Source organism: Herpailurus yagouaroundi, unplaced genomic scaffold (assembly GCF_014898765.1).
Source record: "Herpailurus yagouaroundi ecotype Mexico unplaced genomic scaffold, PumYag 186, whole genome shotgun sequence".
NCBI lineage: Eukaryota > Metazoa > Chordata > Mammalia > Carnivora > Felidae > Herpailurus > Herpailurus yagouaroundi.
In genome coordinates this window covers 41,874,770-41,946,858 of record NW_024412417.1, presented here as the reverse complement: position 1 = coordinate 41,946,858, position 72,089 = coordinate 41,874,770, and the positions used below count along the sequence as shown (strand labels likewise).

General features: G+C 47.6%; 1 long non-coding RNA gene across 1 annotated transcript; it reads right to left on the bottom strand.

The window, feature by feature from the left end:
• Positions 1 to 32,522: 32,522 nt before the first annotated feature.
• Positions 32,523 to 44,297, bottom strand: LOC121043024 (uncharacterized). Its single transcript, XR_005796646.1, has 3 exons — positions 44,005 to 44,297; positions 41,580 to 41,734; positions 32,523 to 32,665 (listed from the first exon to the last, which is right to left on the bottom strand). It is a non-coding gene; the product is annotated as an uncharacterized LOC121043024 (long non-coding RNA).
• Positions 44,298 to 72,089: the final 27,792 nt, after the last annotated feature.

The following is a 72,089-nucleotide window of genomic DNA, read 5'->3' as shown; positions in this document are numbered from 1 at the left end:
TCAGTCTTCTCCTTCTAGGCAGTCACTTCCCAGTGCCTCCCACATGTGTTTAAGGGCTGAATCATGCAACCAATCCTTATTTCCGTGACATTGGCGGAGCTCTACTGCCCTGACTGAACCCTGGAGGCGCACCTGGCCCACCCTCCTTCTATTCCACTCTCCCTAGAACGTGCCAAGGTCTTTCCCAGATTAAAGGCTTTCAGGCTGATGTGTTTTTACTGAACATCCCGTGGGCTTGTTCCATTGAGAGCAAGAAGATGGCAAAATGAAGGCAAGAGTTTGGCAAAAGAAGGGACCCTTCTTTCCATCCTTTGGATCTCAGCCTAAACAGCCCATCTGCCTGCAGCCCTTCCTCACCCCCCTCATCTAAGAAAGTTTCTCCTACTTCCTGTCACAGTGTTCTAGCTCTTTCCTACCATTGAAGTCCATTGATGCATCTTTTTGCTTACGTGTGCTTTCAAATCATCTGATTTCATGCACCCGAATGTGAGATCCATGTAGACGTGCACCATTTGCCCTTGTATGAGCCACTGGCAGGGAGTCTGACACAGTGTAAGGTTCTCTGAAATTGTTGAGGAACAAAACTAGGCCACCAAATGGACTTCAGGTGTCACGGCATGTTGTTGTTTTGGTCGTGATGATGGTGGCTCCAGTGATGGAATGGGTGGGTAGGATTGCATTAGAATCGTCTCCACTTTTCTGTGGTTTTCATGGCCTGAGCTCTCAAAACGGAAAAGAAGACATTTTTACTGAGAAATGCAAAGGATTTAAGGGAAAAGAACTGCCCTGTTTGTATGACAGAGGCAAGATAAAGTTGAAGGATCTGGTAACTTGTGGCAGAGACGTGATGGGACTCCAGGAGCCTGGGGGTAGCAGGACAAGACAGGGAAGAAGGGAAAGAACCCCCAGGGATCCTGTGGAGGAGGGCAGAATTTGGGAAAGATAAACGTCTAGCAGGGGATATACATTTTTTCTGAATTTTGCTGAGGGTGGTGCTATGTGAATGTTCTCCATTCTGGACCTGTCAGTTAATCCACATCACTCGCTAATGCTTTGGTACAGGTGGATTCTTTGGGGGGAATTGAACAGCTGATGCCTGCAGCCAGGTGGGTAATGAAATAAACTGTGAGACAGTCAACGTGGGCAGAGGACTTGAAGGATGGGCATCCAACTGACCTATGGTTTATGCTCCGTGACGCTATGTGCCAGGGAGGAGTTTAGAGACCTCACACAGAGACACATGGAGACTTCTGTTCTCACAATCCGTCAAGAAAGCAAATTAATGAGGGTTGCCCATGCTTTCCCATTCCGAGCACCCTACGTACTCTGAATCTCTGAACCAGAAGAAGCCTGAGAGGTGGGAGTCATCAGATTCCATTGGTAGGAGTAAGAACCAAAGAGTCTTTTCCCTTGATCCTATAATTGGTGTCCACAACTTCTTGGTGGTTCTCCTCAGACCAATGTTTCAGGGAGCATCCAAATGCAAGCTTTGAGATTAGAAGCCAGCCACCACGTAAAGAGCTTGCTCTAGATTCCTGACTTCTAAGGGACCATCTAGCGAGAAAGAGATGCCTGGTAGAGATGAAACAAGGCTCCCAACTAATAGCCACACCAGGACCCCAGACACGCGAGAGAGGCCATCTTGGATGCTCCAGCCCCAGTCGAATTGCTGAGCCGACACCGTGTGGAGCAGAGATGAACCATCACCTCCGAGCCCGGCCTGAACTCCTGACCCACAGACGCATGGGGGAAGGACATGGCTGATGTTTTCAATAAGCAAAACCAAAAAATCACACAATAATACAACAACTGCCATAAGGTGATACATGCCTTTTCCTTAGGCATCGTGTACTGTTCGGAGTTCCGTCATATCAACTTGTTTTGCTATTATTCGCCTCTTGCCTTCTGTGAGGAGGGCTTTGAAAAGTTTACTGGAAATTGAGTGTTCTGTTCAGTGAGAGCCCAGTTAATCAAGAGTTTATAGGTTCCTTCTGATAACGAGCTTAAGGAAATTCAAATAACAAAAGACCAACTCCGGAGAGTTGACCTAGATTATGGAACCAGCTGCTGACCGGGGGTCTCTCTCCTCTTTCCCCCAGAGGATAATTAGCACTGAAAGTTGTGAAGTGCCCTTCACACAAGGATGCCAGGCAAGAACATTCCTCAAGACACCACAGAGGAGGTGGTCTCTAAGGAAGTCCAATTAAAAACATGTTTGGTTGTAAAAGCGGCCAAGATTTAGTCATTAAGATGCCTGTCAGCACTTACAACTTTGCCTTCATAATGTATTCTTCATCAGGAAGCTTGCTCTCGGCATCGAGGACTTCAGGTTACAGGTGACCTTCAGGTGCAAATATCTTGAGATGTGTGGCACACGGTGGGTCATCCAGGGTAGCGATTCAAAGCTGGAAGGAAGCCTACGGAGCTGGCACTAATATAGTGAGGCGGAAACACAATGACTAAAACACTTCAGGCCAAAAAGCCTATTTTTCACAGAATTACAAAGCATATTTGCACTGGAAGGAATTTTTGATATTATTGATTCAGCGATCCCCAGTCTATTTCTGTCATGGTTCCTTGGAGCACAGTATGGAGAAAGGTTACCACCTGGGCTTGGTGAGAAAGACTGCTCTGACTGAACCACAATGCCTGTCTTTGCGACAAGAGGACAAATGGAAGAACCCGTGCCAAGCATCAACCATATTTTATCTCGTACCAACTCTACAAAGGGGCAAACGGAAGCCCAGCTTGGGGAAAGGACTTGCCAGAGGTCACGAGGGAAATTAGTGGGAGGTCCAGGTCTTGTCTAAAGGACCCGCCTCAATTTGTTGCATTATTTCTCCCATTCCCATTTGCCAAGGGGTTCAGGTTCATGACCCTGCACTTGCCTGTTATACTGAGACTTATTTCCCTGGCTTCGATTTATGGCACATTTGAAGAATTTCAACTCTGGGGCGCCTGGGTGGCGCAGTCGGTTAAGCGTCCGACTTCAGCCAGGTCACGATCTTGCGGTCCGTGAGTTTGAGCCCCGCGTTGGGCTCCGGGCGGATGGCTCGGAGCCTGGAGCCTGTTTCCGATTCTGTGTCTCCCTCTCTCTCTGCCCCTCCCCCGTTCATGCTCTGTCTCTCTCCGTCCCAAAAATAAATAAAAACGTTGAAAAAAAAAAAAAAGAATTTCAACTCCAAGTCTCTCCTCAAGTCCTGGTGCTCAGGGAAGACAGCTCACCTTTCTTCCATCCTTGGTTCCCTTCTTCCTTGGCCAGAACCTCATCAGGATTTTGAAAAGGGAGCTTGGATAAATCTCTATTTGAGGCCATTTCATCTACACGCTCAGATTTAACATTTCTGGAAGCATCGTCCATAATCTCCAGAAATGTGCATGTAATATACAGTGTTGGATTCTTGTCTCTAGATGTATTTGGTCACCTACAGGATTCAGAGGAGCTTCCAGACTCAGAAACACTTCAGACTGCCCTGCCTCAAGTCAAGTGGTCTCCTCCACTGAGTCGTGGGCTCAGCCACTGGTGGTCCCACCTGGACCAGACCGAGTGTGAGGACATTAAACCAGTCTCTGGTTTTTCAGGAACTCTAGGCAGTGTTGGGAGAAGGAGACGTTCTTGCCTCTTTCCCAGTCTGAACTCCAAACAACCGAGCAGATTCAACTGACATTCTATCTCTGGGCTGTTGACTCACTCTCAACCTTTGGGAACCTGCTTCTCATTATAGATGGAAATACTCTGGCTGAAGAGAGGACACCCCGTGAGCTGCTTGACTTAGCAACCTTCCTTAGGAAAAAAAATAACCTTTCCTTTCTCTCCACTCCTTCAGCCTGCCGGCCTGGTCCCTTGCATGCATTTTAAGTTCTTGCAACAGAGTGTTTTTCGGTCCTGACACACACAGACACACTCCCACACACCCGTGCACACACAGGCACGCACGCGTGTGGAGCGCTTCTGTGTGTACTAGAAACATCATAGAATAAAGCATCCCCAGTCATTCTCCACCTCATCACTGGTTGATTTCTTCGGAGCATTTGTCACTGATGTTTGTGGGCGGGAGGGCAGGGGCTGTTAGGACAGAGGCTGGCGGGTACTGAACACGGCATGTCAACTGATAAAGGCAGCAGAGCTACGTGGGGTGGGGATTGGGAAGCGTGGTCCCTTCCGCCGTTGCCATATATCCAAGGGACCGTGTTAGCGTAAACCCTCAGATTAGATCGAAGCAGCTCCGTTAACAAAAAAGAAACCGAGTCTTCGAAATTTCGTTACTTGTCCCAAACCACACACCTGTGTGACAAAGCCAGGGCCGGTCCGGGCTGTCGTTGGAATCCCATCGCTGTGCTCAACCTACAGGTTTCCCTTCTTGACCTCTTCTCAGGATGGAAATGTAATGAACGCGGGCCAAGGGTAACCTACAGTTAATCATGTTATAATTAATGGTTAATTGATTAAGAGCCTATGAATGAAGATTTGCTCTTAATGTAGAGTGACGAACTGTATTAGCATTCGAGATACGAGTTGTGAGTGAAATAGTTATGGTGATTAAAATGATCATAGGAACAAGTTGGAGGCTGATACCTACATTTCCCAAAATGTGTCTTAACAGACGTTCCATGGAAAAAGGGTCCCGTGGGTCAAGTAAGTTTGGAAAAATTCTCAGTCTTTCCTGGAACTTCACCTCCTTCATGAGCACATTAAAAGGCTCTGAGAAAGAAGAAGAAAGGAAACGTGCTTTTTCTCTGTTTCTATTTGCCCACCAAACCTTCCCCGGGGGGACGGAGCCTGTGGAAACTGGGGAGAAGCTTTCGCAAGTATTTGTAAAGCAAACTTTGTAACCGATCAGTAACAAGTTACCCAGCCTGCCCTAGGTAAGTAAGCAAAGCAATCTGAGGCTGTCAGGGTCCCCTGAGGCTGGCTCTCTGTTTAGGCTGTGTTCTTTAGATGCTAAAGAGAACCGGGGGGGGGGGGGGGGGGGGGGGGGGGGGGGGGGGGCCTCTGGTGGCGGCAGAGACATTCAGCTTTTTGTGCTTTGGACTTTCAGATTCTGCATCAGATCTGTTTATTCAGTAAACCGTTTACTCAACACCTACCACCTGCCAGCCCCGTTCAAGGGACTTGGTACCAAGCACTGACTAAAGGCAAATGAGTTTCTGCCTTCATGGAAGCTGATATGGAAGGAGGACACTGAAAAGGGAACATGAAAAGTAACAAAATTGCCTAGTATGTTCAAAGACCATAAGCTCTATAGAAAAAACAAACAAACAAACAAACAAACAAACAAACAAACAGGATAAGGGGGACTAGGAGAGCCAGCGATATAGGGGTGATTTTTTTTTTTTTTACATAGGAACTGAGAGGGCCTCTGTGAGAAGGTGATTTCTGAACAGGAGATTGGAGGAGGGGGCAGGACAGGCCCACACGTGTGAGGGAAGAGCATGGAGCTGGTGGAGAGAACAGCCAGTGCAAAGGCCCTGAGGCAAAGTAAGAGTGCAGGAGAGTGTGCCAGAGATGTGTCAGAGCGGTGAGAGGGGCTAGTGATTGGGGAGAAGGTGTGTTTGCCCTCCCACGGGGCCTCAAGAGCAGAGCAAGAGTGAGCATGTAGAAGAGAACACAGAGGGTTTATTCCTTCTAATCTATGGAACACCCATCAGAATCAACGTAAGAAAATAGAAACTGGTTATTTTCCACAAAGAGATCTAACATGGGCATTCATCACACCGCTGCCCGGAGAGCTGGGAACGCAGGATCCATAATCAGCAACAGCGGGAGGCCGTGCCCAACCCCAGGCTGGAGGGACAAAGGGGGACAAGCAGTGCAATGGGTCACGCGGGCGGGGCTCACCAGGCCAAACTGGAAGTGCCGAAGATCCTTCTGGAAAGAGCTAGAGCCACAGAAGAGCAGCATCCTGTGCCAGAGAGCTGTCCCGGGCTTCTCCCTTCCTTCTGCCCCTCAGTCTCCTGTCAAGGGCTACCATTAGCCAGACTCCACTTGAACAATGCAGGGGGAGATTTACCTGCAGGGTAAACCCTCCTGTAAACAGTGCACAGCTGGGTATTCCAGTGATCTCTTGCCGCAAAGCAAAGCATCCCCAAATTCGGGGGCTTCAAACACACCCGCCGTCCTTGCTCATTCTTCTACAACTTGGGCAGAGCCCGGCCAGCACAGCTTGTTGCTGAGCCAGCAAGTTGAAGCTGGGACAGGAGCTGGCTGGCAGACCGGTGCTGGACGGCGGCTGGGAGCCCGGCTAATGCTGTCTGCCTGGGGGCCTTGGTTCTCCTTGTCTCCGGGTCTCTTGGTTTTCCTCCATGAGGCCTCCCTGGACGGCTCACTTGGACTTTCTCACAGCATGGTGGTCTTGGGACAGACAGACTTCTTCCGTGGCAGCTGGATACCAAGAGGTGACAACAGAAATCCCAGGCTTGTCCCTAGACTTTGTACCGTATCACACCCACCACCTTCTGTTGGTTAAATTCAGAGGGGGGGGGCATGCAAGGTGTAGGTACGATTTGCTAGAGAACCACCGAAGTCCCATGTACCACCTTTGGGGACAGGTTTCAGACCGAAGCCATCCAGCTGTTATTCAACGCCCATTTTCACATTGCTGTCTGGTTTTTACTATCGCATGATAGCATTTTCCCCTCGTGTTGGACAGAAGCATAACACTTGGTTTAACAAGAAGGCACTCTCGTGTTCTCCCTAATAAGAGGGGGTGGGGGGGACACAAAGTTCTGCCAGTCATCCAATCCCAGGTCTGGTCATGGCTGCCAGCTCTGAACATGGCTTCTCCTGGTCCAGGGACTTAAAAACTGAGTTCTAAAAGTTAAGCATCAACCACTATCTTCACACAAAACGGTAGGGAGAAGGGAAGGGAAAGAGCTAGAACCACAGAAAGCTTATTATATACCTAGCGAAGATCTGCCTAGCTGCTTGGGTTCACGCTTCTGTAATTGAGCACCAGGCTGGTACTGACATTTATAATGTTGCTAAAATGCTGTTGACATTTATCATTTCCTTCTTCAACACACCCATTCTGTGTGCCCCTTGCCTTCAACGAACACATCAGCTGGCCCTTCTCTGAGAAAGGTGGGCCCAAATTTTCATCCCTGAACGTCTGAATCTTTAGCGAGCCTTGCTTTCTTGGTTGCTAATGATTTTTACTACTGGGTACGGAAGCTCATAGAGGCATCCCAGTGAATCCCCGGGGCACCAGCCAGAGTGCCCCCTGCCCCCATTTTGTAACAAACACCCAATCAGGATCCACCACCCGTCCAGTAGAGGGACGCCCTTCTCAGCCTGTTGGTTTTATGGCAAGAGGAACCTCGAACAGCCATTTGGCAATCTCAGCTTCCAGTTTAATGAGAGCAAGGTTATGTCCTCTGGAAGACATTGTTCCCTGGGACTCAATGGGAATTAAGACCCCTGGATCGGTGGTTGAGGGCACAGGACACAGAGACCCTGGGGGCAGGTCATACAGTTCAAAAGCAAGAAAGTCGCTGCCAATCCCATCCCTGGCTTCTCAGATCGGTGCATTCTGGTTCTGGGAGAAACAACCCGTCATTTGTCATTGGTGCAAAGCCTATGTCTCATCCCTGGGAGAATGATAGAAACCGAGGCCACCCTTGGTACTGTAAAAGAATGGGAGTATTGATTTGATGGCATAACTGGTCATCTCTTCAAAAAGCAGAATGAGTTTTGAGAACAATTTCAGATTACGATCTACGTACTCAGATACCTGAGTAAGACACCGTTCCAGAGGCTAGAAGGTGAACCTCCCTCTGGTTACAAGAACCGAACCACTCAGGGTTTAAACAGAGACCACTTTGCGCACCTACAACGCCAGGAATTGCTGCGGAGAATTAGCTACACGGATGATGGAAGAGGTGAAAAGGCAAGCAGGTGACCCTGAGGTGGCCCCTGCTTGAGCCGCAGTGGGAAGCCCCCAGGTGGAGGGACCCAGAGCAGAAACGGCCTGGGGTCTGGGGACAACTAGTGAGATGAGAACCACCCAGGACCTGGGCTGCCACAGCTGGAGCACAGAAGAGACACAGACACTGCAGGGTCCCCACCCAGGCAGAGGGGAAGACACAGGTCTCCCTGCCACTCCCTCCCACTACGCTTCAGCGTCCTAACAGTCGGTGCCTCCTCCTGCCCAGAAGTACATGGAAGCCACGGAGTCAGGGGCCTGAGAAACAGAATGTAGGTCAGGCTCCTCTCTGTGTAGAGCACAGCTGTGGAAATGTCAGGAAAAAAACAATCTGGGGGGCAGAGGGACCAAGACCAGCTCAGGGGAAGGCTCCCGGGTGGGCAGATGCGGCTGAAGTGACAGGTGTGGGGGGAGGGGGTGTCTGGGGAAGTTCCTTCTACCCTCACTATTCCCAGTGAATGGGGAGCACACTGTCCACTGAGAGCGAGAACGGGGAGGGGCTTTGGGCTTGAGGCAGAGAGAAGTGTGAGGTGATTGGCTAGGAGGGGAGAATGCAAATACTGGGGAAGTTTCCTGGCGTCCCTAAAGGGCCACCTGAGGTCAATGGTCATGGATTTAAGTAAGACCAGTCAGTGCAGCTTGGGATTGTCTCCAAGCAGACCCCACTGGGTGCCGGTGAGGGGGATAAGGGCATAATTGCATTACCAGTTATGCTGTCCCCACCCCCCCCCCGCGCCGGGGGGCCCCCAAGGAAATCAAAAATGTAAGAAGAATTACGATGATCAGTGTGCAATTTCAGCCGGGAAAGAAGGGGCAGGAGGAAACCAGTGAGGTGGGAAATGTGTTCACATGGAATAGAGTTCCTTCTGAAAAGCTGCTGTCATTGGGCGTTTAGGAACGAGCTGGAAGGCGGTCAGAGGCTGAAATATATTCAGGAAGTTCGTGGGTGAGTAAAGTTCCAGTGTATGCCCTGGGCGTGAGTGGCTGAGTTGAGGCGTCAGACGAGATCACAGGAGGAGTGGGGTTCAAGGAGCACCTGAAGTCAGGGCTTCCGGACTGAACAGCAACTCAGAACACAATGCCACCTGAGCAAGACATCTCTTACGAGATATCGCTTGTATTCTTCCCTGTCTTTCAGTAACTGTGCCTGGTGTCCCTTTGCCGGAATGAGTCCCGCTGCCGTCTCAGAGTGGGTGGTCCCGGTGGATCCCTCACTCACATGCAGGGAACAGGGGGCATGGGCCCACAGACCCCCGTGGTCCTCTTCCTGCCCCCCTGGGTCCTGCTAGCTGCTCATCTGTGTGCCTCCTCTGCTCCCTACAGGCTTTCCTCTACTGTCCTCAAACAAGGCAGCATCTCAGCATCTCCTGGGCCTGAGCGTCACCCTCCACACTGAGCTGGCCCACAGGTATCCGAAGGCCTTGTGCATGGTGAGCTGGGGGGAGAGTCACATCTTGGAGGGAGCTTGCTGAAGGCGCATGAAGCCTGTGGGACCCACAAGAGCTGTGCTTCCTCTGATTCCTGTCAGGGATGTAGGAGTGAAGACAGTGACATTTGAAAAACTTGCAAACCTGAAGCTTCCGTGAAGACGCAGTCCTAGAATTCTGTGTTTCTCGGACATCCGGTTTCTATGGCAGTAAAGTACATCTAGTCTCTTCTCCTGCCTTGCTTTCAATGTTAACAATACTTTACTGAGGGCTTTTTCTTGTGATAAAGAGGAATAGATATTTGTGATAAGTGTCAGGTGTCTTCCGTGTGGCAGGTACTATTCTGAGCCTGTGGCCCTAAACAAAGCCAATGCGTGTCCTGTTCTCATGACTTTTAAATTCAGACACGGGTCTGACAGGTTGGGAAACGGTAAACAAATACACAAATAAATACGCAGCGATGTTTCAGTAAGTGTGGAAACAAAATGGAACAGGGCCAAGGGTTAGAAGTGGGTATGGCAGGTAGATGGTGTTCCTCAGCGTCTCCTGTTGGCAGTTCAGCGGACCCAACACGGGAGAAGCCCAGCACTTCCCTCGGGTTTCATGAGTAATGATGACCTGCAAACATGGACCCACACCCTCACCCACCACAACCAACTGGCCTCCGCATCCATTGTATGCTACACCTAAGTATTTTATTTTATTTTATTTTTTTAAGTCTATTTATTTATTTTGAGGCAGAGAGAGAGGGCACGTCCCCATGTGGGGAAGGGAAGAGAGAGAGGGAGAGAAAGAGAATCCCAAACAGGCTCTGAGCTGTCAGCACAGAACCCGATGCAGGGCTCAAACCCACAAACTGCGAGATCATGACCTGAGCTGAGGTCGGACGCTGAATTTACTGAGCCACACAGGCACCCCTACATCTAAGTATTTTTAGTACTTTCCGTCCTCCCCAACTCCTGAATGTGCCTTAGTCAAGGCTTTCCCAGGCATGACTCACGAGGATGATTACAAAAGCCGCAACTCCCACCTCCTCCTTACCCCCACCCACACAAAGTCCATCTTCCCTGCTATCAGAATGACTTTCAGAAGCAGAAGCCTGCCACCACTGACTCCTAGCACTCAGGGTTGACAGAGGGACCCCACTCATCCTCCAACCTTCTCTTCCCCCAGCTCCCAGGAGCTCTCTGGGGTGGTTGTTTGTGGTTTATCTGCTTCTTCGGGCAATAATGCCCTCCTTCTTCCTGGAGGACCACCTTCCCAACTCTCACATTCTATTTCACATCTTTGTCTACTTCACAATGCTCGTCAAACTGAAAATAAGAGACAACACATGTACATGCTGCAGGGCTCACAAAGTGTGGTCTCTGCTGAGACGTGTGTATATCTCTGGGTTAGGTAGCTGGCTTCTTTTTACTGCTGAGTATTATTCCGCTGTCAGGCTGCATCACTTTGTTTATTCATTCTCCAGTTGTTGAAGAGTATTTGAGTTACTTCTAGATTTGGGTAATCAGGAATAAACTGCCATAAATACTTGTATACAGTTTTTGTGTGAACCTAAGTCTTTATTTTTCTGGGGTCGATATCTAGGAGTAGGATTGCTGGGTCATATGGAAAGTATACATTTCACTTGATACGAAACTGCCACACTGTTTTCCAAAATGGCTGTGCTACTTTGCATCCCACATGCACAATTTCTGTAAGTATAAAGTTTCCACATGTACAAATTCCCTCACGTATACAATTTCCAGGTGTGGTGCACCTTCACTAACACTTGATACTCTTTTCTTTTTTTTTTTAGCCATTGCAGTAGGTGTTGTGTATAGTATCGATTCCATTGTTATACCTAATATCTCTCCACGCAAGCTCCCTTCCCATTTGCAGGCGGCTACCGTCTTGCTGTGTCTGCCCATGACCTCTTCTCTATGTGCCACAAGGAGAGCAAGACGGGGAGAGTGGGAGGGAGCTCTCCTGTTTCTTCTGACAAGGGCCTTAATCCCATCCTGGGGTCCCCACCCTCATGACCTCATCTAACCCTAATTCCCTCCCAAAGACCCCATCTCCAAACACTAAGACATTTGAGTTAGACCTTCGGCATATGAATGGTGGTGGGGTTGGGGGGGAGTCAGTTTATAGCAACACAGATGAGATCAGCGGAGAGGGGTGTGGATCTAGCAGCTGAGCACAGATTTGTGGACACTCACACTACAGGACAGGCCAAGAGCCCAGGAAAACAATGACCCAGTGAGGAGAAGGCTCTTCTCAGACCCGCAGCTGGAGGCTCATTCCTCCCCTTGAGCCTCTCCTTTCAAGGCTCAACTGTAATCTTCGTGGCCTATGGTCGTCCAGCCAGGATGGTCAGACAAATGGAAATAAAAGGGAAACGAACATGGATGTGGGTATTGGAGAGAACACTGGGGCTGTACCACCTGGCGGCTGTCTTAGGGCCAGTTGTCGAGATCTCTGGGCTCCTAAGTGTGAACACCTGTAAGAGAGGACACAATCAGACACACTTCGCAGAGCAATTTTCAGAAGAAGGCCAGGTTCTTCTTAGAAAGAGCATTCCCTGGGGCGCCTGGGGCGCTCAGTCGGTTGAACGTCCGACTTCGGCTCAGGTCATCATCTTGCGGTCTGTGAGTTCGAGCCCCGCGTCAGGCTCTGTGCTGACAGCTCGGAGCCGGGAGCCTGCTTCGGATTCTGTGTCTCCTTCTGTCTCTGCCCCTCCCCCACTTGTGCTCTGTCTCCCTCCTTCTCTCAAAAATAAATAAATGTAGAAAAAAAAATTCGAAAGAGAACTTCCTTAGTTAAAACTCTTGAACAATGAAGAGAGGGAAGAAGGGGCCAGGGAACAGGAAAAGAAGGATGGATGCAGGAAGAAAGGAATCAGGATCTGGCCACTTTAGCTATATAGATGGAGTTTAACTGGCCTATCAATTTCTATACTCCGATTACCCCCGGGACCCCCGAGATTAATCTGTAATGGAAATAACACTTGCTGTAGGTTGGAAGGACCAGAATTCAAGTCTTGCAAGTCTTGGCGCTCTGCTTCTAAGGGTAAGTTCTGAGGCCTTAGACGAGGCGTTACGTTCTCTGCCCTTGAGTTTGCACGCTTCTGTCTGTGGGTGTTTCTTCCTCCCTCTTAGATTTCTGTGCAAATTGAAGGAGGTTATGTATGTCCAAGTGCCTTGTAAAGCCAGATAAAAGTGTAAGGGGTTAATTATCATTCCTGTTACTATCACTGTCACCATTTTGGACTTTGATTCCAGTCCCTTCCTTCCTTTGTCTTCTGAGACGCTCCCCACTCTGCCCAGAAGAACTCATTCATTAGGCACTGAGGCTAATTCCCATATGGACAAAGGGTGCCCAGCTTCCAGACCGGCTAAATTAGAAACGTTTAAATTTTTCATCTATTCCCTTGTCTGCTCTTTGGTCAATAGCTTATTCTGACAACTTCATTACCCCCTAATTACTCCAAGTTCCTTTGCTCATTTTCTGTGTGTGATAAAAAAACAACACAAAAAACAAACAAACAAACAAAAACGCCCAGAAAAGGGATTTGACAGGCCATGTCACTCGACTCCTGATTGACAACCCCGACTTCCCCGCTCACTGCAAGCGGATTTTCTTTTTCTTTGTGGGGAATATATTTGCAGAAGCCCTTCTGGTGCCTTGCTTGACGATCCCCAGCCCTCCCTCTCTGCACACTTTTCCCTTCCGCTGTGAGATGTGAGCGATAAGGCACATCCCCCTTCTCTCTCGCCAGAGCCGATTTATCCTCTGCCTATAAATCTTTGAGCAGCCCTTCAAGAAGCCGTATCAGATGTGCCTTAATCTCCGTATTGCTCATTTCTTAAAGGAATTTTAATCTATTGGGCTTTAATTATATGTCCCTTAGAAAGCGCCAGTCTTTTCTTAGCAAGCCATTTTATTCTGGCAATTGGATAACCACTTTTCCTCTCGCTTTCTCCTGAGGCTATACTTAGAAAATTGGAGGTGGAAGGGACCTTCGAGGTCACCCAGCCCCCCGTGGTGCCCAAACCTGGCATCTCACGCCAGTCCCTGGGCTTCTTGTTAAACACACAGATTCCCGGCTGACTCTTCTCAGAGTCAGTGCTCCGGCAGGTGCATGTTTAAGAAGCCATGTGGGTGATCTAATGAACCGGTGACTGAAGGAGTCACACGTCTGGTCCACGGGTTTCAAGTTAGCCATGGCTTCGGGTGGAGGGAAAGCAAAGAACTTGGAATTTCGGGGACATGGGTCCAAACTGTCAGCTTTTCACACCAGCGAAGCATCCTGGGTTAAGTTCCCCATCCTCTGTGGTTTGAGTTTTCTAACATGTAACGTGGCGGCGGGGGGTGGGGGGTGGTCATCGTGCCATAGAAAATAGTTTGAGGCTTAAAGTGGGGAAACACATTCACATTCCTGCATCTGGTAGGAACCGGATCCCTGTCGTTTCTCCCAGGATCTCTGCTGCTTTCCATATTGTGCAGCCTCATGAAACTGGTGCATTTATTCTTATCAATGCCCCCTTGGTTGCTATTAATGAAGCTCCTAATTGAATCCTCACAGGCCGCTACGAAGGCAGCATTGTTACTTACCGTCTCTAATTTACGGGGGAAGAAAACATTGTAGCTGAGTTCCGCAAAGTATCACCCTCCAGTGGTGGTGTTGGAATTTGAACACAGAAGGCCTGACTCCACGGAGGCCTTCACGCCCTCACATGTTCCCATCTGGCGGATGACACTCTTACTAAATCCCTTTCCAGAACTCCATGTGGCAAGGAGCCGAACGTGTTCCGTTTAAGGAGGCCCTCACTCTCCCCGCACAACCGGCCTTGCACGGCCCCAAGAGTGAGGGCCTCCTTAACTGTTGGCCCTCGGAGCCTCTCCTCATCCACCTCGGCCAGCCCCTGGCGGGATCCACTGGGCTCTCCTGTGCAGGAAGGCGTCACTGGAGTGGGGAGTAGGTGGGATGCTGCTGGCCCCTTCTGCGGTCTTCCCTCCCAAAGGGACATGCAGTGGGGGACACTTATTCCCGATATACTAAAGGACAGACTCCCAGGAGCCCTGAGGAGCACCCGGGCCCTGGGCTGCTCGTCCCTCAATGCACACACACACACTTCGAGCCAAGATCTAGCACTTTGGTTAGCTTCAGGATAATGACCCTTCCCCAACTTCCCTGAGTCTCAAAACCGGCCAGAGGACAGAAGGAAACTGAGGCAGGATGGGCCCTCAGCTGGAAGCCAAGTGGTCTAGCTCTGGAGAGAGGAGCACGGTGAGGACAGCAGTCTGTCCTCACGGTCTGATTCGTCATCTCCTGCCTCCATATGAGCTACGGCTCATTCTGAGCCCCCCAAAACAGCCCAGTGAGGACGGCACTTAGAATACCATTCTACAGATGGTAAAAGTGAGGATCAGAGAAAGGGTCTGCTTAGAACTAGAAAAGAAGGGGTAGAAAATGAGTCTTTATCAGGAACCTACCATGTGTTACGTATAGCCTCCAGAATATTTAATGTAATTTAGTTCTCACGGGAAACCCGTGAAGTCGGAAAACGCATCCTCTAGACAGGTGCAGGGCGGCACTGAGGTTTAAGGAGAACGTTGAGCTTGCTTATCACATGGGAACCAGGAGGCAAACCACATTGGCTGGACTCCAACGCTGTGCTTTCTCTTCCCACGCAGCCTTCAGCGGCCGTCTGTGGCTCCCAGGTGCCCTCTGTTGAGGAGAACACTGAGAGGGCATCTGGGCTCGATTAGTGATGTCTGCCACAGTATCGCGGGGCCGGAGAGAAACGACCCAAACCGCAGTGCTTTCCAGGAAACTAACCCGACCCAGTGGATCAGGAAGGCGTAGGCCCACAACATGGGCACAATGTCTTCTGAAACAACACTCCACACCTGCCTCACTATGTCACGTGGTTTCACTGAACGTTTTCCGCAAGCTTTGTCTTGGGTGTTTCTGTAGCGGCAGTGCCGGCCGTCACCAAAGTGGCGATGGGTCAACTGAATTCATGATCTGCACTGATGCATTTGTATCCACCGGCTGCACAGTGCAGAGGTGAGAGAATCTGCCCATTTTCACAGGTGAAGACACCAAGACAGAGAGTCACAGAGCTAGCCAGCAGGGAGACTGGGACCCACATCCGGAGCCATGAGCTCCCCTGGGTTCCCAGCACTGAAGCCGGCTGCAGGGAGGGGGCGGGAGGGAGGAAGAAGTGACAGTTGTTTCAGTGCGGGAGGCAGTGGGGCGATGAAACCGCCTCAGGTCTGTTTGTTCACACTTCCCTCCAAATAAGGGCTGTGTGCGTCTGGGCACATAAACAACTAAATAAACTGCCTCTGGCAGGCCCAGAGTGGAGTAGCGGTGTGAGAAATCTGTCTTGCTGAGATCCTTGGCCTCCTGGAAGATCAGAGAATGGGTAGAAAGCACAGGCAAAGAACCTCTCAGGCTGAGGCATGGACCCAGGGAGCGAGATGGGTCTTTTTCCAGAAGCTGACTCTCTGTGAGCCCATCCTCCAGGCTCCCCCTCTCCTCTTCTGCTCTTCCCTGTTTATCGGCGCTTGATCCTGAACAAGCTTTTAATTCTACAGAGAGAAAAACTTAAGACGCCAACCTCCCTGAGAGGCAGGCAACGATAGGTCAACTTCATACTAAGGTGTAAATGACTGATAGGAGCAACTCACGTCTGAAGCTCTTAACTTAATATTTTTAGAGCAACAACCTGTGCAGAGCACTGCTTCGGCACCTGCCATGGATACATTCCACGTCCCCAAGGGCTTTACGAGTCCAGGGAGCATGCTCTGAGTACGTTGCCTCCTTTCCGCTGTCCCTGCCCTTTGTACTGGGCTGTGAAATCTCGTGCTTCATTTTCTTGGAGCGCATACTCTGTGCCCAAGGTTCTGTTCTGTCTGGAGCTCACAGTCTCACCTGGGAGGTGGCGAAGGGAAAAAGCTCACCGTGGTGCAGTGTGGGACGTGAGCTAACTAACGGGCGCACCAAGAAAAACAGGAGCACAGGCGAAGCTGCCTGGGGGGTGGGGGGAGACAAGAAGGGCTTAAGAGGGCAGCAGACCCCTAAGCGGAACGTGAAGGACGAAGGCAAGATAGATACAGGCGCTGGAGAGGGAGAGCATCAGAGATTGAGAGCAGCTTATGTGAAGAGATGAGCTGCCTTCTTTTTTTAAATCAAACAATGACCTTTTTCCATGTGGCCAGAGAATAAAATCAGAGAAGAAAGAGGTTGGTGAAATAGACAAGCTCATCCTGGGACCTAGAGTCTGGCTGAGAAGTTTGAGTCACAGGGAGCCGCTACAGGTTTTGAGGCTGAAGAATGCAAGCCAATATGAGTTTGGCTCCGGCTGGGGGTGTGGCCGTTGGATTATTGTTGTTCCTGACTCTTCACTTTTTTCCTGTAGCATAATGCTATATCCACGCCATTAGAATGATGCTTTTTTGTTACGCCGCTTGGCAGCCTCTCCCTCCGGGGTGGGGCTTCTTAACCTCACTACCATTGGCATTTTGTACTGGATCGTTCTTTGCTTCGGAGGCATCCTGTGTACGGCAGGATGTTAGCCGTATCCTTGATCTCTCCTCACTGGATGCCAACAATAACGCCCCTCACCCCCTGTCCCTGTCCCAGCTGTGAGAACCAAAAATACCTCGGACATTGCAGAGTGGCCCTGGGAGGCGGAATCACCCACTGTGTCCTCCTAGTTAAGAACTACCATTCGGGGGCACCTGGCTGGCCCAGTCGGTGGACCGTGTGACTCTTGATCTCTGGGTTGTGGGTTCAAGCCCCATCTGGGGTGTAGAGATTAGGGGCACCTGGACGGCTCGGTCGGTGGAAGTGTTTGACTCTCGATTTCAGCTCAGGTCATGCTCTCACGGTTCGCGAGTTCGAGCCCCACGTCAGGCTCTGCGTTAACAGCACAGAGCCTGCTTGGGATTCTCTCTCTCCCTCTCTCTCCCTGGCCCTCCCCCACTGACAGTGTCTCCCTCCCTCTACACACACACACACACACACACACACACACACACATATAATCTTTAAAACACTGTTTTTAATTAAAAAAATCTTTAAAAAAAAAAGGAGAAGACAGAATATACAACTCTGGCCGACTGACCCATGTGCTCTGACACACACACACAGTTGTTATTCTGTAGCACTGTTGTAGCAAAAGCCTGGCTAATACACGGAAGGAGTGAGTCTAGGTGCAAGGGGATCCGCGTAGATGTGTTTAACTCCAAAGCCGGTTCTCCAGAAAACTCTCTCTGGGTAGATGGACGTGGGGAGACGGCAGAACTAGGGTGAGTGGGGAAATGTGATGGGGGGGGGTCCGTGTCTCTAAAGCTTCAGATGAAAGGAATTGGTTCCCTGTCCCCAACTTGGCCACTTGACCTTAGGCAAATCACTCCACCTTTTTAAAGCCCTCTTTCCCAGTATGGAAGCAGCCCTCCACGATGCCTATAGGAGCCTCAGGCTCTGGTTAGCACAGCAGCGTTAGGTTCACGAACCTAAGCCACCTCCCCACCTCCCCAGGCCCATCGTCTCTCTGTTCATTGTGCTCCAACCACAAAGGTCCTCTTCCTCAGACGAGGCAAGCTCTTTCCTCCTTTGCCTGGAAGGTATTCCCTCCGATGGCGCCTCCTCCAAGAGACGGTTCCTGGTCCCCCGTCTAGAGGACTGGACTTCTCCCCCATAGCACCATTTATGTTCCTTCCCTGTACCAAATAGACGTCATTAATACACGTTTTATTCCGCGGCTATTTCAGTAATGTCTGGCCCCTCCGCCATATTGCGAGCTACGTGGAGGCCATATCTGTCTTGTTCACGGTTGCATTCTCGACGCTTAGGGTGGTGCCTGGCACTTAGTAGGTGCTCAGCTTTGTTGAGTGACTGACAAGTGCATGAGTAGATGAAGGGACGAGCTAGGTGAGAAGTGAGGGGAGCTGCATTCCCGGGAGGGTAAAGGCCTGGAGATGCCAGATTGTAAGGTCTTCTTCTGTGATCGGCCCAGCAACAAAGTGCCATAATTGCCCTGGGCTCTTAGGCGAACTTGACTGGAAGAGGTCTTAGAAGATCCCCGCTTTGACCTCCCCACGTCGTTAGTGTGGGAGCCGGAGCTCAGAGACGGCCGATCCCGAGCCCATCGCCTCACCAGGGCCACAGCCTGCGCTCCTGAGTCTTGGCCAGAATTTCCCACCACCCCTCACCGCATTGGGAAGCAGAGAATAAAGCCCGCTGGCTGTAAGTGACCTCTCCGGCAGCTCGACAGCAGCAGAGAAGAAATGGTTTCAGAAGCCAATATCTATCTGTAAAGAGGAAAACAGAGGGAAAAAAAAAACAAAACGCTTGAGGGCTGAGTGCTTGGCCAAGAGAAAATTAAAGGAAAATTAGAGCAGCCGCAAACTGCTGGCAAGGAAAGAAGGGAGCGTGTAGGCACTGTCCCGAACAGGACAAGATTCTAGCAGCTGCGACCGGGTCAATGTCCTCCTCAAGAATCAGCCGTGGCTCCCCATTGCCTGGAGTATAAAAGTAGAGAACCCAAATACTTGAGTGAGAAGCTTGTCCAGTGGGTGCATATATAGCTCGATCCAGCACTGAATTTTAAAATATTATTTTTAAAGTGCCGAAAGAAATGTGTAGCTGTTATAAAAAAATAAATACTACTGAAATAAAAATTTCAGACCAGCCTCTACTATCTTCTAAGCCACGCCCTGACCAAAAGATAACTACAATAAAGGTCTCGTGTGATTCCTTGCTGAAAATTGTCAAGGTATTTACAAATATTATGGTTTTATATGATTTCCAGAGATTGTACTCTTCAAATTGTTCACAGACTTACTTTGTTTTTTTCTATAGCAATATATATTTAGTGATCCCTCCATCTCAGCAAATAGGGATCTAGCTCATTCTCTATAAACGGCTGCATAAAATTTTACAGAGAGGAGGCAGCCCTAATTCACGTGACTCCTCTCCTCTTAACTAACACCTAAGTTGTTTTCAAAGTCTTAACCATTAAAATGTGGAGGTGGATATTCTTGGAAAAAAGAATGTATGCTCATAGGTGTCATTTCTGTAGGGCTAATGCCTATACATGAAATTGCACATGCATTTCTAATTTTGATACTCTCACTGAGGGTGAAAAAGTGAAATCTAATTATCGCCGAGCACTTACTATCTACCAGGAGCTGCTCTCAGAATCTTCCATGGATTATTACATTTATTTATCCTTTATTTTTTTTTAATATTTGTTTATTGTTTAGGAGAGCACAAATGGGGAAGAGGCAGAAAGAGGGAGACACAGAATCCGAAGCAGGCTGCAGGCTCTGAGCTGTCAGCACAGAGCCCAACACGGGGCTCGAACTCACGAACCTCAAGATGGTGACCTGAGCCGAAGTCGGACGCTCAACTGACTCAGCGACCCACGTGCCCCCTTGATTATTACATTTAATTCACATACCTCTATAATGAAGACACTCTTACAACAAAGCAAAACAGGGCACAAAGAAGGTAAGTCACTTGCCTAAAGTTACAGAGTGGGATGGGGTCCCAGGTGGTCTGACTTCATGGCCCGGGTTCCCACCAAGTGTGAATTTTCTGTCTTTGAACGGGAATATCCATTTTTCAAACAACTTAACCAACATTAGAGGTAATTAGCTAGATTTTTTCCTACTAATTTAATATAAATATAAATTATACCTTTTTGGTTTCAGTCTGCATTCCCTCGATATTTTGTGGGAATGAGAGCTTTTTCATACATTTATTAGCTTTTTATATGGCGTGTTATTTGTCCTTTTATATTCTTTGCCTATTTTTTCAATGAAGATTCTTAATGGTTATAAAGAGTTCTTTGTGTGTTCTGATTATTAATCATTCATATATATTGCAAAATGTTTCTTACACTGTCACTTTTCTTTTGAATTTGTTAGGCTCTCTCTCTCACACACACAAAGAAATGAAAGAAATGTTTTGCCATCAAGTATATAAAGTCCTTTCTTAATGGTGCCAAAAATTTTGATTTTCCTTAGGAAAACTTTCAACCTGAGGCAAGAAAGCTATTCTTCTACATGCACTTTTTCATTGTGTCGGGAACGAGAAAAGTGGAAATATTTGTGAACAAATGACAACCACGATCCACGATTTTGCAAAAGGAGCCACAGTTTTCAATGTAATTTAATTTGATTTTAACTTTAACTTTGTTGTTTTTCTAACTGATTTGTCTGGTCTTTGGACAATGCCAGGCTTTGAGAAAAAACGAATTCTTATATCCCTAGGAGATGAGTTTATTTCTGATAGGGCAAGCTGACCTTATGGCATTTCTTATTCTAAATAGTCTTAGCGATTCTCACCAATTTACTAGGTAGGTGAATTCTATAACCAGAATGTTGAGTCCTAGTTTTAAAAATGGGATTTCGATTCTGGCCTCTTCATTTTATAAAGGGGGGCTGAGGTCAGAGAGGGGACAGCATTTATTCAAGGTCACATGTGTGTATATAATGTGCAGATCATTCATTTCCAGGACAGCCACCCTGCTGTACCTAAAGAACTCATCGTGTGCCCCACACCCCTTACCTGCCCTGCCCTTGTCCATTGGGCAGACACCCATGGACACTTTGAGATCCCGCTCAGGTACACTTGGTCCTTGATTCCACTCCCGCTTCTCAGCTGCCCTCTGCCAATTTCCATGTGCCCAATCTGTGCCTCCATAGCATCCAACATTCCCACAAAACATAACGGGTTCCGCGCTATGCTGCTGTGACCCGTTGATGCATCTTGGAGAGTGGATATAATCTTGAGGCCGACTCCTGCTTCTTCCTTTTATTTACTGTCTTATTTATGGCCGTTTGAAACAAAGGAAACTTGTTTTATGAAACAGTTGTGGAGAAGCACCTGAATCCAATGGACTGATGTTAAATTCTATTTCAAGCTCAGTGGTGAAGGTTACCAGGAGGTAGAGGATGACCGTGGGTTTTGAAAACGAAGGTCCTTCTGCGAAGTCACTAACTGCGGCAGTCACTTGCTTGCTCGCAGATGTTTCCACGTCCTCTTTCTTGACACAGGGACGTTTGCTCCTCCTTGCCCTGTTGAAGTGACGCCTGGTAATTTGACCTGCTCTGGCCAACACAATGGGAGTAGACATGATGTGTGTCACTTCCAGATGGTGGTTTTAACCGCCAGCGCGGACCACGGGTTCTCCGTGTTCTGCATGAGTTAACCGTGAAAGCGTGGGTTGAGACAGAGTCTCTACTGGCCTCTCTCCCTGAGTGATCAAGATGAAGAGACCACTCTCCACCCACCCATGGTGTTCATGTGGCATAAGAAAAGCAATAAACGTTTGCTGTTAACCCACTTATATTTGGGGATTGCTACCAAAGTGTAGGCTATACCGAAGTATAGACATACTAGTAATCTCACTGGTCAGTGTGGATGCTCTTTTATCAAGAAACTAGGAGCTTCTGATGACCACCCCACTGTCCATATCATTTTGGTTCTTTCCACTACACTTCTTCAAACCTCTTTGGCTCAGATTTTCTTAAACTTCAAACAGCTTTTTACTTCCTTTATAAGCTGCGAGCCCTAAAGCCAAAGAGGCTCCTTAAAAGCAGAACAGAATGTTGGTGATTACAAAGCAATCTTCAGAGCCTGTTACAAAAATAGGACCGTAAGTTTGATTTTACACAAAACACAAATTGCACCAAATGTATTCTCCGAAGTTCAGCCAGAACGTCTAGTTGGCTGACTCTCTTCTGTCACAGGCTTGAGGGGCCCTGCCATATGCAAAATTGAAGGGAAGAAGATGGGGAGAGGTCAATTTGGTGTTTCAGGAGGCCACATTCTAATTGTGCAGGCAACTTTTTAAATTTTTTTACGTGTTTATTTATTTTTAAGAGAGAGTGAGTGGGAGAGAGGCAGACAGACAGACAGAATCCGAAGCAGGCTCCAGGTTCCGAGCTGTTGCACAGAGCCCAATGCGGGACTTGAACTCACAAACCGCAAGGTCATGATCTTAGCCAAAGTTGGCCATTTAACCGACTGAGCCACCCAGGTGCCCCAGTAGACGATGATGATGATGATGGACGTGATGATAAGGCTGCTAGTAGTGATTATGGGCAGAGTCCTCCCAGGAACAGAGGAAGGTAGACCAGCCTTATCCAGAGTCACATGGACGGCTTCACAAAACAAGGGGCATTTGAGTTGGATCCGAAGAATATGCAGAGGTTCAGGAAGCATCTAAGGAGATGAACGCTGTAGACAGGGAGACCAAAATGTGGAAAAAAGATGACCAGTACCTGGTCACATCCTAAAGCTGGGGTTCAGCCACCGTGACCTACATGCACTCAGATTCCCCTGAGGCCAATCAGGTAACGGGCAGTAAGAGAAACAGGACGTGTGTAATACGCCCAGGAGTGATGTGGACATTGGTGAACTGAGTCACCTCTCAAATCTAGCTCCTTCTTGCCCAATCCTAGCCCAAAATTCCCATATCTTTATTTCTTTCAAAAAAAATTTAATATTATTCATTGTCAGAGTCCTTTCCATACAACACCCAGTCCCAACAGGTGCCTCCTTGATGCCCACCACCCACTTTCCCCTCCCCCCACTCCCATCAACCCTCAGTTTGTTCTCAGTGTTTAAGAGTCCCTTCTGGTTTGCCTCTCTCTCTAACTTTTCCCCCCTACCCTTCCCCCGTGGTCTTCAGCTAAGTATCTCAAGATCCACATATGAGTGAAAACATACGGTATCTGTCTTTCTCTGACATATTTCACTTAGCATGACACCCTCCAGTTCCATCCACGTTGCCACAAATGGCCAAATTTCATTCTTTCTCATTGCCACGTAGTATTCCATTGTATATATAAACCACATCTTCTTTATCCATTCGTCAGTTGATGGACATTTAGGCTCTTTCCAGAATTTGGCTACTGTTGAAAGTGCTGCTATAAACTTTGGGGTATGTGTGCCGCTATGCATCAGCACTCCTGTGTCCCTTGGGTAAATTCCTAGCAGTGCTATTGCTGGGTCATAGGGCAGATCTATTTTTAATTTTTTTGAGGAACCTCCACACTGTTTTCCAGAGCGGCTGCACCAGTTTGCATTCCCACCAACAGTGCAAGAGGGTCCCCGTTTCCCCACATCCTCGCCAGCATCTATAAAAAACATGTTTTTAGAGTACTAAGAATTCAGATTTCCATGGGAAAATCTTCTGATTTCCACTTTGTGTTCACAGGACCAGGGTTGATATTGAAAGTATGTAGCGGTTAGTATGGCAAGGATGCTTAAACATCAGATGTGCACTGCGGAGAAGCGGTAAGTCTGGCCTTTCTAGTGCATCTTGGCAGAACTTTGGCTGTGCGTGAAATACATTTGGATTGCCCCTAAGCCACCAGACGGTGGGCCCTATTATCAAACTAAGGAAAGGAGAATGAGAGGTAGGGGTGGAGAAGGTGTGACAAGACGGCTTGGGTCTGATCACAATGGATTTTGAATAAACTGTGTCGATTAATGTGTTCTGTGCAATCAAACACCCCAAAAGGCAGATGTGTAAAAAACCCCACCCTGGGCTCACCTGGACTCACTCACACATTTCTAGTCAGCGGACAAGTCCCACCTGCCAGGGCTGATTGCTCGAGGGCCTCAGCTAAGGTACCTTGTCTCTCTCTCGTCCACGTGGTCTCTACCCTCCAGCCAGCTGGCCCAGGTTCCATACGGCACTGAGTTCTGACCAGCAGCAAGAGAACATAATTGCTACTGCCCCGTGCTTTTCAAGCCTCTCTTACGTCACATTGGCCAATACCCCGTTGGCCAACAGAAGTCACATGGCTGAGCCCAGAGCAGAATGTCTGGTGGGGAAGGGAGACAAGGCCATACAGAGAAAGCAAGAAGTTTTGTGACCATTTTTCTTTCTTTCTTTTTTTTTTTTTTGCTTTCTACCATATGTGCTAGTAAGATGTCACCAAGGGTTGTATTATCAAATCAGACTCTTGCAAATCAGAGAGCTTATTAAACCTTACTAAAAATTCAAATGATGTGGGTGATTGTGACACGTAGACCAAGCATGGGAAGTCCAGATTGCCACCACTGCCTCATGGGTTGTTCCTCATCCAATCAGACTACCGCTGACTTAACATATGGGGTCTCTAAGTGATGCAGGTGCGCCATCACTTTCCCGAAGAGGAAACTGTTGCAGCATGAAGGATCTCCATCTTATGTTCTGTTGCATTCCTGCCACTGACATCTTCCAGCAGGCTATGGTCCAGAAGTCTCTAAATTTCATCTACAAGTTTTGTTCACCATAAGCAACCTAGAGTGACTGAGTATATCCTACTGGAAGAATTCCACTGATAAGAATTCTGCTATCATTCCACCAGTAACATACTGACAAGGTTTGACCTTGTATTTACTTCTTCTTTTTATTTTTTCTTTATTCATCTCTCCCTGGTAAAATGGATGGCCAAAAGACCAGGTGTAAACCTTTTTCTTTCCTGCCATACTTCGGATTTCAACCTTTGTATCTAATAGTTGTTTCTGTAATGAAGTGTTCAGATATTGGACGTCATTTACTTTTTCTTTTGGTGGGATGTGTGTGTGTGTGTGTGTGTGTGTGTGTGCATGTGCACACACATGCATATATGCTTGGGAATTACCAATCATTTATTGATAAGACTATGAATTAAGATGCATTAATTTTGGTAACTTTATCTATAGAGAGAATTCTGTTTCATTTTTCTACGTATCAGTTAACCAGGAAATATTCTTTCCTGGCAGGGGGAAGGGGTTCTGTTAGAAAAAAAGTAACCTAATACTTGAACTAGAACTTGTACCACGGGTTTCAAAAGAGTTTGCAGAATATTCTAGGCCCAGGGCACCATTTCTTTGGAAGTTCTTTGGATCGTTTGCCTTTCTGGGCCTTATCCATAAAAATGAACAATATTGTTCCTGAGACTTCTTCCATAGCTAACATTGATTTGCTGAGATGTAGGGTAGTTTAATGAGTAGCACCAGACACAGGTTTAAGAAGAGTGGAATAAACTTTGACTTAGTTAAGTGTTTCTAAAGCTCTGTGAAGAATATGTTCTCTCTGGAATCCCAGAGAAACCCTAGCATGAGATTATACCTTGACCATTGGGAACATGAGTTCTCTGGCATGGTCCTGGGAATTTCTGGAAGCTATGCTGTGGTCACAAGATAGCAGAATCAGGGGTCCCTGGGTGGCTCAGTCGGTTGAACGTCTGACTTTGGCTCAGGTCATGATCTCATGGTTCACGAGTTTGAGCCCCATGTCGGGCTCTGTGCCGACAGCTCAGAGCCTGGAGCCTGCTTGAGATTCTGTGTCTCCCTCTCTCTGTCTCTCCGCTGCTCGTGCTCTGTCTCTGTCTCTCTCTTTCTCTCAAAAATAAGTAAAGCATTAAGAAAATATAGCAGAACCTCAAGCACAACAAAAAGGCTCATATCCCTTCCTCCTTTCCAACCACCTATTACTTACTGTAGTGAGATGCAAAACTGTGATGGTGCGTTAGAGTCTAAACACATCAAAAATAAGGTGGAAGCAGAAGGTCAACTGAATAGAGTAAAAAAATGGCTCTATACAAGTTCTGCAGCTGCAAGTAAAGAATAGCTACCAAACAAACAAAAGACAGAGACAAAAACATCCAAGGGTCAATTTTTGTTGCAGAAAGTACAAGATGAGTCTCTACATTCTAATACGATGGTGTTCACGTATAGGCAATGGAGGCCAAAGCTGCAGGGTCCTCAGAGACAGACTGGTTCAGGGCTTCCTAAAGGCGGGGCATGGGTCAGACAGCACATGAGTGTATAATGTCATGTCCATGGGTGACCTTCTTATTTTCATAGCAGTGTGTTTATTTTCAAGGGTGTAATAGATACTCATGTTCTGATGTTTTGTTTCTGCACGACCCACCATTCAACCTATATTTTGCTCTTCATGCTGGGGGAATCTCTCATTTTGTGTCGCCTTGGGGAATCCCTGGACCGACTTTCCAAGGATCAGACTTTCATTCTCCAGCCCTGCCCATGGTAGGCAGGATATAGGTGTGAGTCGGGTTTGACCAAGGATTTGGGTTCCAAAATCCTCTCCCCAGGGCTTTGAATTCTGGGCACATAACACAGTTCTGTCTGGGGAAGAGCTGGTGGTCATACTCATGCAGTGGCTGAGGCAGGGCAAGGTGCTTTCTGCAGAGGCCATGATAGTTATCTGGCCATGATTCTGCTGCCGGTCAGCTCGAGCATCCTTGATAGTGACTGCCTTCAAGTCTGACCTTCCAGCCTCCTGAAAGTTATCCGAGGCCCCAACACCCCTCCCTTGTGACCCGTCTTGGCTCATGATGGCTGGAATTATTCTCAATTGCTTTCAACTGACGACCTTCTAACTGATACAGTGTGAAAACATGTAATTAGCACACCAAACCCATGATTTTATGGATATTATTCCTTAGAAAATGGCTAAGCTCTAAAATCGGATTGATTTAACTTAAAAGAAAAACATTAAATTAGAGAGCAACGTATGAACACATTAAAAAAGCGATAATTAGGAAGACAGGGAGTGGTTCAATCCCTTTGTTTTACAGAACAGAAATGGGAGCCCCAGAGAGGCAAGGGGACACCGGAGGTCCCCTGCTGGTACTGCAGCCAACCTGAAGTGGACCACCAGCCCTGACTCCATCAGTCTCCCACATCCGCTCACCTGGGAAGTTCAGAGCCAGGCTTCCACTCGCAGGGTCCTAGCCTCTCACACAGCACAAGTGTGTTGTGTTCCAAGTTCATGGAGGCCTCGGTCAGCATCTTTCCTAATGCCAGAGGGACAAACTCTGTGTCTTTTTTCTTTTGGGTCCTAATACTTGGTATCTGCAAGCCCGACAGAATGGTGCACTCATACCACCTAGGCCTCGTCCTTCATTGGGTCATTGGCTGACGAAGGAGACTCCTCACCACATGGGCACGCTTAACAGATTAATTCTGATAGTTTTACTCCTCGAGAAGCAGCACACTCCAGCCTGGCAATGCGTCCTTTGGGAGAGCACCTTCCCTCTCCGGGGAGGACCCTCTGGCCTGCGGCTCGGCGGGAGAACCCTTGTTTTTCCGAAACCCTGTCATCGGCATGACATGGGAGAGCGGCTCTTAGTCTGACTAGGAAACCACGTCCTGTTTCCTTTACCTTGAAACCAATGAAAACCCAAAATAGTTTTCAGTAGTGGCTAACAGAGGCTTAGCCCTTTGTGTGAACCCCCCCACACACACACACACACTGAAGCGATGCCCCGGCGGTGGTTCCCATCCTCAACCCAGCCAGTGCCACTGTCCCAACCTAGAAGGGACAGCTGTCCACGGGCGGGAGGCAGGGCTCCGTGGTGGAGAAGAAATGGGGCTGGGGGGAGAGTATCCTGAGTTCTGGCCCTGGCTGCCAGCTGAGTGGGGTTTGGGAGGACAGTGGGAAGGAGAAGGGCATTCCAGGCCACAGGAGGGCCTGTGTGGGGGCACGGAACACAGAATCCGCTGCAGGTGGCTGAGGGGCACCCGGAGGCAGGTGGCTCGGCCTCAGCTGACCCTGAGGAGTTGGAAACCACCTGGCAGTCAGTGCAGCAGCGTGAACGGAGCACAGCCCGGTAGCTCAAACCTCCTGTGCTGATGGTCCAGCTCTGCTACTTTCTGGCCGTAAAATTGGCACAACGGGACTGTTTTGACAGAGTTGTTTTGGCGGGTGGGAGATGTCGAATGTAAAGATGGCAGTGCGTGGTATTTTGCTCAACTTGGAGATGTCCCACCGTCCAAAGTCACTTCTTTTAGCGAGTGGGTGCTCCTTGAAAATATCTATCGCGGCGTCAAAAGATCACTTTGCGGATATACGGGCTTTGGATTTAGGGGAAACTCCTCAGAAAGGCAACCAGTTGGAAGGTCACTGTGCCTTCCTGAGTGAGCAAGAGACTCAGGTAGGGCGATGGAGTAGGGCTGGGGGCAGAGGAGAGGAGGGACAGAAGCAAGAGGTGTTTGTTAAGCCAAGGTTGTAGAACCTGGGGTTCAGTGGAGGGGGCAGGCAGTCAGAGGGCTGGTGGGTTGGAGGAGTCAGACGTTTGTGATGATTACCAGGTTTTTGCTTGGACGACGGATCGATGCTCATGCCCCCATCTGATGCAAAGATGTAGAAGGACCGAAGAAAGGGCAGGTTTGGATGGAAGAGCTTGGCTCTCACTTGGAGTATAAGCAAAGCTAAAACCAGAAAGTCAAAATCTAATCAAACCTCTGGGTTATCTCTCGGCACTGGGTCAAAATCCAGAGATTTGTAAACAGAGGCAGTAAGTATATCATCATGAAAGGACACTGGATTTGGACTCAGAAGACCAGGCAGGTAATCCGTGTCTACCTAATACTTGCTGTGTAATTTGGGGAAAATTACCAAGCCCTTCTGAGCTTTGGTTTCTTCATCCATAAAGCAGAGATAATGATTATCACCCCCCTTCTACCTCCAGTGCGTACAGTGGGGGGGAGATTCTCATAAACCACTTGTCCTCCAGGCCCTTGGTCCCTAGTGCCGCAGACCCACTCAGATACGGGGCCCTTCATGTAGGGTCTCGCAACTTCGTGAGGGTGAGGGCCATGGAAGTTTCTGTGTTTTGAAAAGGCAAGCGCAGGGTTCCAAATTCTCCTGGATGCCTTCCATGACAAGGCCCTCTGAGAGACTCGGGAGCAGGGACAATGTGCTGCTTTGTGGAAACACAACACTCCCCGCCATCTGCCTGAGGCAGAGGGAAATGGAGACAATGTCCTGTTCTCAGCAGGAAGTGCTGCCATCAGGAAGAGACAGAAAAGTATCTGTTCCCCTTGAGCCTGAGAAAATGGCCACTGGCAGTTCTCCTCAGGCATCCCTGAAGCCAAGATGAGAAGGAATATGGGAATTTTGGTAGGAAAGATAGAAGGAAATAAATACGGAAGCTTAGAAAGAAAGAAGGGATGACAGAAGGAAGGATGATCAGTAAACTGGCTCTGTCTCCTTGAATTTTCAATGATCAGGGTCTAGGTGGCTTCCAGGGCACATACTAGTGACCTGCCCTTGTATCTACTTGCACCTATTTATTCTTCATGATTTCCTGCTGGTGGCATCTTTTTGAGAAGTCATTCTTCACTTCTTGGATGAGTGAGATAGTCCTCCTGGATGCTCTCATAACACTCTCTCTCTCAACATACCCTCTTCCTTTTATTTCAGCGATCTATTTATGTGCCTGCCACCCTCACAAGACTGGGCGATACGTGTCATTACCACCCCCACTCCCCCATGAATGGCCAAGATGGTTGGAACTCCGAGAAATTAAATAACTTTCCTAAGGTCACAGAACTTGCATGTGGCACATCCAAGATTTAAACCCATCTTACTTTGGTTTAATTCCAAAGCTTTTAATTTTTCCCATTTCAAACTGTTTTCTACAACAAATAGATTTCTAAAGTGCCCCTACAGGAAATGTGTTTTCCCTAAAATGAACCTCAAGCTGGACACTCAAGAGTGGTCCCAAGGGTCTTGGGGCAATGAAATATTCTGCCTTTCAAAGAGAATGATCTTATAATTCACAAGTTTGCCTTTCAATTAACTGAGGACTGTGGCTCTTTATTTAATGTTATTTCTACATAATCTAATTTCGGCTGCAGGTTAATGGACCCGTGGGGAGTTATTGCTACTTCAGTTTCAAAAGCATTCAGCAGCATTCCCAGATTATTGGTTGTTAATGGAATCACCCAGCTGTTTTGACTTTCTCCCAATCTTTCATGAGGTGACCCTAGACAAGAGGACGAAAATGGAGGCAGTGGGACTCGCTTTTTGGTCGTTGGAACTTGCTGAGTCCTCTCTCTGCCAGGCCCCCCGGCCACACTCGACACCAACACCTAGAAAACCATATGCTCATAGCCAGACACAGCACGTCCTATGCTATTTTTCATGTAAAAACATTTCCTGAGCACCTTGTAGGTCCAAGGTGCTATGGGTACTGTTGGAAGCACAGAGATGGGTCCAATATGGCGGGAAGAAACCCATTTGGTTGGGATAATCACTAAAATCTCTGAGGTGTGGTTTCCTTATGTGCCTTATGTGCCCATCTGAACTCCCATCAAGATACACTGATTGTTCATTTATTCAGTCAAATAATATAGACTGAGACTCTACTACGGACCTGGTATTTTCCTAATGGCGCCTTCTGATGATTCCAATCTTGTAGAAGCCTCTGGTCTTGTAAGGAGTACAGACCAATTAATTAATAGGCAATGACAGCTCACGGTGATGAGTCAATGATGGAGGAAGAAGAGGGGACCATGAGAACACAAAGGAGTTATTCCTGTTCAGGACTGAGGAGTCAGGCAAGTCTTCCTAGAGTGTCTCAAGGTGTAGTCTGAGTTTAGACCTGAATACGAGTAAGAGACAGCCAGAATTATCAGGAGGCGTGTGTGGGGGGCGGGGCGGGGAGGACTGTTCCAGTCAGAGGGACCATCGTAGGCAGATCCAAAGGATGCAGATCATGTTGGGGAAAGTGTGGTGGGGAATGTCCCCAAGTAGAGTTCCGAGTAAGGATACAGGGAAGACGAATGAGGCTGGAGAAAAGAGGCACATGCAGAATGGCAGGCATCTTGTGAACTTGTAAATAGAGTGGACTTCATCCCAATAGGCAACATAGCGTGTAAGATTTCACAGGTGAGTGACGAGCAGATTTGGACTTTAGACACACCATTGGGCTGCTCTCTGTAGACTTGATTTGGGCATTCAAAACTCAGAGAGTGAGCAATTGGGCCAAAATGATGGCCAGAGCTCCTGAAGAAGCACGAAAGGTAGAGAGAAAGGGGACCAATTTAAAGGGAAATTGGGAATTGGTGCCAACAGACCATAACGTTGGATGCAAAGTGAATTCATGCAACTGCAAACATTTGACTTTTAGAAAAACACAAACTAGAAAGTCGACTTCAGCTTGCCTCAAGCCCAGATTTCCACCTTTAGTGAATTAGTGACACCTAAGTTAATGAGGTTTTTCTATATTGGAATACTAGATCAAAGCCATTCTACTCCAGAGTTTATGAATTTAATAATATTTGAAGAAGAAAGCGTTTGGGAGTCTAATAGCATGAGATGGCTTTGATTGTAGGCTTTGGGGTGATTTGGGATCCAGTAGGTCATGGAAACTTTCCCCAAATGATGACAAGGTAAATGAGTGGCTTTTATTTTAATGAGAGCCATAGCTTCAGTTTCATGGGTTTATTAAATTATGTTTCACTGATGGAATATTTCATTTGCTTCCGAAAGGAAAAAAATCTTCCTTCCTCAAAGGCATGGGGACACAAAGATCAGTGGCCTTTTTCATAGGATTCCAATGGCCTCAGAGCTGTAGAGAGGCAGACTGTCTCACAGATTTTTTTTTTAAAGTATGAAAAATTTCACTCTGGTAAAGATGATGTTTCACATGTCCCAGAAATCACACCCAAGCCTTTGTACCACTGACGTGTCAGCAGAAGTGGAAGGACACGTTGTCTGGAGGCCAAGCAGCATGGTTTGGAACACCTGCTTTCACCTAGACCAGATGCACAAGTTTGGAGAAATGACTTTGTCTTTCTAGTGTGTTGTCTTGTCTGTGAAATGAGAATGGTGAGATAATCCACCTCCCAGGGCAACTGCAATGCTCAAATCAAAGCATTTCCTTCCTCACTTCCCTGACACTCAATTTTGTTTTCTGCAAGATGAGGGAAATAAATCCTGTTTTGCCACTTGGCCAGTTGCTAGAGGCTCGAGAGAAGGCTGAGGCTCAGGGTGGAAAAAGCGTTTGTCCAGGATCAGACTGGCAGCAGAGTAAGAGCTAAGACTGGGAGTCCTAAAGCCCAGAACCCCTGCCCTGTGCCACCCCAGTGCCCAGGCAATGGGGACACAGGGATGCACTTCAGTGGTGGAGACTCTCTGAGATCTTTCTTTCGTGCCACTGGTTAATGCAGGAAGCGCTCCGATGTGAGTTCAGAACCCTTCATGCACAAAAAGTCCTTGATTCTGAATCCCAAGCTCTTCTCCAACCACAAGCCCCCTCAACAAGGGGAATCTTGTTTTCTACCCCTTTCTCAGCAGCTCCCACCCTGTGTCCACCATCCTCTAGACACCTACCTTCCCAAGGGCCTTTGTCACACAGTGTGTTTGGGGCACTCACCTGAACATTGTCTGCTCCCCTTCGGATGCTGAATTCCCAGAGGGCAGGGACTTGGTGTTGTTTCCATCTGGAAGCCCTCCTGTCACCCAGCTCCCACCTGGCTCCTACAGGCACTCAACAGTGTGGCCAGCGTTAAATCTATCAAAAGAAATTTGACTTCCATATGGTTCACTTGTAAAACATGAAATTCACTGTCTCTAGAAAAGATAGGAGAGCATTATCCCCGGGCGGGCTGGGGCTGAGATGAGGAAGGAGACTCTTTCTAGGTCACTGACTAACACGTGTGCCACCCAGACAGTATCCTAAGAAGCCTTTAGCCACACAGATCCCATGCCTGCTCTGCTCCCTCACTCCCTGTGACAGCTCACCCCACCATCTCCTCCACTATTCCAGTGCTCAGATCCTGACCATCAGATGTGGATTGATGGGGGCACCTGGGCAGCTCAATCGGTTGTGTGTCCATCTTTTGATTTTGGCTCAGGTCACGATCCCGGGATCGTGGGATCAAGCCCTGGATCAGGTTCCATGCTGAGCGTGGAGACTGCTTAAGATTCTCTCTGTCTCTCTGTCTTTCGCTCTCCCTCTCCCCCTATGCCCCTCTCCCCTGCTCACACTCTCCCTCTCTTAAAATAAAATAAATCTTTTAAAAAAGGCGGGTTGCTGTAGAGGGAACAAAATATTAGGGATGCGGTTGGGGATATTTAATAGATGACGGAAACAGGAGGTGCCTTGATGTGTGTCTGGAGACCTTCACTGCCCCCTGCCTGGTTCAGCCATCCATAACTTCTCACCGTGTCAACAGCCTCCTAACTTTCTCTCTCTCACAGCCTGCCCAGGGTTTCCCTCTCACCTAGGTCTGTGACAGGGGTGTGAGCTTTGCAGACCCAAGCTCAAATCCCCACTCTGCCACATGGCTACTGCTCTCCCCACCTGGCAGATTAGTGGCAAAGCAGAGAAATAATATAGTCTGGCACAGAGCAGCCATCCAAGAAATGGCTTATGTTGTTTAAAAAAGAGGGTCCCCGACTGCTCAGCCCGGTGCTCAAGGTTTGCTGCATTCAGGGTCCTGCCTCTCACTTCTCGGCATCCCACCCTCCGACTCTGTACTGCCATGAAACGAGCTCAGCCCAGGGGCTCAGTGTGCTAGCATCTCCACGTGGAAGGATGCAACCGAGTCTTTGGGACCAGGGCGGGAGGCTGGAGTGGTGCTCACCAAGCGTGTCTCCAGCATTTCGGGGGACCACTTCTGACCCGTGAGCCATGAGAGAGGTGACTGGTGTCGCTCCCCAGTGAAGCACGGAAATGCTGATGCCAACCTTCCGGTTCTTTTTGTCTCCACTATAAAAACTCTCCTTGGAGTGCAACCCTGAGATCCACGCGTGAAGGAAAGCTACCAGGGGGAGTCTCTAGGACTTTGCCTGACTAGGCACTCAGCCTCTGCTCTGATAAACTGCACAGATTTGGGGAATGTTTGTTACTACAGCATAACTTAAATTATTCTCACTAATACACAGGTGAAATATTTATCAAGTATATACTATTGCCGACTTCACCTTTCAGTTAGCTAACTAATGAAGCAGAGAAGTAAACAGACAATGACAACAGAGTGCTATACATAGTCAGATACCATTTTTTCTCTGGGCCAATGGAGCAGGAGCATTTAATATGGCGTCAGAAAAGCTTTTCTGTAGTAACATCTAAATCAGAATCTGAAGAATGAATGCTAGTTTGGGGACAAGCAGGGTTGTTTTGAGGATTTGGTGGCACGTTATATACGAAGCTCATGGTAACTCCTAATAAATAATTCCAAAGTTCACCTTAATTTTCAAGTACTTTTTACCTGGTCACTAATCCCCTAAAACAATGCAAAGTCTCTTCCTTTAATTCTTAGCACAGAAAATCCCTTCTCTATTCTGAATTCTCTCTACCTGGAATTCTAGAATATCCAGACTTACTTTAGTAAAGTTATCCTGTATTTTATGGCCTTCACAGATAGTACAGACCAAGCATGAGTCATTCCCCATCTTGTGACTTAGAGGATATGTCTTAGAGACTGAGTCATAAAATCGTAAAGGCATGGAACATTTGGATGGGAGACCAAAGGAAGAAAAAATAAAAATTCCTCTTGGCATACAAATTATCTTGAAACAAATTTGGAGCAGGATGTTGAAACTGAAGGTTCTGATAAGCACCAAGAGATAACAGATGAGAAATTCAAAGCCAGATTCCCATGTTTGGAATGTACAAAGGAAATCTCAGAAGACCTGTCCCAGGGCTAAAGGACCCTCTTTCCCACTGAGGATTTGAAGAGGGTTAGGGAAAAGAAGGAGGAAAATCATCAAAGAGATTTTTTTAGCTGGCACCATATTTTGGGGTGCCAGCTCACGTTTGGTGAGACTCTTCAATGGAGTTATCCCAAGATATTTGAAATGTGTTCCCTACATTTGAGGTCTGATTCCTGATCATGAAATGTAGAGCTCAAAGGGGAGCTGATGTACTGACTTGGGTTGGGGGGAGAAACTGGGGAATCCTTCTTTGTGGACACCCAATGTTTCTTAGAACAAGAGGTGTGGAATGTCTCCCATGAGCCAGTGTGGGACTCTTTGGGGTGAGGGAAAGCCATGGTGGGTATATTCCAATTGAAAGGGCTTTCCAGGAGTCAGGACACATCCCATCATCAAGAATCTGGGTCCCTAGGGTCTGAGGAAGAGACAAAGCATCTTCCCAAATAGAGCCGATTCCACCTATGTGGCCGGAGCCTCGGGGGAGGTTCTCAGTGATAGATTTTTTGAAGAGCCTAAAAGTGCCCATGCTTTTGCCAGGTTCTGGGATACAAGGGAAGCTGATATGGTGCCATCTAAAGAGGATTTTACCTGTTCTTTTACCTCTCCTTCCTCCCCCACACCAACCCTGGAAGAGTCAGAAGCTTCTGAGAAGCTAGGATCTGAGAAATTGTTGGAGCACAAGACCAAGGAGTAGAGAAGTCAGTCCCAAAGCCCCCACCTCTCTCTCCCTCCACAGGCTTCCAGCCTAAAACATCTAAGTTTGAGGAAGGAGAAAGACTAACTACCAAATCTTGTTTAGGTTTTTGGATAATATCTTGGCCTGGGCACTCCATTCCTGAATCAAGACAATCTTTGGAACATAAGAAAACAATGGAACTTCCAGTTACTTGACAGTAACCAGAAAGTCTTGGATTGGCCTTATTCTCACCCAGGGGCAGGAGAAGATCGCCCCGTTGTATAGACTTTAAAGAAGTGGTAGGAGAACAAAATAAAGGTGAATTTTAATTGCTTCACAAGCTGTGCTCGTTCAACCTGCATCTTTTAAAGGATTTCCAAGCACCCCTTTGAAACTGCAGAGAAGAGAGATTTTCAGAAATTACTTAGGAATCAGAAACGGTAACTGGAGATCAGTTGTACCATGCCCCTTAGCATTCACTTAGGATGTGCAAAACGCCCCTCGTGTTTTCTTGATTTAGTATCAACTGTCATGACTTCCTGTTAGGAACCTTATTTTGTCACCTTGAAATTTTCATCCAAGCAGGTTTTCAGGAATAGAATCCTCAGGATTGGGCACGACGGGGTGAGAAAATCACAGAAGAGCTCTCCCACCGTCTACCTTCATCCTGAGCCATTTTTTAAGGTCCCTGAGCTCTGTCTGTTGTACAACCTGGACTTAGCTAAAATTCTCCGGATGCCCCAATCTACAGTTAAGTCTTTCCTCACCACATAGTCATCAAAAAGGCAAACCAACAAACACACATAGACGCACACCCGAAACCACCTCACAAATCAACCCTTTCAACCTGGAAGAGAAAAGTAGTGAGTTGTTTTTGTTTCTGTTTTTATTACTTCTGAAGGCTACTTAAGGTCACAAAGAAGAAGAAGAAGAAGTCACATGTACCAGCACCCCAAACTTCTAAATTTCTTCTTTAAGCATCTTTTTCTTTTCTCAATTTTTCCTTGCCTGAAGCAGCTGCCGTCTCTCTCTGTTGCCTGAAACCCTCCTTCCCACATCCCATCCCAGCTGCTTACCTACCTTGTACTTTGACTTGTGAACAAAGGCCCCACCTCTAGCCAAGTCCTGGGCAGCTGGCCCTGGACATGCCCCAGGCCTCTGAAATTCCTCCTGCGGTCTCAGGTACTTTAGGGTGATGGGAGCTGGAAAGGAGGGTCATAAGCATCAATATGGCTTCGTTGTTGATTCCTTCTAGGGTGTGACTACACATCTCTCCTGGATTTTCCTTTCCTGAGTGTTTTTGCCTCTGCACCCCAGACCTGAAACTGGCCAGCTGAGCCAGAGCTCCGGAAGAATTGCTTCCAGTCCCCCTTGAAATAAATGGGCCTTTGCATTTGTGGGGCCTCCTGGGAGGGAAAGAGTTAATAGGACAGACTCCCTCTAACTCTGACCTCACAGGCAGGTCAGTTCCTATCATGGCATATGTTTGAGAAATCAGATAGCCCAAGAAAAATATTAGCTTCTTCTCCCTCCTTTTCTGCAAGCAGAATATGGGCAATAATTTCGCCAGCTCCTCAGACTCTGGTCCTGCTAACAAGCTCACATTCTCTCTTTTATCCACTCTCCTCACCAAAGCACTGCACACACAAGGCTACTCAAAATAAAAAATGCAGAAACATGCAGAAACCCACAGAAGCTGGTGACTTATTTTAGTGTGTACATTGTGTTCACGAATTCAGTACACTTGGGCATTCTCAAAGAGCCATGCTTCCTTGCCATCAACTGGAGGAATGGAACAAAATTATAAATTAAAGCCTATTGCCAAATATGTAAATACATATACATATATATAGGCATTTGTTCCATGAGTGCATCCTAATTCAGGACCTTCTTGTGAAGGCCAGTGACAAATATGTCTGCAAACTTTCAAGAAAGCAAGAGAGCAGGAAAAATAGAATACATTCGGAGAAATAAATTAAATTCTATTTTCATTACAAACAGCAGTCTGAGTAAATTCAGATTGAGGGCATCAGTCTTCACGGATTTCAAAGGTAGCAACACAGAAGTAAACAAATAAAAAAGCTATATCCACTTAAAAGCACCACGACATTAAAAAGTCCAGCAAAAGAAAAAAAAAAATCATCTCCTCTCTAAGCAATGACAAACTCGGTCCTCGGACAGCTCTGTGGAGGAAAGCTGTCACCGCTTGCATTTTGCATGAGAGATGCATTTTCAACAGAACTATGTCACCTAGTTTTTATTGCCTAATTTTACCTGGTGACATCCCCTCTTGTCACCCCTGCCCACACAGCCCATGTTGAACAGAGGAAGAGGCAGTGAACTTTCTGCTGGCTCAAAATTGGAGTCAGAACTAATCATCATCAGGAGACACTCGGGGGTAATATATGATGGGCCAGGGGTGGCGATGTGGGGAGGGAGAGTAGGATCCCAACCATCCGCCTCAACCTCCAAAGGAGCCACAAGCCCGTCTGGAAAACAGGGCATACTGGGAACAGCCCATCCGTTGTGTCTGTCTTAGATCTCTTCAACCCCAGTCTTCTTCACCATCCCCAGGGCTCCCTGAAATGAGCGTGATAATTCCTCAGACTGCCTGGATGGCCCCGAAGGGGAGAAGTAAGAACCATAGGGAGAATCACTAGGGAAGAATGTTAAGCTTCTGAAGGTCAGAGCCACTCAACCCTGGACTCAGTTGGTTGGAAAGGGTGGGTATTCTCCAAATACGGGAGGTGTTCACACATGTGTTGGTTAACCGAGCACCCAGGGCAGGAGTGGTCGAGATGGCTCAGCAGGAGAGAGAGGATGGAGCTGAGTAAAGGGCCTCAAATCCCCCAAAGAGCTGACAATGCAGAGCAAAAGAAGGCCTGGAGAGACATTATGCTTCCACGTGAAACAAAGAGAAGTCTCGGCCTGTGCGTCTCAGGAGAAGAGAACTACGACCGACAGCGGTGTAAGGAAATGAGGGAAGACTTGGGTCCAGTGCAGGGGGAGCTGCTGGACAGGTCAATCTGTCTAGCTGAAGGGATTTCTCTGCAAGAAGAGCTGGGCCTCATTGCCCCACTGAGGTTTGAGGAGGCAGTGTGATGGAGGCAGGTTTGATGAAAGCTCTGATGAGATCACTCATCACTCATCTGATGAGTGATCTCATCAGAGCTTTCAAAGGGCCTTCTTTCCAGGGTGACAGTGTGAACCGGACTCTTGAGGGTCCACATGGTCTTTGCGCAACTCTGACCCCATGACTCCTTATGAGATGGGAAATGCATGGCCCACGTGCTGTGCCCCCTTCCCTCCTACCCTTGGCAAACATCCCGAAGCAACAACGGCCCTTTCTGGAGACGTTCCTGATGACTGTCTCCAAGGAACTGTCAGCAGTCAATTCTATTTTGCATCTTTAGGTAGTGCCATATCCCAAAGCGTTTGTTACTGATCCAAACTTAGCCTTGAAAGGCGTGTTCTATGGACTTGACATGGTTGCCTAGGACACCCAACCACAAACAGACACAGACACACACATGTCCTGCCTCCTGCCATGCTTTTTCATGGACTTCATATTTTGGTTAATGGCAAGTCAGGTGTGTCTCCACCTAATCCTTTCTTCCTGGCCCTGTGACCACCATGCTTCTGCATAGTCACCATCTTCCTGGGACACTGGCTCTCCTATAGGAGAGTATGTGTACTCCCATTGTCCTAGCTGATCGCCCAGCTGAGCTGGAAGGTGGGATTGTGACAGCCAGGCTGGAGCAAAGGATAAAACATACGCGTCACAACTCTGGAGCGTATTTCAGACATACAATAAACTGAGCACCTCAGAAAAAGTTGCCAATGTGGTTTAAGAATCAGAAGTTTATGGACGCCCGGGTGGCTCGGTCGGTTGAGCATCTGACTTCTGCTCAGGTCACGATCTCACGGTCCGTGAGTTCGAGCCCCACATCGGGCTCTGTGCTGACAGCTCGGAGCCTGGAGCCTGCTTCGGATTCTGTGTCTCCCTCTCTCTCTGCCCCTCCCCTGCTTGTTCTCTCTCTCTCTCCCTCAAACATAAATTAAAACATTAAAAAAAAAGAAAAAAAGAATTGGAAGTTTAAAGGGCCAAGCCCAAGTGGGTAAGCAGACAGGCAAGAATGAGATCGGAAGGGAGCCAGCCCAGGGTGGTAAATGGGATGGGGAACTAAGGGAACATCTCAAGACAATGCCACCAGCATGCACCGAGTGGCCTCGCCCACAGGTGGACAGGCAGGGAGGAGGCTAAAGGGCGATGAGTTTGGCCCCTCAACTCTTCTTTCCTTATTATTTGTGTCACATTTCCCCACGCCGATGGGCCTGCCTGGGCAAGGCCGGCTGGGATGGCCCAGGACTCCCCGTGGGGGAAGCAAGCAGATACCGTCTGCCTTAAAGGACTTGGGAGTGAAGGTCTGCACATGTCCCCCAGGAGATCTTAAAACAGTGCTATTCTCCTGTCACTTCCTCTGCTCTAGAAACATTCCTGGGGCCACCACCACCCACCACAGAGGTTGAAGTCCAGACTCCACTGTTAGACTCTCTCTCCATCCACTATCACATACCTCTTTCCATGCATCCACCTGCTAAGCAAATATTTATCAAACACCCAGTATATGCCAGGCATTCGGGAAAAAAAAGCTGAGTGGAACACACGCCCACTCTCAGAAGCTCATCACCGTCCCCCCAATACATTACTCTCCGGCCCCAAATTTCCTTCACCTGCTCATCTTCTATCAAGCCTATGATAGAAACGAAGAGCCCATTCCAACCTAACAGGTACCCTCAAATCACCCTGGTGCGAGGGCAAAAACTCGGGAAGCAGGTCAGTCTTGGTTTGAAACCCATTTCTGTTGCTTTCTAGCAATTGTTTTTTGAAACTTTCTGCACCTCGGTTGCCTTACAGCGCTGAAGTGAGGGTCACATGATTGAGGGTCTAGTTCACAGTGAGTGCACCTGCACCATAGTCCTCACTGTTATTGCCATTGTTATTTTCGCTCTCCTCTCTGAGCCTTGCTGTCCGCCATCCATCTCCGATGAAAGGACCCGACCCGTGCATGGCCAACCCTTTCCAGGCCTTGAGGGGCCAGCCTGCTCCTCTGCTTTCTTCCCACCCGGCACCTGAGAGCCGGACGTGGGATTCTGCCTCCCGCAAGGCCTGGGAAGGGACCCCTGTGAAGATGGGGAAAGGTCCTCAGCCTACGTGGGTCCTCCCATAGAAAATCCGGGATGCTGCAACCAGGGAGTTTCAGGCTTACTGTGAAGCGAATGAAGCCAAGGTTTCCTGGAATTACAGCCTCATAGCGTCCGCCTGCTTTAGGCTCGCTGCTTCCCTGAGGGTGAGTTCTGCCTGGACTGCCCCACATTTCAGTCCTTCCAGCTCCTTCCATGCCTGGGGCAGGAGGGGAAGACCACCATACTTAAAAATGCCTGAGGATAAGTACAGATCTGTCACCCCCGGAGGTAAAGATCTCTGACAAGAGACTCAGTGACAACAGACTCAGGGATTATTAACATTTTTATACTACAAAGGAATCACCGGATGATGATGAAGATGAGGATGGGGATGATCGAAATGACAGGTGGTTTTTATCCCTGTCTCTAGTACCTACCTTGGCACGAAGTAGGTTTCGCAGCAAATATTTCCTGTCTAGATTGAATGATCAATGAATTCCTGGTTTTGAAAGTGTTTCCACCAAATAAATTTTAAGTAGTAAGTCACGGTTTCCCTTCCTAATTAGGGAGACGTGCGGGTGAATCCACAGACAATAAATGCAAGCAGGGACCGGCAGCCAAACCATACGAGCAGACGCTGTGGGCTGCCCAACCAATGCCCGTGGCCTTTCCCCTTCTCTGTCCCAGCAGGGCTCAGCTCTCCCGACGGGGGATGAAGGTGCCAGATCCTTGCGGCAAGCGGTGGCCCAGGGATCAGCTTGGGCTGATGAGGCATAAAGAGAAGTACGCAGTGTTCAGAGTTCAGGGGAGACACCCAGAAAATGCTCATCCCCACCCCATGATCAAAACAGATTTAAAACAACACAAAAACAAAGAAGAAATAAAAAGAAAAGAAAGCGCTTACCTCCCTTTTCATTCTGGCATTGACACCTTGGGACCATGAGGGGTGGGATGATTTATGCCCCGAGAAGGTCAGCTCAGAGAAGGGGGGCACTTAGGTCCTTGTCGAGGGCATTTCAAGATGCTGAGTCAGTACTCGAACCAACTCCAGCTGGACGCCTTCGTATTGCAGAGGAAAAGAAAACCCTATTGGTCAGGCCACATTTAGTGGATTAATCTGTTACTGTCAGCTGGAAGCGTCCAAAATGATAGAGTTGTTCCCTGAGTTAGCCATTGCTGTGGTCGCCTGTGACACTCTCCTGTACAACTGCCACAAAGCTGTGGGTAAGCTTTCGGGTCGCCTGTAAGTCGGCCTTATTGCTTTTGGGAGTCCCACAAGAAAAACTGACATTTTTATTTTCCAGAGAAACAAGGAGGGAGACCTGGGCTTTTTTGTTGGACATTCAAGGGACTGAATCCTGCCTCCGCTGCTTTGTGCACGGGCAGGCGCTGACCACCCCAAAACTGCCTTTCGTCGTCTGTGATGGGAGGCCCAGTGGTGGGACGGAGTCCAGCTGGTGGAACTGAATGAGGTCATTCACTGAGGGCACCCAGCCCAGAGCCCGGCGCGGGAAAAGCTCAGTCAGTGTCGTGCTATCATTTCTGTTCTCCACCTGTCGAGCTGCGAGTTGAATGCTTTTCTCGTTGCCTCGAGACTGGCCAGCTCTTGTTCTCCCGTAGAGGAAGGTGAACACTAGGAGCAAAGGAAGCAGCATGAGTCCCTAGAGAGGCTGGAGGACTGCGGACAGAGGTGAAGTTCAACTTCCGAACCAACCCTTCAGAAGCCTACCCTACTCGGGTTTCTGACCTTATCTGTAGGCGCTGCTGGAAAAGGACTCAACGTTCAGCCATCCCCGCATCGTACGTACGTCCACCTCCTTGGTGATTCCGCATGCATTTGCCCAGGCCATTTCCAGGCCTGGAGAGCCTTCTCCACCACCTGGCCATCCCCTGCTTCTTCCACAAGGCACAGTTCAGCCATGCCCTCCGAGGAAGGTCCTCACCCACCTCTCCGAGTCGGTGCCCCTCTCTGCTGGCCCCACATGCTCCCTGCTGGCCCAGCACAGAGTTCTTCACTGACTGCCTCCTCGCCCCCCAACAGTTCCCTTGCGTGTTTTCACTAAATGTTAGTTGAATAACATGCCCATAGAAAAAATGGCTGGTAAGTAAACATCATTCTGTGCAGCTGTATACTTCATTTAGGAAAGTTATTTCTCTCTCTCTCTTTTTTTCTGTGAGATAAACCTAATGTGTTTATTACCTCCAGCATTATTTTTTTTTTTTCTGGGAACCTTCTGCTTTATTGCTGTAAGGAGAATAGGCTGCCACCACCTTACTTAAGGGAAAGTGTGCAAGGAAACAAAACATATGTTTAGAAATTGAAAAAAGCACAATTAATAATTCATGAGTCACAACAGAAATCATAATGGAAATCTAGATGTGAATGACAACAAAGGCATTATCCATTAAAACTAGAGTAATGTGGTTTAAGAATACTTAGAGGGAAATATATTGTCTTAGATGTATGTAGTAGAAAAAATTAAATCTTCGGAAGATATATATTTAATTCAAAAGCTGGAAAAAGAACCATAGAACATACTGAAAGGAACTTGAAATGATAAAATAAAAATAAAATCAAACTGCAATTAAATAAAAAAATGTAAAGACATTTCTTTTTTTAAAAGGTAGCTAGTTCATTGAAACGATTCATAAAATAGCTGTCTGACAAGATTGCTCAAGAAAAAAGAAAAGACATAAATAACAATAGTAAGAAGGACAAAGGAAACATAACTGCAGTTTCAGGAGAAATTTTAGCAATAAACGATGCAGTGAATAGTATTATCACAATAATCATGATAACCAGATTAAAATTAATATTTTTAATTAAAAATGACCACGAGGTACTTGGGCATAAATAGAAAGCCTGAAATGACCATTCTGTAAATTAATTTTATGATAAAAAAAAAAACCTGCCCCCTACAGAGAACACCACAGCACGTGAAAATTGCAAGTTTTACTAAACCTTCTCGAAATGGACAGTTTCTATCATCTACACACTCTTCTAGAGACTAGAAAGGGGACAACCAGCTGAGAATAAAAGGAAAAGCAAAGCCTGCTATTTCCGAGTGGACACATTCGACTATGGGTTAACCCTGGACACCTGATAAAGGTGAAACGTCAGCTCTCTTCCGGGCAGCATAACATATGGTTAAGGAAGGAGGGGGAAAAGCCCCATGATTGTGAACTAGGAGACTTGGAGAGACCATCAATGCCTGTAGGAAGCTATAAACTTGAGCTTCCCTACATGGGGTTGATGTGTAAATGGGCACGTTGGTTCTGATTTTAGCCCGTGGTTCCTAAATCTACCCCTGGGGTCACTGTCCCCACACCTGAGAAGTCACTTGGGTGATCTGAGAATAGCCAGTGGACCGCTGCGTCACCTGCTACAGAGACCACCACCACGGAGAGATGGCCTGCCACAGGGGCGGTGTGCGTCCTGCAGCCTTCCCAGTGACCTGGTGCCAGATGTGCCCTACTCAGATCTAGAATGTCCAGCTGAAACTGAGACCACGGCTGGCGGGCGACTGCAAGACCTAAATCATAAGGCAAGATAAAAAACTTACCTGGTAAACTCAATAGCAAAGAGATGAGAATAATAGTGAAAAGGAAAAATTCCTGGCAATAGCGGTTTTGAGCAAATAATGCAAAAATCCCAACATTAGCAAATGGATTCCAGCAAGGTATTTAATCACACAAAAAACATGAAGAAAAAACGTTCCGTGTTAGAAGAACCTATTGATCAGATTTACCACCTTAGGGGATTAAGGAGCAAAACCATGGACAAATACTTTTGGTTAACTCACCAGCTGTCCCTACCCTTCTCCTTTCTGGCCTCCTTTACATTAAATGGTGCCTACTTTGCAAACAGTCTTCCATATAGATCAATGAAAGAAAGGAGATCCCAGAAAGAAAGTCACCCATATGTTGCAACTTCATTTTTTCAGATTTTTTGGTTTATTTTTAAATAATCTCTACACCCAACATGGGGCTTGAACTCAGAACCCCGAGATCAAGAGCCGCATGTTCCATCAACTGAGCCGGCCAGGGCGCCCCCATATATTACAACTTTAGAAATAAACTAGGATTACAAATCAGTGGACCAGAAAGGGCTGTTCAATTGATGGTACAGAGCAATTGATTAATATGAAAAACAATAAAATTAGATCTCAACCTCATGTCATTACCCAAAAACAAATTTAAGACGAATTAAAGCAAAATTTAAAACTTGTAAAAATAACGGGAACATATTGCGATACATGGGTTGCACAAGATTTTTTTCAATAATACCAAAAAAAAAAAAAAAAACCAAAACACCCTCCATAGCTTATTCTAGAAAATATGAGTAAATACGATCATTTTCACACTGGTGGCAAAATGCAACATACGGAATATTAGAATTTAATATTTACAATTGCAAAAACATACGAGGCAATGTATGCGAAAACGGGCGCCATGTTTGAAGCAGGCTTCAACCCCCAACCTCAGAAACTTCACCCCCAACCTCAGGTTGATGGCAGCATGTCCCCCTGGGGAGGGGCAGGGATCAGAAGCAGTAAGAGAGAACAGGACCTCACCTCTACCTCTGATGCTTTCACGTTTTTTTTTTAAAGCCCTAAGGCAAACAGAACGAACGTTTACCCCTGTCCATTCTGGATGGTGGCTACCTGCTTATTTGTCAGAACAATGCTGCCTATCATTTTTCAAATATTTGAAATTTTCTACAATAAAAACAGGACAGTGAAATATCTGTCCCTTGTATCCTATCTCCCATGACAACCTGGATGAAGTCCAAACATAACCAGCGCTAGACAGAAGATCCTCTGTTACTGGCCCCTGTCTCCTCACTACCTCAGACACAGTCCTCAGTCCACAAGGAACCATTTGTTGCTATAACATACAGGCATACATGTGTTCACACACGCATGTTCACACACACACACACACACACACCCCTATGCACCCGTGCAAACAATAGCCCTGATTCCTGGCTCCAAACCTTCGTCCTGTTGTCCCTTCTGTGCAAACTCTTCCTCGCACTCTTGGCAGTCAGTCCCTCACTATCCTTCAAGAAGCCGCCAGGGGCATGTTGTCTGCAAGCCTCCGTTGGTCCCTTGAAGCCGACCCCTCTTTGCTGTCACAATGACCCGTGCCTGTCTGTCACTGCACCCAGGGCGCTGTTGTCTCACTATACTGTCGGTGCCAACCCCAGTGGGTCATAGCTGCCTTCCTGTTTTCAGTGCTTAGAACAGCGCCACCTAGTGGTCATCCTCCCGGTGCCCCTTGATCGAAGAATGGACTTCCTCCACGTGGACAGCCAGGACAGTTGATTAAATATGCAAGTACCCCCAACGATGTACATTTTTCTTTGGGTACACAAGCGATGTCTTTTATCCCTGCATTTGGCAAGTCTTTAGCGCTCACGGACAGCACATCGGGTTTGGGGAGAGACAACACTGGGCTCCGACCTTCCCCGTCCCCGTTACCACCTGTAAGACTTGGGCCAAGTCGTAATTTAGCTGTGACGTCCACGCTAGACCCTTTGGGTGAAAACCACCCGTTGAGTGAGAAACGCGGGATGTGAGACAGAGGCCGTGGGCCGGGATGTGGTGAGGACAGCCTTTGGCGGGCCACAGGGGAGTTTTGTAGACCTTGGTTCCTTTTCATAAAATGGAGATAAAGTATCTCACGGAGCCCCTGGGAGGATTAGCGATCATGTGTCTAAGGGACCAAACACAGCACCTGGCCCTCGCAAGAGCTGAACAATCAGCACCTGTTTTGAATGTTACAGCTCTGACTGTGGTGAGGGGGCAGCATGGTGCGTTTTCAACATCTCTGAGCCCTATTTGTTCCAGAACTTCTCATCCCAACTGTAGCCTGCTCCGGGGCTTGAGGTCGTTGGAGCCGAAGCTCTTGGCAACCCTTGGTGTACTTCCGAAATCTTGTGGAGCTTTTTAAAAAGTACAGCTCATAGAGTCTACTGAACCAGAGCCTCTGGACTGGAACCTACTATCTTTTTCTGACTTTACCACCAAGGCAATACAAGCGCATAGCCAAGGCCACAAAGCAATAGACTGAGGCACGACCTGTCCAGGCTCCCCTGTTGGAAGGCAACTATCACCTGGGAAGGTAAAAGAAGACATAGCCAGGCTTTCCCACCTGGAACGAAGTCCCCATCGAAGTTAATTCGATGTCAGCCACGGGAACTGAGAGATTCCTGATATGTGGCTTGGGGAGGACGAAGCTGACGTGTCCTCATCTGTAAAATGGGACAATAACAGTGGCTACTTCCCAGAGTTGTTGATGGACAGAGTTAACAGACAGCTGTTCAGGGGGCGCCTGGGTGGCTAGGTCAGTTAAGCATCCGACTTTGACTCAGGGCTTGTTCTCACGGCTCAGGAGTTCGAGCCCCGTGTCCGGCTCTCCACTGACAGCTGGGAGCCTAGAGCTTGCTTTAGATTCTGTGTCTCCCTCTCTCTCTGCCCCTCGCCTGCTCATGCTCTGACTCTCTCTCTCTCTGTCTCAAAAATCAACATTAAAAACCTTTAATAATAAAAATAGCTGTTCAGTACATGAGTTCTCTGAGAAGGGCTGAGTGGGGATGGGGACGAGAGGCTAGGCCAGGAGTGTAGGCAGGACGCCCACCTGACTGGTGAGCTGGGGCCCGGCCCGTCTTCTGTACCAGGTCTTGAGGGCAGAGTCCGCTTTTCTGCGTCTGTTTTGTTTTTGTCTTGTACACCTTTCACCTTCCAGGATGCAACACAGGGCCAGGTTTATGCCTGGGACTCAGTAATGCATGTGAAGTGTAATTGATTTACATATTTCAGGGGAGACTGGTCATTGGGATCTCTGCCCTTGAGGGTATTAGAATCCAGGAGAATATCTGAAGGTCTCCGGAAGAAACAAATCAGGTCAAAGCTTGAAACCTTAGCTGCGACTGTGCTCCTTCGCTGTCAGGATTGAAAATGACGAATTGGGCGGTCTGCTGTTTGCACATGGTGACCCGGGGTGCGTCCTTCCCCCACTGTGACCTCAGTTCCCCACCACAAATGAGAGATTTGGACCACAGTCCCAATACCCCCTCATCCTCTAAGTCCCCCCGCAAGATGGCAGGTGTCCAGAGAAGCATCGAAACCATCTGGGGCAGCTGCCCTGAGGTGCATCAGGCAGCTTCCAACCCACCATGCAAAGCCTTCCCCCATTCCTGCGGAGATGTCTGCACCTGAGTGAGGCACCTGTCCCAGGGCATAGGGGGGAGGGGAGGCGGGGGCGGGGTGTAGCCGGGCCTGCAGAGGTTCCTCCAGTGAGGATTGCCAAGGGCGCCCCAGAGCCACAGCCAACAGTCTTTGCTGCAACCCTTTCTTTGGAAGCATTTTCTCTCTGATCTCAGTTCCTTGCATCAGGCTTGTGGGTCCCCTTACTGAGGAGGCGTTTGGCAAAGCATGAAGGGCAAGACTTCCCTGGAGAGGATATTTTTCCCTCATATCAGAGCCTTTCAGGGCAGTGGGGGGGGGGGGGGGCACGGAATGAGTGGGTGTCTAATCAGCTCCTCTCCTGCAGAAGAGCAGGGACAGGGTCTCTCCTTCAGGCCCCACAAGATTTTCAGTCCGAGGAAAGACAACTTCTTTCCAAAAGATCGGACTCAGGTGTCCAATTCTGCACGAAGCCTTTCCTGGGCACCTGCACCTCCAAAGCTGGGCCTCCCCTTTCCTGTGCCCCCAAGACCTGGGCTCTGGAAACATCCCCCCTGCACGCTTGCTCTCCAGATCCACCCGGATCCCGTGTGCGCTTCCGGACAACTCTCTGGCAGTCGTCCCAGAGGTCCAGGACGGGGTCCCCAAGGAAGGGAGTTCATGGGGCAGGTGGTCTCAGGAAGCACGTGGGAGCAGTGGGGACGAGAAGAGAGAAAGGTCACGGGGATGGTGTGTGAACAGATGAGCCCTCCCCCACCCCACCAGGATTTCCTGAAGAACCTTGCAGAATGAACCTCGAGCTGACCCACTGAGAGTCCACGGCAAAACAGCAGCGTGGACTTGTGGATTCCTCTGCCTATCAATTGGGAGTTTGCCTAGGGGCGTGAAACGTCCTGCACTTGTGGGTGGCCCTGCTACAAGCGGGCTGGGAGGCTCCCCTTAAAGCCCTGAAGCCTGCAAACAGAGGCAGGGCACACAGGACAGCAGGGGGCGCTAGAGAGATGTCAGCGCTGGGTCCTCTCTGCTGCGTAGCTGCTGCCCGTGGTCCACGGTGGCCCTGCGTCGAAAGTCACGTCTCTTGCCGGATGGTCCTCTCTCTAAGGCGCTCTCTGCCTGCGATCTGCTAACTTCCCCCCTACTCCGCCCCATCCAGGTCCAGGCGACTGCCCCCTGCCCACGCCTCTGCTAATGGGATCTTCGTTTCCCTGCCCCACACGCCCAGAGTGTGCGTCCTGTCCTTCCTGCCAGGACCGAGCTGTCACGTCCTGTTCTGACCTAGGCCCTGCTGTGACCTCCTTCCTCCCGCTATGGTCTCCACTCCCACCGACCTCGTGCAAAGGGGGACAGTCAATACATTTTCCCACCCATGGGTGTCCTCTCCATTCGATGCAGCTCGGGCCATTTGCTGTCGCGTGGGGGTCAGGGGCACTGACAGGCACTCTGTTGGTATTGTATTGAACTTCAAGAAGCGTTTTCACCGGACACGGGGCTCTTGCCAAAGGAGGGGGCAGCGGTGGGGTTCTGGGACGCCTGCGGGGAGACTCCAGGGCCAATCCCAGCCAGTGTCTGAAGACAACCACGGCTGTGCTAAGGCCGGCCAGGTGAGAAAAGAGAAACTGATCTCTGGCATGAATGGGAGGGTCAGGAGCTGAAGTCACTGGTTGCTGGGATGTCCGGGGAAATTTGGGTACCAGGTGGGGAAGGAGGGCGTGAAGCCCACATACCGACCTTCCGTTATGTCCCCGCAGGTGCTACGCTACCAACTGGACACAGGCCGCCTCTAGACTCACACGGGGCCCTCTCCACAGGTCATATGTGAGTTAACCCAACCAGGCCCAGAGGCCGACAGCTTTACAGCCGGGAATTGGCAGTGAGGAGGACTCGGCCCCAGGTGGCCCGGAAGGCTGGCTGTCAGAGCGCATTGCATAGCAGAGGCCGGGGTTTGGGGAGAAAAAGGCAAGAGAGGGAGTGAATTAGGCAGAAGCCAGAGCGGAAAGCCACAGCGAAGCGTCCGTGTCTTGGCCTCCACGCTGCCCACGTGTGGGGCCGGCTGGCGTGTGGATGAGCCACGTGGAAGTGCGCAAAGCACATGACACGTGCTCTAGAGCAGAGGTGAAGGACAAGTCCCCTGAGGCCAGGACCCCGGCACCAGGACACCACAGCAGGTTCGGCAGGGAGTCCTAGAGCTCAGCCTCCGTGTGGATTAAGATACAGATACTAATCTCTATCTCACTGGCTCACCCAAGCTGGACCCAGCTAAACGCTCACAGAGCACTCTGTGTGCACCCCGATCTAGGTGCCTTCCGTCAATTAACATGTCCAACACTCGCAGGAACACTGTAGAGATATAAACCTGGAAGGTCTGGGCCGCAGCCCGTGTCCTTGACCGCTGTGCGTCCCTGCCTGTCGATGTAAAGCCTGCCCCCACTTGTCCTGGACAGTGGGCTCAGTCACCGGCTGTGTCGTGTCTGAGCCTGGCCTTCCTTGAGGACAGATCCTCAGGCTGATGAGGAAGTGACCTCTTTGGAAATGTGAGCACGGACACAGGCTAGACACAGAGGGGGTGGGAGAAGTAGGGCAGCCCAAGCTCGTGTTCAAGCTGACACAAGTCTGACACACTTGTGTTATGAAGAGAGCCACTAAGGGCAACCGGGTGCTCCAACTGTGGGATTTGAGAAGCCTGTAGCAAGCATCTCAGAAGGAGTACATCCTGGGAGCCCAGAGTGTCCATCCTGGGAGTGGAGAAGCCCGGGACATAAGAAAAGTGACACACCACAGGTGCCTAAGGCGAGGTGCCATCTGGTCACACCTGTGTGAGTCTGGTGAAACCACATCTCGGGCTGTGGGGTGGGGAGGCTGAGGAGCTGGGTCCAGACCCCCTCATCTCCCAGTTCTGCTCTTCCTGTTCCCCACCCACAGTCGTTGTTTGCCTCTGCCACACCTGTCCTACCCTAGTTTCTGCCACTGGTCCCAGGCTCTGTTCATTACTCGGTCATTCAACAAGTACGTGTTGACCAGACTCTGAGCCAGGCAAAGAGCTGATATCGGGTGTGGCCTCTCCACTTCTCAGGCTTTTTCCTTTTCCACCTGACCTTCCTGTGGCTGCTGGCTCTAAGACACTCTGAGCTGTGCCCAGGAGGGATTCCTTATGTTCGCCTCTGGCTTCTGTGAATCCACCCCAATCCCAACCACTTGGCTCTCTACCTATTTCGTGAGGGATTTCTGTACCTCGCAGGTTCTCAACTTATGTACTCTTCATTACTGTTTCCCAGAGTGTGTTCCGACTAAGAGACGGTCAGGTAAAAAGGGATTGTGGGTAGGGGCACCTGGGTGGCTCAGTCGGTTGAGCGTCTGACTTCGGCTCAGGTCATGATCTCACAGTTTGTGAGTTCAAGCCCCATGTCGGGCCCTGTGCTGACAGCTCGGAGCCTGGAGCCTGCTTCGGATTCTGTGTCTCCCTCTCTCTCTGCCCCTAACCCACTCGCATTCTGTCCCTGTCTCGCTCAAAAATAAATGAACATTAAAAAACAAAAAAGGGGGGATAGTGGGGATCTGGCAGATAACAAGCTTAGGAAACACTAATAATGTCCAACTGAACACTTCGGGAAATGCTACTGTACCAGACTGTACCCAGCATTCAAGGCCCCAGAGCCTACTCTGAATTCAGATGACAAAAACGATCAAATTGTATTCACTCCAAAAGAGTTTATGAACATCAGGAGGGAGCAGCATAAGATGATATTTTCAAAGAGTGTGAAGAGTAGATATGCAACATATCACATGAATGTTCAAGAATATTCACTGTTCCCTCCCACATGGGAGGAGTGTGCTCCCCTGCTCCATTGATTTGGGCTTTGGCCAACAGGCTAGAGAAGTGGCTGTATCGCTTCTGAGTAGGAGTTTCCCACACAATTGCTTATTTGGGCTTGACCTTCTTGTTCTTCTCCTTGGTCTCAGGGATGGACACGTCCTTCAGAGGGGCTGCCCCTCCAGCCCAGATCCCCAGATGAGAAGACACATGGAGCAGAGGCACGCACTCACTGTCAGACTGCAGCTTCCAGTGCATGATGCAATACAGAAATGAGTGTCTGTTGCAAGCTGCTGGGATTTGGGGGCTGCTTGTTACTCAGCAAACCTGCCCAATACAGTGTGAGTACTTCGTCTTTTAGTGGGGAAGAGCCAATGATGATGATTTTGAACCAAATATCAAAAGGCATTTCCTTGGGGGGTCTCTTGGAATTAGTTGGCCTTTGGGGGAAAATGTCACTTAATTGGAATTCTAAATAATCGAATTTTACCTCCAGTGAGAGATAACATTTAGTGCCACTTACTCCATAGAAGCTTTGCATAAATCCTCTTTCACCTTCTTCACAAAACCCAGCAGGAAGTATTTCTGTTCTCATTGATAAAAGAAGGAACTGAGACTCAGAGAGAGTTTAACTGGCCCGTCTAAGGTCACACACAAAGGATGACCAGGATTTGAAGTAGGTCTGGAATTCAGACAAAATCTGTATTCTTTCCTCACATCACGCTGAAGCGGCACTCATCAGCTACTGGGAGTGCTAACAAAGGCTTCCTTTGAGAAGCCAGTAATGAGCTACATTTGGTACAAAAGGCATTTCTGTCCTGACACCATTAAAATATTTCTCATAAAAAAAAGTTCGTAAAAAAATTTCCCCACCCCCCTCCAAGTTTTGAAAATATTCCTCCCAACCACAGTGAAAAAACCCTTTCTGGATTTTTCAACGTATCTGTAACGGAATACTTTTCCAATGATGTAACATTGGAACAAGGGATCTTTGGATTCTATCAGACAGGAAAAGTGAGAAAGTGTCTCTGAGATTCTCAGAAACATCCTTGGAAACATCCACCCAATGGAGAAGAATTTCTGCCCACCAATGCCAGCCTTGACTCTAGTGTTTTGAAAGACACCCTGCTGACTGACCATCTGCTTGAAGTTGTCTGGACCAATCAATAAACATTGACTGGAAGTCTTCCCTGTGCCAAACACCATGCTGGGCACAGAGGCCAGAACAAACCAGCACTTTACATACATCATCCCATTTAACTCTCATTAATACACCGTGAACTACTGTCATCCCATTTCGCTAAGGAATAAGGCATAATAAAACCTATTATTCAATAAGGAATAAAACATAATAAAAACATTATTACGATTTTTCAAAAACCCAGGTTGGAATTCCAACCCAAGTCAGAGTGGCTCTTGCCACTTTTATATTCTCTTTTGTACCTCCTTATCCTCAGTACATCTTTTGATAACATCAAAGGCTACTTTGCAAAGAGGAGTTAACACAGCATGACTGAACCTGATATCCCTACTGTCTCTTGGTCTGCTTGCAAAGCTGGCCCTTGGCTGGTGTCCAGGAACTTGGATTTCAAGAGGGTTCCACCATCCGCTAACTGATAAGGGTGGCCCACAGAACCCAAACTGTTTGCACAAACCATGTGGTTTATGCTGAACTCTTGCTTTCCTTCAAGGAGTCTGGAATTTTGATACATAGGATGCCTATGCAATCAGCCCCGATAAAAACTTTGGGCACTAAATCTGCAGGAAGCTCCCTTGGTGGACAATATTTCGCACATGTTGTATGACTCATCGCAGGAGGAATCATGCTCGCTCTGGGTGGTTCCACCGGGACGGACTCTTGAAAGTTTGTACCTGGTTTCCCCCGTACTTGGCCCCTGCACTTCTCCCTGTGCTGATTCTGCTTTGTGTTCTTTCACAGTAATGAGTCATAGCTGTGAGTAGACTATATGCTGAGTCCTGTGAGTGAGTGCGTGAGTCTTCTAGGGAATCATCAAATCTAGGGGTGGTCCCCCAGCATAGCCACCTTCCTGTATCCCAGACAGCAACGGGCTGTCTCAGACCAGCCTTCGGTCATACATCTTGAGGGAAATGAAACCAGTTCCAGTGAGATTCGGGGTCTGAAGGCCATTTGTTAGTGCAAATGTCCTATACGCTCCACTTCTGCTGGACAGTGACCAACCAAAAGGCGTGTATGTCATTTCCAAGCCCCTCAGCCTGACCCAGGGACCTCCGTTGCCTGGCTCTGTCTGCACCTTCAACCTCATTCTTGCCTCCTACTTTATGGCAAGCTGCTTCGCTTCCCCAAACACATGGCTGTCTCCAGCCTGTGCACTTTAGCCCATAACCTTCTTCCTGGGACCTGTTCCCCCTTCTCTGATTTAAGAAATCATACAAGTCATGGCCACTTGGAGGTCGTGTGACCATGGTGTCTTACTGAGGTTGCCATAACAAAATGCCACAGACTAGGTGGTTTACATATAGACCTTTAATTTTCTCAGAACTGGAGGCCATAACCCTGGAGATTAGGGGTACCATGGCCAGGTTTCGGTAGGACTCGATTTATGGGTTGCAGATGGCCCCCTTCTCATTGTCCTCACATGGCCTTCCTCAGCGTGTGCATGTGAGAGAGAGTGAGCTCTGGTGTCTCTTCTTCTCCTTATAAGGACACTACTCTCATCATGGGGGCCCTACCTTCGTGACCTCATCTAAATATAATTACCTCTCTAAGGCCACACCTCCAAATACCATTACCTTAGGGATTAGTCCTTCAACATATAAATTTAGGAAAGGGGGACACACACATTCAGATCATGGCACATGGACAGTTCAGGGGGCGTCTCCTCTGTTCTCCTACCCTCTTACCTCATCTATTAAATTCAACAGATACTAAGTGCCCCCTCTAGGCCAGATATTATCCCACATACTGGGGACGTGGTAAGGGAGAAGGGAGAAGCAGCCTCTGCCTTTATGGAGCTACAGCTTTCAACTTGCTCATCCGGGAAGACTTCCTCACTTCCTTTTTCTTCCTTTGATCTTCATTCTTCTTTGCTTCCTTTGATTTCACTCTACTCTTAGCAAACATTTTTGAGCGGGCACTCCTGTGTGTATGTATTACCTACTTATAAATTATATGCATATTCTAATATATAATGGACAATATAGCAATATAAAAAATCCATTTTTAAAGACATACATTAAAAAATGGGGAAAGAGGAGTTCTAAACCGTCTTTCCACAGTGAAACGATGTCGACACGCGGTGTGAACATACCCTTCTTTGGAGCCTCTGGTCCACCAAAAGGGACACCACCTCTTCTGAGTCCTTGAGACCAGCATTGATCTTACTCACCCTTTTGGAATGGACACTTTAACCATCTATCTCCCCACTTCGAAGACCAAGTTTCATTCATCTCTGTGCGCCCAGTGCTTAGGGCAATACTTGTCGCAGAGGGGACTCTTTATAGACTTTTCTGGAAATACACACACATGAAGCATTGACATCATTGTTACAATAACTATGATTGCAATTCCAAGATTTAGGGGAAAGATGATTCTTTTCTTAGACAGGTCTTCCCATAGTTCCTTGGTTGGGTCACCCAAGGTTCCAGGTCTTGAGCCCACATACTTCTGAAACCAATGAAGTTCACTGGAAACCAACGCAGACGGAGTCATGTGACCTAACAAACGGAACATCAAATTGTATTAAGGGCTTGCAGGGCTCAGGCACTGGGCCGAGTGCTTTAATGCTGCTCTCTCGTCTCACCAAGCACCCCCACGACGAGTCTGTGGTATCCCACTCTGAAGAAAAGGAAACTTTGACTGAACACAACAAGAGACTTTGCCCAAGATCACCAGCTAGAGGTAGGATTAAGACCAGGATCCAAGGACCACCTCTGTAATCACTATACCAAACCGATTCATATAGGACTCTAGTATAAGCCCTGTCGTAGTATATTAATGGACATTTGTGGAAGGAAGTCTTCAGTCTTTATTTAATACTGTCTTTTAAGCATGTCTCCATCACTGGGATGCTTTCACGTCTGGCAAGTGACGGGATGATGGGCTTCCTGAGTGTTCTAGAGTGTGGCGATTGGAAAGCATCGGGAACCCAGGTATTCGGTGTTGGTGTTCCTTAACTCAGCGTGACCCTACTGGCTGGAAACAGACCAGAACCAATGACCGCCATACCACTGTCTCCTTCATACCCCGCTGCTCCACCCCTTTGAAATATGGTGCAGTGGTATTATTACAAGTAAATGGTCCCAAATCTGTGCTGAAATTGTTCTGGGAGGCGGGGCATTCAGACAGTCTGGCAGCAGCTGACCTTTAGCTAGTCTCCTCCAACTGTGACCCAATCAGGCATAATGAGTTTAGAACAGGGCTCAGGATTGTTTTCTCTCTGCTTTTCTTGTCTCCCAGCCTTTATCGGTACTTTAGCAGAAGGCTGTTTTTCCTTCTGTACTTATTTATATTTAGCCTGAGCATCCTGCTAATTACAAAGCAGTTACAGGAGAATTAGGGACACTATATATAAATTTGCCATTTATGCAAATTGCAAAGAGAGAACAAAGAAAAATTAGCTTAATTAGTGTAATTGCTAAAAAAGCGGGAGGTGAGGCAAACCCAGCTTTAATCAAAGAAGAGGGGAAGGAAGTCTCAAGGAAATGGTGACCCAAATCAGCACAGATCGGAGGGCTCTGACCTTTCACGATTTCAAGACCTTGCTGAGACATTGGGACGACATGAGGCCGTGGACAGGAGGGGCAGAGCCTTCTCAGTATAAAAGCGCCATGTGGGTGCCTAAGACACGAAATGAAACACTTGCACTTGGAACGTGATTGATATGCTCTGAGAGGGGGCACCTGAGGTGCAGTGTTGAGAAAGCAGAAAATAAGCCTTTGTGGAATCTTTGTCCAGCAAACGCATTACTGAGCACCTACTAAATGCTGGGGACGGTTTAGACACCGAGGGCACAAAAATGAATAACACACAGTCACTTCCCTTAAGGGGCTGGGGAGACAGAAATAAAAAGGCAATAAACAAATGACATGCGAAGAGCAAAATAGAAGGCCTGAAGGATAGGGTTGCCAGATTTAGCAAATAAATGTATATAGCATGCCCAGTTAAATTTTCAATGTCAATTAAATTTCCAGCAGGTAAACAACAAATGTATTTTGAGTGTTAAGTATACCCCAAGAAATTTGGGGGATGTATTTATACTTCAAGAAAGTAATTTGTTGTTCATCTGAAATCCAAATTAACTGGCGTCCTGTATTTTTCTCTGGCACCCTCCTGAGGAGGTACATAGGACCAGGGATTCCCCCTGAAAGCAGAAAACTGTCCTTTGGCAAAGCATCTTCAGGTTCCTCCGCTGGTGTGTTATTAATGGAGAAGTAAAGGGGGGAAAGAAGCCATGGGTGAATGAAGCTGGGACATCATGAGGCCAGTGGAGGGGAGAGGACCCCAAGGAACACTGGTCTCCTTATTTCTGTGATCATCCCCCACTCTGTGTCCAGCTCCAACTCCCCAGATCTCCAGCAAAACTACCCAGACACGTAAATGCCTGTGTATATAAAGGGTTCTGTGTTCTTTGGCAGTCAAGCAGGGAGCAGAGGGCCGCATCTCGGCAGATGTGCTATCACCTGTTCCGTGGCTTTGCGTATTTCAACTCATCGAACCCTCACAACAACCCCTAAGAGGCAGATTATATGATCCCCATTTCACAGATGCAGAGACAAGCAGAGACACTAAGGTGCTGTGCTACCTGCCAAATGGGCTTTGCCAGCCAACACCAAAATAACCAAAGGGAAACCCGACCGGTCACTCGCCTGTCTCGCTTAAAAGATAACCTTTGATGTGCCCTCTTCTCCTTCATTCAGGGTTTCCTTTGCAAGAAACAGAAACACATAAATAGCAAAGCCAAAAAGAGTTGTTGTGTTTTTTTTTAAGTATGGAAGGGGTTCATTTGGCACACGAGAACTTAAGGTACAGCTCAGCCTCATAACGGACTGGAACCAAAAGTCTGAGTTATTCTATTACTCTTGGTCATCACGGTGTTTGTTTTTGGCTTTCTCAGTGGAGGCGAAAAAGACCAGAAATAGTCACTGTGACTCCACATGATTTCACAATGCAAGCAACCAACCAATTGGGTTGGTGTATCACATACCCCAAATGACTGAGAGGAAAATGACAGAGAGATCAGCTAAGCCCAGCTGTGACTTGTTTTCTCTGGGGTCAATGGTCTCCCCTTGGTCCAACCAACTTTGGCCAATCAAGAGTGGTTTCTGTTACAAACAGCGCGGGTAGGGTTGTGGGAAGGGGATTCTCCGAACAGATGTACATGGGCAAGAAATGGTTGCCTTAGCAGCTGTGACAGCTTTTCTTCTTTATCCCCTTGGATAACATCCTCATCATGGTTGATACCTCTGTCATCCCTGACTTTCTTTGACTAGGGAGTTGGACATCTCAGACCTGCCTCACCAATTTACCTTGTGTTCCTCTTTGTCCCCTTTCTACGGTGATGACATTTTCTGAAACAGCCTGGGGGTTTTTTGTTTTGTTTGAAATGTTCCTCTCTGGTTTGTTTTGTCCGATGACATCCTACATTTCATTTTGTCTTAGGATGTTTTGCTGTCCTCTTTTGTGACTCAGAGGACAAGGATGAAACTAAGCAGGATCCTTGGTGCTACAAAGTGCGGAACACGTAAATCCAACACTGATTCTCAGGAGCCTCTTATCAAAAGGTGATAAACGTCCCCAGGAGAAAAATTATGAATGCAGTCCCTGAAAAAAACAAACATCAAAAACTCTCATTTTCTTTTTATTTATTTATTTGTTTATTTTTTTTATTTAAATTCAAGTTAGTTAACATACAGTGTAGTCTTCTTCTTTTTTTTTTTTTTAAAGAAGTTTTAACGTTTTTATTTATTTTTGGGACAGAGAGAGACAGAGCACGAACGGGGGAGGGGCAGAGAGAGAGGGAGACACAGAATCGGAAACAGGCTCCAGGCTCCGAGCCATCAGCCCAGAGCCTGACACGGGGCTCGAACTCACGGACCGCGAGATCGTGACCTGGCTGAAGTCGGACGCTTAACCGACTGCGCCACCCAGGCGCCCCTGTAGTCTTCTAATCACTATCAGCATCTACCTCCATTCTTGATGGTGGGGTGTGACTGGCAAAAATGATGGAAAGAGCCAGTAGGAAATTAGGAAAGATGTTCAGGGTAAAATGGGGTTTAGGGCTGTGTAAAGTTTGGAGAAGTTTCTTCCTTCAGAGCTTGCTGGGATTAAGATATCTTATCACTAGGGTGACCATATAATTTGTCATCTAGATTGTAGTGTATTTGAGAGTGAATAGGTGTGCTATTCATAATCACACTGGAGGGGTGCCTGGGTGGCTCAATGGGTTAAGCGTCTGACTTCGGCTCAGGTCATGATCTCATGGCTCATGGGTTCAAGTCCTGCATTGGGCTCTGTGCTGACAGTTCAGGGCCTGGACCCTGCTTCAGATTCTGTGTCTCCCTGTCTCTCTATGTCCCTCCCCCACTCACACTCTGTCTCTCTCTCTCAAAAATAAACAAACATTTAAAAAAAAATTTAAAGAATTATGCTGGGAAAGTGAGTGTAAACCATGTCTGTCCTAGGTAAACCAGGATCTATGGCCATATGGCCATATCCGTCTCCTACACCTGAGGTGGCTGCAAGTCTCACAAAGTCTGCAACATCTAACAACTGCCAGCTAGACTGGCCTTGTCTTCACTGTTGGAGACCATGGCTGAGTAAGGATGGGGATGGGGCAGAGGAGACTCACTTCCTGGGTAATACCATTCAGCCCTCTCCAAGGCAACAGTGGCACAGTTTGGCATCATGTAATTGCTTCATGCCCAACAGTTGTGAGTTACTGTTTCATTTACAATAATGTTATTTACTTGTTTCTTTTTTGTACTGTGTTGAGATTAAAGAGCAGGAACTGCATTTTTGATCTCTACAGCCTTGATGACTAGAGCAGTGTTTGGCAGAATAGAGACAATCGGTAAAAGCCTGTACAAAGAAAAATGTAACGGCTTAAGGTCTTCCAACTTCAGAATCATCCTGTGATCCTTGAAAATGTGGAAGGCATCTGAGAAAAGATGACATCTCCTTCCTTCCTTCCTTCCTTCCTTCCTTCCTTCCTTCCTTCCCTCCAGTCCTGACCCTCCTTCCTCTGATTTTCCATTCAGTGCTACAGTCCAAGCAAGAGCTCTAGGTCTCTGTCTCTGCAGAGCTCCTAGAAGCCCTGTAAGCTTAGGGCCGTTCCGGCTTTAAGGAGACCTTCCACATGGGCCTTCGGGTCAGACCAGAGATGAAACATAGCGCCTCTTTGGAAGGTAGAGACACCTAGAAATATCAGCAGGGCTTAGATATATCCATCGTATGTTTCTCTGTAAGCTATGACTTACACCCATGCAACAGAATGATAAAGTTGCTAAGAAGATGCGCTCTAAGACTGAGGGAACAAATATAACTACCCCCAACAAAGGGAATCCACCATGGCAACAAGCTCGGAAACAACTGCGCGAGGAACAGAAGGAAGGATTGGGATGTTTGGGCTGCAAAAGAGAAGATGTGGTGGGGAGGGGTAGGCAGGGACTCAAAATGTCTGAAACCTCATATGTGGGAATGTGAGAACTTGGCAGGGTCTCCAATGGGCAGAACCACGACCAGTGGGCAAAAGCAACAGACAGTTAGTTTTATTGTTAAGTAAGGGCCACGGATCTTTGATGGCTATGTTAATAATCATTCTTTAATAACTGGTCATTTATAGATTATGCATGTGTGGACTCTTATGTTTTGAACCTAATAATTTATTTCCTCAATTATTCAATGGTTTGAACCTAATAATTCATTTCCTGGTGGTGGTTGTCCTTAGTGGACACATCTGACAAATCATGGAGTGCTTTGAATCCAGAAAAAGTGAGCAATTGTCTTGGGGTTACCCTTTTATTCCCAAAGCTCCTGTGCCAATAGATCCAATTGTCCCGTGTCTAATTCCACTTCTTCTTGGATTTACAAAATGTTTGGGTTTGACATGGGCACTGTGGAGGAGGCGAGCTCAATATAAGTCAAATGTATTGCTGCCCTCCAGATGCTCCAAATTTACTAGAAAAGGAGAGACACGGTCGAAAAGAGCGTAAGAGTGAGTTTGAGGTTCTTTTGATTTCCAGTTCTACCTCCTGCTGAGGTGGAAGCCCTACTCTAGAATCTCAGTGGAGGGCTAACTTAGAGGTTATCTAGCAAGGGCACCAAAACTTTCATATCCTGTATGTCGCTTGATATTCCCAAGGACGTGGAGAAGAAGGACATCTATTTTGCCTCTTTTCCAACGAGGGAATTGAGGCTCAGAGGGGTCACACCAGCTGCATAGGGACACAGCTAGGAAGCCCCAGAGCTGACTATTCGGATCCTAAATCCCATAGTGACCCCTTCCCCTACACGGACGATCAGATTTGTTGGAGGTGATACTGCCCACAAACTACTTGTGATTTAAGAAAATAGGGTGGACCTCTGGAGATTAAACCGTAAAGTCATTGAAAACCAAGTGACCACGAAAAACAAATGCCATGATGGGATAAAACAGCAGTGTAAATAGCACAGTGTAGGAACACACAACACATTTCTAGCCCCTGGGAACTCACACACTTAGGGAAGGAAGGCAGGTACACGAGTGGGGACAAGGCAGACAATATTTGGAACATTTGGGGAGACTCCCCAAGTGAGAATGTGCCATGTAGGAGTCTTAAAATGAGCTCACTGAAAGAAAGTCGCTGTGTTTTGTTGGCTACAGACAAAGAATAATGTGCCCCACCAATTTAAACACACCAGGCACTGGCTCACAGAGCACGTTTCAATACTGCTCAAGAGCAGATGATATTTACAGAATGAGGTTTCTAAAAAGACATCCTTCTCTTCTAATGGAATGAAACTTTTGGAGAAAGAGGAGGGAGGGGATGTCTTTTTGTGTGGACTCTAGTGAGATGTGCATAATAGCCACACAGTAATTGGATTAAAGGGGGTTACTACTCACAGGCAGATGTAAAAGCTTACAAGATGTTTGAATGGGAAGAGAGAGGCTTCAGGTTCTAGTTTCCTTCATTAGGAACAGCAGGGTTGGCCAGAAAGGGGAAGTGGGAACCAGCCTTGCATACAATGTACATGGCAAGGTGGGATATCTATTACTGCAAAAACAATTTACTACCAAAATTAGTGGGCTAATGGAATGATTTATTATTGTCTTTCTTGATTCTGTGGGTTGACTGTGCTCGACCAGATGGTTCTCACATAAAGTCCCTCATGTGGTAGCAGTCAGATGGCAGCTGGGGCCACGGCCATCTGAAGGCCTAACCGGGCTGGACATCTGGGATGGCTCACTCCCATGGCCAGCACTTGATGTTGGCTCGGAGTTCAGTTGTGATTGTCAACCAGAATCCCTACAAGCGGCTTCTCTATGTGTTTGTGGCTTCTTGCAGATGGTGGATGAAAGGAAGTGTCCCACAAGCAAGAACTCAAAGAGAACCAAGAAGAAGCTTTTATGGCTTCTTATGACCTAGCTTCAGAAGGCCCAAAAGGTCAATTCTGTTGGTGAGGCCCAGTCTTCTATGTGCGAAGTAGAGGGCTGCATGAAGTCAGGAAGAAATGATATAGCCCAGGCATTTGGGAAGCTAAAACCTAATGAGTAAAATAGATGTGTGATTTCATATCTGAAATTAGCTAATCAGATACTCTGATAAATATCTGTCCAAGCCATGTGGGGGTCATGAAAGAATAGTTTAGGAGGGTGGGGGATCAGAGTGGGCTTCAGGGAGGAGGTGGCTACTTGAACAAGGCAGGAAAGGAAAGTCGTTCTTTGCCCTGGACTGTGTGTTGTGTGTATGTGTGTGCATGTATGTGTGTGTGTTGTGTGTGTGTGTGTTGTGTGTATATGTGTGATGTATACGTGTCTGTTGTGTGTGTCTTACATGTTGTGTGTATGTATGTGTTGTGTATGTATGTGCATGTATATGTGTGTATGTGTGTGTGTTGTGTGTATATGTGTGTGCTATGTGTTAGGTGTGTGTTGTATGTACATTGTATGCTGTGTGTGTGCATGTGCACGCGCACATGAGTGTGTGTAAGGGTAGGGAGGAGATGAGGGAAAGGCATTTAGTAATTCAAGAGTGAGGAAACAACAAAATGAATCCAAACAGTCTGATGCATTCTGGGAATTGTAAGAGACTCAATATTGCTACACAGTGGAAAAAAAACACAAACTGAACTATAATTGCAAAGGATGTTAATAGAAATCTTCTGAAAGTATTCATTGAATAAGTAAGCTTAGAAACAAAGTTAAACTGCCCCTAGTATTTCTTACATTTTATAATATAATACGTATTACAAATCTTGGCCATTTTGGTGGCACAGAAGATGGGCCAAGAGTATACCCCGTGGTTTAAGGTATATGCGCAAGTAGGTTTGGCCTTGTCTAGACTGTAATTTCCACAATGTTGGGTTAGTCCAAAGAAGACAGTACGACAAGCAGAGAGATTACAAGAGTAAGTGGGGGCTGGATTAAGAAGTTTCGCCATTATCCTAGGGTCAGTTTCCAAATATTCATTAAACACATACTACATCCCTGGCACTCTTTACGGCACTGGGGCTCTATCAGCAAACAAGGCAGAAAAAAAGTCCCTGCCCCATATAGCTTACCTTCTTCTGGGGAGAGACAGACACTAAACAAGATAAATAGGAATATTATACAGTGTGTTAGGTGATGATAAGCACAACGTATAAAAAATAAGGCAGGAAGGAGGTGAGAAGAGAGGTAGGGATCTTACATCATCTGGGCAGGGGGCAGGGCAGTGGAAAATGACATGTGATGACAGTTTCAAAGGAAGAGATCCAGTAAGCTCTGTGGATGGGGGCTCCAGCTGAGGCAATAGCAGGTCCTGGAGCAGAGGATTCTGGTTCATTCAAGAAGGCGGAGAGAGACCAGTGAGCAGGTGGAGTGATTCCAGGGGATGTTCCTAAAAGAAGACCTTCTGCCGGATCGCAGAGGGCCTCCGGATCCCCAGGTCTTTGGCTTCTAGCCTGAGTGAAATGTAGAGACCCTGGAGGGTTTTGAGCACCTGAGCGATAAGACTGGCTTGCTTGTGAAAGGATCTCTCTTGCTAATATGTAGGAAACAGACCAAAGGGGGCAGAAAAGGAAGCAGGGGCACTAATTAGAAGGCTTTTGCATTAGGCTGGCTGAAACATGTTGGGGTCTATACCAGAGTGAAAGCAGAAGAGCCAGTGGGAAGTGGCTGGATTCTGGACGTACTTTGAAGGCAGAGCCAATGAGACTTGCTGGCAGATAAGATGCAGAATTGAGAAGAAGAGAGGACTCAAGATGATTTCAAGATTTTTGGCTGCGCAACTGGAAAGGCAGGAGTCCTGTACCTGAAGAGGGACATTTTCAGGAGTACGTTTGAGGCAAAAGAAGCTAGGTGTTGGAGGAAGTGAGTTTGGGAGGCCTGGAAAGAAAGGTATTTAAGCAAGCACGTTGTGCGATTGGATGAACACTCCAAGCTGAACTTCTCTGCCGGCCTTAGGAAGGATAGATTGGAGAGGATGTATAAACAGCAAGATGCTCAGGAGTAGAGGAGGCAGTCTGGAAGCTAAAACAAAAATCGAGAAAGAAGCAAAGAAACTGATCTGGAGCAGTAGGTTGAGAACAGGCAGGTTCGAAGAGGCCAAGGACAAGAGGAGTCATGGAGGTGAGGTCAGCAAGCTTTCGCAAGCGGCCAAAAGTGGGAAAGTGAAGGTGCACATCAGACTTGCTTACAGCTCGGGATGCAGTGTGGATGTCGGCCCTTTTACGACAAGTAGGAAAATAGAAGATGGAACAGTTTGGCCAGTGAAGACAAGGACTTCTGTGAGCAACCCGATGAACTTCAACTGCCCTAGTAAACTCTACGTGAAAGTGTCTGGGGACTGTTGATGTGGCCAAGACATTTACTGCTCACAAGTCTCCTTTTTCCCACTGATGCAGATGGGCTGGGTCTGAGAACCAGGGGAAGGTCCCATAAAACCAGCCCAGGGGGCCCTTGGCTTCACACAGGATAGAAATCAAGTGCGAGCCAGAGAAAGTGAAAACAGAGTTTACTGAATAGCACAAGTAACAGAGAGAGGATAGCAGATGGAGTATTGGGAGACTCAGAAAGGAGAGAAGGATGAGGCTCACCATTGCTTGGGGTTAGGGTTTTGCATCGGAAAGGGGTCTAGGGTAGGTGTTCCTTCAGGAATCCGAGGTAGGGCCCAATGAAAGGCAAGTGTCAGGTGAACAATAGGTATTATTCTGTAAATTACTGAAGGTAGGGATACTGATGCCAGTATCAGCTGAAGTTTGTTTGAAGCTGATATCATGAAACATGTCTGAGATCTGGCTCTTCCTAGGTGTTATCAGGTGTTTGAAGCCTAGGAAAAAGCTCGGAGAATGATGAACTTTCTTGCTTTCCCCGCGAAGTAGGAACACAGCTTCTGTGGTTTATTCAGGAGTGGAACCTAGCAGAAGAACAGCGGTGACAGAGCCTTTCTAAAACAGAATCCCTTCACCTCCCTACCTCCCCAGCACCTTCACCGTTGACAGGGTCACATGACTAGTTCTGGCTAATGGACCGGGTGCCCAAGTGATCTGTGTTGTTTCTAGGCCAAAACATTTAAGAGCCATTGCGAAACCAGCCAGCCCCCTACTCCCCTGCCGCAGAGGAGAGGAGCTCCATGTGTTCAGATGTGGCTTCCACCTCCGAGTGACTCTATGGCACTTCTTCAACCAACTTGTGTTGGACCTGTCTCATGACCAAGAAATAATGATATGTGAAACCCCAGAGTTGAGGGTATACTGTTACTGCATCACGACCCATGCTCCCTTTGCCAATACGGTTGGATGTATGTGTATGAAGCTCAGGGGAAATGTGTTGGAATTTTACCAGCATAAACATGGCCGTTAAATGTGGGAAATGAATGAGACGGCTTACTGAGAGTCTACCTAGTGAGAGCCCTGGTGGCCAGAGGGAATGGCTCCGAGGGACAGCAGTAGTTAAGAAGAAAGATACAGAAGTGCATTCAGACACGTGGGAGAACTGAGACCTGGGAGCCAAGACAGAAAAGAATGTCAAGGAGAGGTCAGAGGTGCCGAATGCCTCAGGAGTTACTCACTTCAATTTGTTTTAATTTTAAAAAACATAGATGGACTGCTGCTTACAGTCTAGGAAAGTGGAGTGAGAATTAACGAAGAGACCAATGGATAGAACAATGTACAGATCATTTGATGACCTTGGACTAGAGTTCTTCCCTGGACAAGGATGTGGGCAGAAGCCAGACTGGGATGGACGGGCAGCATATGGAAGTCATGAGATGGAGCCCACCTGATGTGATTCTTTGGGGCTCTTGCAGGAAAGAGAAAGGGGAAGATAAGGCAGTAGCTGTGAGTGACACGGGGTAGAAAAGTAATACACTATGTTCTTACCGCATGTTAGAAAGCATCTGGTATCCCAACCATGCAGTGAGGGCAGAATCATTTCCCCATTCCTTCCAGAGAAAAAGCACCATGTGGTGGTTATCCTTTGAGATGCAGACCCGGAGACTCAGAGAACCAAAACGTCTGGCTTTTCCATTTACCAGCTCTACAGACTTGGCAAATTTACGTAACCTGTCTGCGCCTCATTCCTTCATCTGTACATAGGAGGAATAATACCTTTCTCATATTTGGTTAGGAGGATTGAATAGGATAATCAACTACCCTGGTTTTCCTAGGACTGAGGGTTTTCCCAGAACATGGCTCTTTCAGCGCTAAAACCAGGGCAATTCTAGGCAAACTGGGACACGTTGGTCTTCCTATGGTCGAGTGCATTAAAAATGTTCAGCACAGTGCCTGGCAAGCAGTGAGTTTTACGAAGAGGTAGCTACTCCCACTGCTGAACTTCTGCGTGCCTCAGTTGCTTAATCTGTCCATTGAAGATATTAGAATTTGCAGAATGGAGTTTTGTGAAGATTAAAAGGATGAAGATAGATAGATAGATAGATAGATAGATAGATAAAATGGTGATGCAATCCACATGCTTCACAATCTACATGGTAAACACTCAAGAGCATTCATTATTGTGATGATGGCGATTATGATTACAGTGATAATGACGAAGAAGAAACGGGCTGAGGGAAGTAAAACACACAACTAATTAGTGGAAGAAGTGGAGTGTGAAACCAAGTTGGCCTGCCTCCAAGGCTCTGGGTTTTCCCCCTGTGTTGTGGCGTGTTGTAAGCCAGTTCAAGGGGTGATTATGTGGTGATATGGCATCTGAACCCAGCCTTAAAGGATGAATCGAGTTTGGCATTCATTCATTTATTTACTGATTTAATCAGCAAATATTTATCAAATACCAATCACGGACTGGACACTCTACAGTGTGAATAAAATAGATGTGCAATTTTAATCTAGGAGATTATGGAAATTGGAAGGGTAGGAAGCAAGAGAACACCCTAGAAAGAGAGAGGGATGGCCTTGGTTTAATTTCCCGCCCTACTCCCAAGTCAAAAGGAGCATTCGCACAGGTGAAGGTCCTTGAGAAGTTAAGCCCACTCTACAAATCCTGAGGGAAGAGTTGACCTCTAACTGGAATGTCATCTTGTTGGGGCACCTGGGTGGCTCAGTCAGTTGAGTGTCCGGCTTCAGCTCAGGTCATGATCTCATGGTTCATGGGTTCGAGGCCCGCATTGGGCTCTGTGCTGACAGCTGGGAGCTCAGAACCTGGAGCCTGCTTCGGATTCTGTGTGTGTGTGTCTCTCTCTTTGCCCCTCTCCTGCTTGTGCTCTCTCTCTCTCAAAAATAAATAAATAAACTTAAAAAAAAGAATGTTCTCTTGTTTATTAGCTTTGACCCAAACAGGACCATTTTTCACACGCTCATCAGGCTCTGTCTCTGTGGTCATGGCAGCCCCTACCTTCATTCTAGCTTGTCACTGCAGGTGATGTTCTAACTTCCTGCCAAGAGCTAATAACACGCCAAGAGAGGCTGCTGACAAGTAAACACTGCCTCTATTTTCAGTCTTTTTGCCATAGATTTTGGCAGATCTTCACTCTGAAATTCAAGGGTAACCTCTGAGCCTTCCTTTAAGAATAAATACTCCTCTGATATGCTCCTTTAAGCAAGGTAAGTAGACAACAGATCTACTATGTGATTTGAAACTGATGAACGAGAGACGTACAGGGAGCTCCCAATTAACAAAACCTTTGCTAACATCCAGCACCTTCTTTAGCAAATCCTGTCCACGGAAACAGCTTCAGCTGGCGCAAGAGGCATGGGCTCCTTCTTTCTCAGATCCTGTATCTGAATGGGTCACTGGGGAGGAATTTATTTCAACAAAATCTCTCTCAAGAATCAGCCTATTTCAGGCAAGCCAGAGAAATAAGGGCAAAACCAGGTGAGTCAACCATAAAATGGCGAGCAGGCAAACGTCAGACTTCCTCAGTAGAATGCCAGCCAGCCGGGAAGCTGTGCAAGTAAGTGCCTCCCATTCCCCAGCATCCCCATGGCCTAAGAATAGAGACCCACCAGGTCTTCAGGACCCACGCACTGCGAAGCAGGAGATCCAGGCCTCCCAGTAGACTTCCTGCTGTGGTAGAACTTCTCACCCAACAGACAGAGACCTTAAGATCTGGAGTTGGAATGTCTTCCTCCAGAGGCTGGGAGATTTGCATTCCTAGGACCTTGATCCTTCCCAGGGTGTCCTAAGACTCAAGTCTGGCTCGATGTTCTTAGATTCCACAGGAAGGAAGCCAAAAAAAGCAAGATTGGTTGGAAAATCCTGAGAACAATAGGCCGTAAGCCAGGTGCCATGTTTCATCCTCAAAATAAAATGAAGAGAGAGCACTCAGAAAGGAAACCAGAGGGTCCCGGATGATTGCACCTAATGAGGTCTTTGGGAATGTGGGGAGCTGGGTAGAGACTGTAGCACTGAGATGGAGGCCGGACAGCTTCAAGGACAAAAGAGTTACAGTGAGGCCCTCTCTCCTTCAAACCCAGTCCCTCATTCTTTCGTTCAGCCTCTCCTTTATTGTGGTCACTTAACCATGTTGTTGTTCCAGAAGGCCACCATTCAGTCAACTAATTGAGTATATGCACATCCATCAAGTTTGCTGGTTACAGCAAATTGTCCACCAGGTTCTGAGAAACCAGCTTTAAGCTGTACTTCTCTTCAGTTAAACTTGCATTTGCCTGATGGTCCCAAAGGCTCACACTATGGGGTATGGCTTTTGAAATACATTTCCTCTCTTTATTAAAAAATAATTATAACAAACCTCAGAGCCTGATATAAGAAAGATCTTTGCACAAATAGATTCAGGAAATGCACACTCCATCAGGCCCATTGCAGAGACTGAGCGCATCCAGGTTCCAGATGGCCCAAGAAGGAGGCCGCACAAGAGGTCTAGGAATCCAGGGACCATCCCACAGGATCCAGCTTGGGATCCATCCCAGAACAAGCCACTTATAAAATGTTTTCTATGGGGCACCTAGGTGGCTCAGTCAGTTAAGTGTCCAACTTCGGCTCAGGTCAGGATCTCGTGGTTCACAAGTTCCAGCCTTGCATCTGGCTCTGTACTGACAGCTCAGAGTCTGGAGCCTGCTTCGGATTCTGTGTCTCCCTCTCTCTCTGCCCCTGCCCCACTCATGCTCTGTCTCTCTCTCTGCCTCTCAAAACTTAAAAAAAAAAAAAAAAAAAAAAAATTTAAAAATGTTTAAAACAATGTTTTTTATAATTATGTTCTTCTTTAGATTAAAAAGTGATTCATTAGAAAATGAAAGTTTTGAACAAGAAAATAAAAATCAGGGGTGCCTGGGTGGCTCAGTCGGTTAAGCGTCCGACTTCAGCTCAGATCACGATCTCACAGTTCGTGGGTTTGAGCCCCACATCAGGCTTTGCGCTGACAGCTCGGAGCCTGGAGCCCGCTTCGGATTCTGGGTCTCCCTCTCTCGCTGCCCCTCCCCCGCTCATATTCTGTCTCTCTTTCAAAAATAAGCATTAAAAAATTTAAAAAGAGAAACAAAAAGAAACATCAGGCAAGATCCCACCACCCAGATTTAGTAGTTGTTAACATTTACATTTTTACCAAAAAAGTGAAATCGTTATGTATAATTTTTAATTAATTGATTATTATTACAAAAGCCATGTATGATTCATATAGAAATTTTTGCATTTAAGAGTTTGGTCAATTGGGATAGTAGTTAAACTTTACGATCACAATTAAAATGAGTAATTTAGTCACTGATTTAGACTTGCTGTTTCAAGTTGGATTTTTACTTGATTTATATATAGTACTTGAACCTTTACAATATCATAAGAATCATTGTGTTTACAAGTTCAGTGTAATCTATTAGACTTATAAGACTTGAGTACTTGGGAAATGTTGTTTGGTAATCAGACAATGCAAAGGCTGAAAACAGAATGTATCAAAATTACAAAGACGGTTGGAAATCCTAAAGTTAATAAATGACGCTAGGTGTTCGTCAAGATCTCCTACAAGTGATTAATTTTTGCTAGGCTTTTACAAACAGAATAAGATTTAGAAACTTAACTTCAAAGCTGAACAAAGAACACTGCTTTATTTTATAAACTTAATTATTGGGGCACCTGGGCGGCTCAGTCGGTTGAGCGTCTGACTTCGGCTCAGGTCATGATCTCACGGCTCATGAGTTCGAGCCCCGCGTTGGGCTCTGTGCTGACGGCTCAGAGCCTGGAGCCTGCTTCTGCTTCTGTGTCTCCCTCTCTCTCTGCCCCTAACCCACTCACATTCTGTCTCTGTCTCTCTCAAAAACAAATAAACATTAAAAAAAAAATTAAACTTAATGAACTCAATATTAAATTTTAAAATCAAGGTAACCCACGAGTGAGCGTTCACGCGCAAATGAACTTCCCTCGAGGACGTTTTAAAAACACTCCGTCTCACAGCCACATCAGCTTGGGGTGTGGGATTCCACATCTTCCATGTGGACAGCCCCTCCACACAGGGTACCTCGTGGGCTGATGGCCCTCCCTCCACACAAGTGGATATCAAAGATGACTGCCATCAAGTTCATGAGCGTCCTGGTAGGTAGTCCTGCAAGTTGTGCTGGCACATATTTTTCGAAGGAAGTCTGAATCTCTGGGAGGGCATTTTATTCACCTTCGTGGCTCCAGAACCTGGCACGCATCGCCTGTTCAACGAAGATGCCAACACACCAAAAGGTCAGCGTGGTGAGTGCAGGTGGTGAGGGTCTCAGGTCTCAAGACTGCTGGGGAGAACCTCCACTCTGGACCGTTCTCCGCATCTGCATGTTCGCCCTTTGTTGGGACAATGGCCACAGGGATCTAAGTCCTCGCTCTCCCGCGAGTCTTTCTCTGCCTTCAGGGCCCCTCAGTCCAGCTAGTCCCTCTGATTATTCCCTGGGGTGAGTTCAGACAGGCTGCAGAGGGGTTGTCACAGAGAATATTCCGAACCGACTTTTAGAAGGTCTGAGGTTACTTATCAGAGATGGGGGGGGGGGGGGAGCAGTGCAGAAAATGCCTACCAGCTGACAGCATGTTGTTTCGAGTCCCCAGGCACGCAGCTTGCCTCATCTGTCAGAAAACAAAACAACCCCCCCCCAAAATAAAAACACAACCCACTAAAAAACCGCAAACTTTAAGACAGAATCGCTGCCTTTTATGCTTGAAAACTCGGTCTCTGAGGCTCCCGCCAGGGGAGGGGTGAGTTTCCTTGCAGCAGAGGCACCAGACAGGCTGGGTGAAGGGGGTTGGGGAGAAATGCAGACAGACAGTTGCTTGCGGACTCACTCTCCGGAGCCTCAAGTCTTCCACCTGCCGCCACCTCCCTAGAACTCAGCCTTGACGTCCCTGTCCTCTGCTGGAGGGCTGGCCCCTTCACCATGCTGGCTGGCCACATCAAGCAGGTGTCTCGAGGGACCGACACAATGTCCCCAGCCTCCATGCCGCGGCGACTCAGGAAGTGACAGCCAGCAGCCTGCACGGCAGGCCCACCTGGTGGGTCCTCAGAGCACTGGCCACAGGGTCCACCGCGTCTCTGTACTCTGGGCCGCCTCACCTGACAAACGGCTCTTATCACAGGTAATTTCCCCCTCGGCACTATTTCGGCCCTGAATTTATGCTTCATACCGACGTGCCCTGCAGGTTGGCAGGGACGGATTTAGTCCCTGTGGGTACGGATGTGGATTCTGATGAACACAAGCGCCTCATGACTTCACGACACACACTCGTATGTCATGAGTCCCACAGCACTTCTTAGCCAGCCTGCCAACCGTGGTAGGTGGCCGAGGGGGCGGATGACAGAACGAGTGAGGCCTCCCCTCAAA